The sequence below is a fragment of the Rhizophagus irregularis genome, chromosome 19, assembly GCF_026210795.1.
Source record: "Rhizophagus irregularis chromosome 19, complete sequence".
NCBI lineage: Eukaryota > Fungi > Glomeromycota > Glomeromycetes > Glomerales > Glomeraceae > Rhizophagus > Rhizophagus irregularis.
The window spans coordinates 471,026-543,114 of record NC_089447.1 but is presented as its reverse complement, the minus strand read 5'-3'; the positions used below and the strand labels follow the sequence as shown (position 1 = coordinate 543,114).

The window sequence follows — 72,089 nt, the reverse complement described above, 5'->3', positions numbered from 1 at the left end:
ATAGTTTCAATAAAATTAATATTGTTTATCTATGTGAGACTATGTCTATTTAAAAGTATTATAAATTATTTCGTAATCGTATAAAAAAAAATGTGATTTCAGTTTCGCATTTCCGTAGTAATGGCTTGTTTTTAATTACCTTTCAAGTTATTTAACTTTTGGCGTATCTTCTCTGCATGTAAACAAACTTCTAATATTCTTTTTATATTTCAAATTGTTTCAAAAATTAATGAGCACATAGTACTCTTTTTAGTATTTCTTTTACGGTCTACGATTGCAAGAAGTCCGTAAGAATTTGCGTAGTAAATGCATTACGTTACTCAATTTCTTATAAATACTGATCTACTAACAAGTGATACACTTATTATTATTAGCTGCAGGACCTGAAACTACAAACTAAAAAGGAAAGATCTTTACCGCAATTACAGAAATTAAACATTACTTACATGAGAGTTACTAGAATCTAGAAATTATTTTATTCACCCAGGTTAAGAATGCCAAAAGTTCGGTAATAACCGATCATAACCGGTTTTTACCGGTTCGGTTATCGGTTCGGTTTTAGTCCAAGACCGACCGGTTAACCGTCGGTTTTATATACTGTAAAGCCGAAACCGACTGTTGGCATCACTAGACCCAAGGCTAGTCTGTAATTCAATGATTATTTATTTTCACACAAACATTGTTTTTCATATGGTAAACATGTTAATGTTATGCATCAACAGTCGCATGTCATGTTATTTAGAGTACCGTAGTATAACGCGAGGCCGCCGCAGTACTCGGTTGAACCCCAGCGTGCCCTACAAAAATGTCACGAAACGGCCGGCATTAAGAAATTAAGAAATTAACTTTGTGAAAAATAATGTGTGACAAATAGGATTTCACACCTCGAAAAAATTCTAAGCCCCCCAGATACTTATGAAAAATGGTGAAAATGGAAACAGGGAAGAGCGACACAAGAGACAAAAAACAGTCACGTGATTTTTTCGTGCCATTTTTGTAGGGTACGCTGGGTAAATCTCGGTTGACGCTGTCGGAATTTTTTATTATAAACGAAAGGATTTGAAAACTTGTAGTATATTCAAAAAATTATTTACATGTGTCTCCTGGGAAAAAATTAGAATGTTTAAGTAGTAAAATTAAAGAAAATGGAGATTGTTTCCAGATAAAAGAGGGAGGACAATATATATGGGAATACCGTGGCCTGCCTTATAAGGTAAATTTTCCCCAAGTATTGAGAATTGAATCATCTTCTTTCTCATCATCACTTTCACATAATTAATTATCTTTGGAAATTTCATTTTTATCTCTCAATTAAATATTCTTTTTTTGTTGCATGAACTGAAGATCGGTGATGTTCAGTGGTAAATTATACTTAGCAGTAGTAAATGAACATAAGAAATATCTAGTCCATCGCTTTTTTAATGGTTTACGTCGCAACCATAACCTTTTGCTTTGGAAAAAAAGATAATTATACAAAAATGATTGTAAAATTCTTAAAATTTTTTTTTAATGAATATTATAAATCAAATGAACTCGGTTGATCACAAATATCTATTTTAATGCTTTATGTCTCAACCATGCTTTTTGCTTTGAAAAAAAATAAATAAATATACAAAAAATGATTATAGAATTCTTGAAAATTTACTTTTAATGAATATTATAAATCTAGCATATATCAAATGAATTTCTCTTGATCACAATTTTGTTTTTTTTTTCATTTAAATTTTAAAATTTATATATTCTTTACTTTTTTTTTAAAAAAAAAAAAAATTAATTTTTGCAAGGTAAAAATAAATGTAAGAACCAAAGTTTACGTATTGTTTATCCTCATTATTTTATTAAAATTTTTACGAGAATCTAAAATGTACAGTCATAATTTTTTAATGCTTTTATTAATGTTAAACCATTGATATGGTTGAAAAAAAAAATACAGAAAGTCCATCAGTGAACATCCAAAATTTATCTGCCGGGAAAATTTTTTAATATAGAAAATGGCCTAAAGCAATTTCAAATTATATGATTTATTCTCAAAACTAAAAAAATGATTTGCGAAATAAAAGTATTATTAGTCGATGTTCGAAATGATACTTGAATATTTCTGAGGAATTATCTGTTTTACAATATATAGAATACTCTCGATAAATAGAACAGAAAAATAAATGCGTCGTTTTCACCTTTAGCAAATAATGTTGATAATAAATTTTTGTATTGTACGGTTCGTAAATTTATCATTAATTATTGCTGGCGACTCTGAAGGTAATAAATAGTAAGTCATTACAAATTACAGAATTACAGCTGTTCTGACCGAAACTTAAAAAATCAAAGGAATCTAAAGTAGAAGAAAATTTTACCTTATTGGTATTGCGTTTGATTATTTTTTCTTGATTATTCATTTTCACACTTTAATAAACCGATAGCAATATAATTAATAGGAACATTGAGAGTCAAATTATAGTCGTAGCTCTTCTAAAATATTGGATTTCGAAATATTATTATTTTTTTTTTTAGAAAAAAAAGAAAAAGTTTCTTTTTTGTCTCACTTCTTTCTTCCTATTTTGTTTTTTTTTAATAATTTAAGACGGAGTTAAAAGAAAGAAAAAACAAACAAACAAAGTTTACCGTTATAATATGCACAATAATAATGCGTAATGAGATATCACATTTTCATAATCAGTCGTCCACGTATGGTTGTTCAATCAGTATTTTTGTATATGTTTATTTTTATTATATAACATGATTAAGCTATATAACAAAATATTATTATGCAGCCAAATAGGATCATGTTGTTTTTAACATACTGATATTTTTTAAATAAATTATTATTGCGTAAATTATCTCTGATATTTTTGACGCATTACGTCATATAGATTATTATCACACATTTACTATGCTTTTCATATGGAACATGATCTTGGACGTCTGCATAATAACACAGTTATTAGGTAGGGGGGTTAAAATATCATCCGAACTGCTTCGCAGTTCGGTGATATTTCAACTCCTCTACCCAATAACTATTATATATGCTTACTTTGAAAAAGATACCATATTTGTTTAAATTATATTTTTAGGTAACATCGACATTATAAAGCTTAATAGAAAATGAAAGATAAAAGAATATTTTCTTATCTTATCAAATTTCTTCAATGAAAATGAAACAAATTAAGAAATAAAGTCGACATTATTTTTATAAATTTTTATAAATTAATATTTGGTGTAATTAAAGAACTAATCTTACTTTATTAATTCAAAAATGGAAAAAATTAATTTTTTTTTCTTCCCTTTTTATTTTCCTTTTTTTTAAAAACATACATACAAGGTATTATGTGGACTTATAATTGAGTGAAATGTGGTGTTAATGTTTGGTTTACTGTATTTAATTTCGGTATCACCATCTGCTGCGCCAAGTCCAAAATACTTTTAATTTTCACCTTTCGCTTTGAACCGATAAAGAATCGAATAAAAATGTCATATTATTCATATTACATACTTTTTTTTTATAATCTACATTAAGAAATGGGCATCTGACAGATGAATGATGCAACAACGCATATTTCTCTTTCAAAAAGAAGCTCAGATATAACAAAGAGATCTACATGTTAAAAATAGCATACGCCACAATGACAGGAATTATCTCGATTGAATGTAAAATTTTGAAAATTTTGGTAACTTATTGAGAGTAAAAAAAAAATATGAATGAATATTATTATTATAATATCAAGTTTTGTAAATATATTTTTTTTGAATGAATACTTAAGTGGGAATAAAAATAATAAATTACAAGAAAACTAATCATGTTATTCATGTTTCGTCTACAAAACTTTGTTCGATTATATTTTTATGGTATGTATGATAGTAAGTTACAAACTTTGATAAATAATTTTATTTAAAAATGAAACATAATCAAACAAAATTTTTTAATATTATACCTAAATACTTTTCATTAAAAATCCGATTTATAATAAACTATAGAATATAGCAATGAAATTTTTAGAGTAGATTCAATTCAATTCGATTATCAATTTACTTATTACACAAAAAACATGTTAATTATTAAAAAAAAACTTTATATAGAAGGTAATTTACTGCTGGTCTTTAACTTTTTTCCAGGCCACTGACGCCATAAAACGTGCTATCATGTAAATCGATCGTCAAAATATTCTTTTTCTGGTTAAAACATGAGATCAATTCTGTCATGTTCCTTAGTACTATCCTAATATAGTAAGCTCTAGACCGGTCTATATTTTTAAGAATTTTTGTCCTTTAGTGGACAAATTTTTATTCTTGTTTTTATCAAATGATGATTAATTATGTCTGACATCAACCTGGCAAACAAAATATGAAAATACTGCAATAAAGCAATTGATGATGAATCAGAAGATTTAGTTTACAGGTACCGTAATAACTATATTAAGTACATTTATAAAATAATAATATATTTGTTTAGTAATCATTTTTAAAAAATTTTACGTTATGTTAAATCAGATTATGAAAACCCGGAATTAGGTAAATAAAATAATTTTCAAAATAATTTTTGATACAATTTATTCTGTAAGAAATTATTTCATAATTATATAATATATTTAGTATTATTTAGCTTACAAAGAAACATTTGCTTATCTCAAAGTTCAAGGTAAAAAAAAAAAAAATTTAATTTTTTAATAATATTAATGTTAATCAATCCATTACGGTAACACCTAATGTATATAACATTGAAACAGCAATTGTAGCAAAATTTTCATCTAAAGGTGGTGAAAGAATGAGTGAATGAAATATTAGCGATTTAATCTTTTTTATCTTTATCAGATAAATCATAATTTCTCATTATAAATAGGTATGATGCTCTTCCAGAAATCGGTCATACAGTAAGTCGTATTTCAATTACATGTACAACAGATAATTTCATATTTTAATATTTTAATCAATTATTCATTTTTTTAGATCTAATTGCGATCAGTGGAGTTGATGTTGCAATTGCGTTAAATGCCATATTGAAAAACATGAAATTTCTGGAAAAGTAAAATTATTTGGTACCCCTGCTGAAGTTTAATATCTTAAATATTTAATACATTTATTAGTTAATTTATTAATTTAATTTACAACTTTTCATTTTAGAAAATGGAGGGAAAATTGAATTGATCAAAATGGGTGCTTATGATGATGTAGGTGTTTCTTTAATGATTCATCTTAGGTAAGGTTATTAGTAAATAATTTTTTTTTATCTTTGAGAAGACTTAATTATGTGTATATTATTTTTATGAAACCCTTTAGATGGAAGTTTATTAAAATGCATAAGCCATGGGAAAGAATTAACGCATTGGATGCTATGGTTTGGCTTATAATAATATTGGATTATTATGATAGGTAAATTATATTTTTTGTAAATTTATAAAATGTAATAATCCATTTTAACCCATTTTTTAGAATTCATGGAATCATAATTAATGTGGAGTGATGCCAAATGGTATTTCAAATATCGTACACCCCGCGGAATTCATGATTTACAAGGATTGAGATCACGTGTTCATAGATGTTTTAAAGCAGCTGCTAGGGCAACCGGATGTACAGAGGCAAGTGGGATAAAATGCCATAGGATCACCCAGAAGTTTAAGTATTTTGGTTAGTTCATATATTTTGTTGATAAATTATTTGAATAATTTTGTATTTTTTTTTCCTTCTCAAGACGTGAAAACAAATGTTCCTTTGGGTAAAAGATATGAAGAACATATTATGAGAATTGAAACCTGTAAAGAGTTTAAGTCAAGAATAGAACAAGATAATATAGCCATAGGTTTAACTTCAAGAAAACATGACTTACCCGACCTCAAGAAAGTAAAAATCATATGATTGGTTTTACAAACGCAGCTAAAACTGAATTTGCACATGAATTGTTTTGATGACGAAACAAGTTAAAGACACTTTTGATGGTGGACTTCATTGGAAAGGTTTAATGTAATATTTTTATATTTATATTTTTTGTGAATTATACATAATTACTCTATATGTTGTATACAATATTAGTCACATATTTCATTCAGTTCAAAGTAATACTTATTATTCTGGGAGATCAAAAGTAATGCATCACCAAAATGAAAAAATATATTCAACTGATACTCCTGAACAACTTATATTAACAGTCGATCCATTTAAAATGTTAATGAAGAAAAGTTAATTTTTATTAATAAAATAAAGTAAAATTTTATTAATATTGTGTAGTTTTTTATGAAAATTTACATTGATAAATAAATAATAGTAATATTTCCCTTAAGTGATCGCCATATAGCAAAATGTCCAAAAAAATACTCCGTAATACCAATTTTTGGTGCAATATGAACTTTCGTAATACCTAACATAAAAGGATAAAGATTTAAAACTTTCGCGAATGTCTATTTGTTTCTGGCGAATGTGAAATAAAGAATATTATTGGTTTCCATTTTATTGGTTTAGTATACATTATGTAAATATAAATATACACTATTTTTTATTATTATTATTATTATTATTTTTGAATTAGCTTTTTATTTTGTATACTTTGAACAAGTTTAAAGCGTAAGAATAAATAAATCATTTTAAAGACTCTTTAAACATATCAGATATGTTATTTTAAATAATATTAGATTTATTTATTACTTTGTTTTTTCTCCGTCTTAATGTCTTCGTCGCGTATTTAACCTGGCACATGACACAAACCCCGGTGGACATTTGCTATAGTAAAATTTAACTAGGGAAGATACTCTACCCTTAAGAAGGAGCAAAATTTGAGCTAATAAAATTATAAAAAGAAATAATTAAAAAAGTAATAAAATAGTAAAATCTATTAAACTATTAAATAATTAGCTGATACTGTACCATAATAGAAATAATTGAAATAATGATCATGAAAGTAGTGAAAAATCTTTGATCATTATTTTAAATCATGATAAACCACAATTTCTTTTAAAAATTGAATTATTTGTCCGACATTTTTTAGACTTGGATTTTATAGGAAAACGGTGGTATGTTTTTGGAATTTTTAGCTTTAGAAATGTCCTAATGCTTCATCTTTTAGACATTACAGCTTCTTGGGCCTTTATGAAGTTTGTAAAACAGTTTGTTTCTTGAACTATGGTACTTTACAATAAAAATATATTTTATAATTTTATATTAGGTTAAAAAAGTTTTAACTTATTATGATACTACTTGTTCGCTTATCATTAATGATATAAAAATAAAGAAAATTATACCATATTATAATAGAATAATTACATATTTTTTAAGTTGCGACTTTTGCGACTTGCGAAAAATGGAGATTACACAGGTAAAGTTCTTAATAAATCTTGTTTTATTTTGCAATTTTATTCTTATAATAGAATGCATTAATTAATTGATTAGTTTTTTTCAGTCAAAAATTAAGTGAATTATATCTCAACCCTTTTTCCGTCAAAATTCGATCAGATGCATTCATTTCAGGATATGATCATTAAAAATTCTCTCGGATAATTTATTTGTATAATAAAATGCATTTATTTATTTGATTACATTATTTGAGTATAGCACGAATGAGAAACAATTTCTTTTATCTTTTCTAATTTTTACAGCTATTTGCAAAAATAACGGACCACTTAATTCGATTTTCTACTGCGTATGAAATTTTCATACGCAGCCATACGTAGTCATACATGCATAGTAAACTGCTAGAATTATTGTGATATAACTGCGGATGACTGCATGTGAAAAATTCAAAAAATGAGTTTGACGGTCCGGGCAGATATTAACATGCGTATGACGGAGGTATGACGGCGTATGAAAATTTCATACGCAGTCGAAAAATGAATTAGGTGGTCCATTATTTTCGCAAATAGCTGTAAAACAGGTAAAAAAAAAGTACCGATTTTTTAAATTTTTTGTATGTCCACGCATCATGAAAAAATTTGTGCACTCCCGAGCGGGTGTCATTTTTGACTTATTGGTTTTTCCGTTAAATCACGTGCCATATTTAATTCTGGCCAGAATTAATGATCGGCATAAAATATCCTTTTTGGGATAAAAGCGAGATTTAAGCATAACACATGGGCTGGATATAGATTTACCTTTTTTGTCTTTTCCCCATTTGTTCACAGACTACTCTCCTACAAAAGAAAAAGCAAATGATCCGATTTTGGATGATACTATGATTAATTTTCAAGATTTTAACTAAACCTAAATAAATATTTTATCGACGAGGTGAATTTTTACTTGTGAAAATTAACTAGATTTGTACACTGTAATACTATAATACATACGCGTAAAATTAAATTTAAAATCTAAATAAGTTTAAATTATGATTGGTTTATTTATAGGTACAAAGTAGGAACTTTTCCTAAGTTGAAAAAGTACAAAAGAGTGAAATACTTAAAATTATTCTAGGATGTTCTTTTGTGTTTAAATAAACATTATCTTGTTTGATTCTTGTTTATTGAATGAGACAAAAATATAGATAAATCTTTTTTTTTTTACCATATTGAGAAGATCTTGAAATGATTGGATTTTAAAGATGTTTCGTTTGAAGAGTTGAAAAAAAAAATGTTAGTTTAAGAATAATTAATAAACGCATATTAAAATTTGGACCCAAGAATTATTTTTATAATTCATCCATAAATTTTATGTTTTTATTTTTTTTTTTGTTATTTAATTTAATGAAAATGCTTAGGCCGCCCAGAATTGACAATTATAAACTTATTGGTTCCAGAGCACGGGTATGCCCCATAACATTATCACACGTACATTTATTTCGTAATGTTGTTTCGTTAACTTTTTATACGCTTGAGATATAAACAAAAAAAGCAGTTAAAATATGGACAAATAGAAAATAAGGACGAATAGGATAGGTTTTTTTTTATGAATTAATATAATACGCGAAACATTTGTATGTTTGCTAATTACATCTTATAAAGAATAGAGTGAGGTTCTTTTTTCCCCGAGAAAAAAAAATCAAAAAAATCTTGTCTATCTTATTTACCCAATTTAAATTATTATTAATGATGACGCTATTTGTGAAAAATTAACACGCGATTCATAACAACATTAAGCTCATTTGATATTGTTTCTTTATTTTAATAGTATTGATGATATTGATAATATTGATGGGATTTTACAACACGAAGGAATTAAAACAAGTATGTTGTACGGTTTACGGGTTTAGGGCCATGACATTTATTATGTAATGTTTTAGGGATGGCCCATTTCACCGAATTCCATTTTGTCAAATGGATTTTTCACTAAAATATTCATCACGTAATGAATTGTTAAGCAATAAATAAATAACTTTATTTCCTGAAAACATTTGTTCGTGAAAAAGTAAGTAAAAAAAAAAAGATTAATGTATTATAAACAACGAGATAAACTTAATAAAAATAGAAAAGATTTCTTTATGCATTTAGTATAAAAACGATAAAAAATAAAGCGACATGTCAATTCGGCGAAATGTCCATTTGATAAATAGCTTCGGTTGAATGAAATTCAGTAAAATGGGTTTCGGTGAAATGGTATTTCAGCGGAACGTCCTTTTGGCGAAATACCCCTTCGGTGAATATCCCTTCAGAGAAATGGCTTTAGCGAAATTGGTTTCACCATTTCAGTGAAATGAACTTTAGCGAAAAGTCCGGATACCTTAATATTGTAATTTAGTTGGTTGCACTACGGAAGTGTGCGCAGGATATTACTTTTTTCTTTTATATATCAAGCTTAAAATTGTGTTTACTTTCATGGTTACCATTTCTTTCTTCCTTCCTTCTTTTTTCTTTCTTTTTCTTTTTTTTTAAAAAAAAATAAAATAAAATAAAAAATAATAATTTAAAATAATAATAATAATCTGCGATGCGTTATTATGATACTAAAAATGATACTAATGGTATCATAAAAAAAATCTCGTGGTTTAATCCATAAACAAAATCGGTTTATTTTTACCATAAAATCGATCCAATATTCCCCTCTCCCCTTATTCTCTTTTTAAACTTTAATTTTTTTTAACTAAGAACAAAAAAAAAGAAAGAATAAAGAATATTGAAATTCGTCATGCGGTTATTAATTTTAGATATTATATCATATTGGTTTTTGTTTCTGCATAAAAAAATTTTTTGACAGGATACAAGCTGTTTATTTACAAGAATTAAAAAATCATTTCAAAACACTATGCATTATCATATCTAAAAATCGCGTGAATTATTGTAAAAATTAAAAATAAATTTTCGCACCCCATTAGCCTGATCGGCAAAGGATATAACCTTATCCATCGTGTCTCAAATGCATAGGTTATATCCTCTATGGAAACCACGGTTTTTATTGGCCAATATTAAGCAGTGATCATGTGACCTTATCAACGCGGACATTTTTGCCCTCAATATTTTGAGGACATTTTTGTCCTCGCAACTTTGAGGAAATGATTTTGTCCTCACAACTATGAGGACATGATTTTTGTCCTCGCAACTATATGAGGACATGATTTTTGTCCTCGCAACTTTGAGGACATTTTTGTCCTTACAACTATAAGGACATGATTTTTGTCCTCGCAACTATGAGGACATGATTTTTGTCCTCGCAACTATGAGGACATGATATTTGTCATTGCAACTATGAGGACATGATTTTTGTCCTCGCAACTTTGAGGACATTTTTGTCCTTACAACTATAAGGACATGATTTTTGTCCTCACAAGTCACAACTATGAGACATTATTAATTTTTTGTCCATGTAATTTAAGGACATTTTTGTCCTCATAATTTGAGGACATTATTGTTCTTGTAATTTGAGAACATTCCTGTTCTTGGAACTTGATGACATTTTGTCCTCATAATTTTGAGGACATTGTTGTTCTTGTAAATTTAAGGATATTTTGTCCTCATTTTGAGGACATTTTTGTCCTCAAAATCTTGATATTTTCATCCTCATAAATTTGAGGACATTTTGTCCTCATAAATTTGAGGACATTTTGTCCTCATAAATTTGAGGACATTTTGTCCTCATTATTTTGAGGACATTTTGTCCTCATTATTTTGAGAACATTTTTGTCCTCATGTTTTTGTCCTTGTGACTTTGAGAACATTTTATTCTTGTAAATTTGAAGATATTTTTGTCCTCAAAATCTTGTTTCTTAACATTTTTGTCCTTATAAATTTGAAGATATTATTAACCTCGCAACTTTGAGGACATTTTTGTCCTCACAATTATGAGGACATTTTTGTTCTTGTAACTGTAAATATTGTTAATTTTTTGTCCTCGTAATTTTAAGGACATTTTTGTCCTTATAATTTTGAGGACATTGTTGTCCTCATAATTTTGAGAACATTTTTGTTCTCATATTTTTGTTCTTGTAACTTTGAGGACATTCTTGTCCTCATAATTTGTATATTTTGTTAATTATTATATAATGTAATTTTTTTTATATTTTAATTAATATATTATATACTATAGTATTAGAAATTACTTTAATATTACATATATTATATAAAAAAATATACTGATAATTTTAAAATTAATAATTAATATATTTTATTATTTACTATATTTTGCTAATTTTTACTTAATATTTTAATTAATATTATTAGAAGTTACTTTAATATTACATATATATTGTACTAAAAATTAATAAAAAATAAAACATACAAATAAATTTAAAATTAATAAATCATTTTTTTTATTAATAATTATATTTTACTATTTATAATATACATACTGTATAACATCCTATTATTTATTTTATTTGTAATACTCTTAAAAAAATTTGACAAAAAAAAAGTTTATAATACAATGTATGATTTTAAAAAATAATGTTATGAATGTAATTTTACCTACTTTGAAAATGACAGATAATTTTAAATACTATTTTTGACTTATTTAATAAAAACAAGCAAAGAAATTTCCTTTTTAGAAATTTGTATAATCTTATGTAATAAAATTTTCCATTTTTAGATTTGTGTAATATTACATAATGTAAGCTGGCCAATAAAAATATACCAAATTAGATTATTATAAATAAAGATATATAATAGGTTATTACAATTAAATTTTTTTTTTTTTTGCTGCAGCACAAATAATTCCTTATTAAGATTTTAAAGAGTTAAGCTAATACAATACACATACAACTAAGTTACAATTAAATTTAATAATTAATAAATATAATAATTTATCAACAATTAATTTTAAAATCATTTATTTTTAATAATTATAATATTTCCTTATAAATTTTTAATATAATATATATATATGTAATATCAAAATAACTTCTATAATATAATATTAATTAATTATTTATTAAAATAATAAAATATAAAATTTCTAATTTTAACCAAAGGGGAAATTCCTTCTGTAATGAATTAGAAGTGACAAATAAGATTTTTAATAATAAAAAAATTTTTTATTCCTAAATTAATTAGCAAAAATAAGGACATATATAAATGTAGGTTTAAGTTTGTTTAGCTAAAATATAAAAATTTTTCCTAAAAGAGATTTATTATTGCTTATTTGATAACATAATTTTAAAATAGTCAGATATAATTATGTGTAGCAAAGTATTAAATTATTAATAGTTAGATATATATAGCAGGATAGATTTTTTTTAATATATATAAATATACATTTACATTTTTTTACATTAAAAAAATCTAATAAAATATGTAAACAAATTTATAAACATGTTTTTTTTAAAAAAAATTAGTAACGTGCTTTATTAATTTATAAACATGTTTGTGTAAAAGAAATTTACTATTTTTAACACAAAGAATAAGTTAATTGTATATGTGATACAGGAACCATTTTTAGACGTGATCGTGTAACGTGTTTTTGACAAAACAAATACGCGTCTGCGTAACATTAAAAATATAAAAACATATACGCGTCTGTGTAACACAGAAAAAATATAGATTTAAAAGAAAGGGAAAAATAAGCGTTTTTCTGTTTTTTTATAATTTTACACTATAATTTTTGTAATAATCAATAAAAGTTATTTCATTTTTACTTATTAAAAAATTTTTTATAAATATTTTTTTTAATAAATTTTACTAAAAATAAAAATTCCGCGTATTGGTAGCATTACAAAAACATGAATAAATCCATAAATATCTATTTAATCATGATAACAATTTATATATAAGTAGATTCAAACCTGCTGAACAACTTTACTTAAGAAGGTATCGGATGTTTCCTTTGACTGAAGTGCCTAAATTACGCTCTGAAGTCACAGAACAGATATACGAAAATATTTATAAGAAACATTTATTAGTTGTAATATTACAAAAAAATAATAATAGCTTTATCCATGCATTATTTCAAAAATTTTTGTTTTTTTTAGTTTTTTTTTATATACATATTTTATAAAAAAAATTATATATATATATATATGTGTCATAAAATAAGTTGCTAAGCAGTATAAAAAATTTATGGATTAGATAAAAGTTTGCTTAGCAGATATAAAAAATATTTGCTTATTGACCTTAGTAAATTTTGAATTTTTTATCTGACCTATATATATATTGTTTGGGTTCTACTATAGGGTGTGATATATTGTAATAAATAAACCTAACTTTTAATCTAATTTTAATCTAACCTTAAAGTTGCTTGTCAAAATTAGTGAATTTTGTTATATCAAAATTGTTAAAATTATTTTTACATTTTGATCAATTTTAATAACTAGAATAATTTTGTCATTTCATTATATCAAAATATTAAAATTATTTCTACTATTTTGGCAATGACCTTTTTATTTTCAACAAGCATTTTTATCTAATCTAATCCCTACTCTAATAAATATTAGGAAGAGAAAATTCCCTTCTGATTAAATGTAGTTATTTTCATAAAATGTAATAATTAATAAAATACAATAATTTATAATTATTTGTATATGTTTTTATATTAACATATTTTTATATAAATCATTTATTGATTTTAAAAAAATTATTTGTATTTTTTTATAAATTTTTAATATAATATATATAATGTAATGTTAAAATAACTTCTAACATTAATTAAAATATTAAAAAAAATTATATTAAAATTAATAAAATATAAGAATTAATAAAAATATGTTAATTTATTAATTTTAAAAATTATTTGATTTATATAAATTTTTAATGTAATATATATTAATCATATATACTATGTAATGTTAAAGTAACTTCTAACAATATGTAATATTAATTAAAATATTAAAAAAAAAATTATATTAAATTTAGTAAAATATAATAATTAATAAAATTATTAATTTTAAAAATTATTTATATTTTTATAAAAATTATATTAATTAAGAAAAATATATTTTTTTTATATCTGCAATATGTTGCATTTTTCTTTTTTTGGTAATTTTTATATATTAATTATGTTGATCATTTCAATCACATGATTTCATTAAGATTTTCCATTTTGGATCCTGACAACTTACAAATAAATTAAAAAAAAAATTAAAATTATTTTTATTTAAATAAATATGATATATAATATTTTGTTACATATTTTATTTATAATATTCTTTAAAATAAAATGGCAAAAAAAAAAGTTCATAATATATTAATATATAATATAAAAAATAATGAAATAATATATTTTTGTCTTTTTTTGCAAATTTATTAAAGATGACAAAACTGGTTTTAGATATTATTTTTGATTTATTTAATAAAAAGCATTTTTTTATTAAATAATTTGTAAAAAAATTTACTTTTTTTGAAAAATTGTATAAATCTTGTATAATAATTTTTTTGGGATTTGTGTAATATCATATGATATAAATTGATAAATAATAATATGCCATTTTAAAATATTACAAATAAGATATATAGTATGGTATTATAATTAAATTTGTCTTTTTTATTTTTATAAATTTTTATTTTTTTAATATAATATTTATATGTAATGTTAAAGTAACTTCTAATAATATATAATATATTAATTAAAATATTAAAAAATATATATATTACATTTAGCAAAATATAATAATTAATAAAATTATTGATTTTAGTTTCATGTAAATTTTTCTTTAAATAAAAAATATTGCTCTCTTTGAGTATAATTTATTAAAAATAAAATTATTGATTTAAAAATTATTTGTATTTTTATAAATTTTTAATGCAATATATATTATATAATATTAAATTAAATTCTAATAATATGTAATATATATTAATTAAAATTATTTTCATAAGTCTTTATTTTTACAATTTATACAATATAATATTAAAGTAACTTCTAATAATATATATTGCATTAATAAAGGAATATGTTTTTTTTGCACTTGCGATATATCGCATCTTCTTTTTTTGGTAATTTTTATATATTAATTATATTGATCATTTTGATTACTGACACTTTATTAAAATTTTCTATTTTTCAAAAATCCTAGCATGAGACTTTATGCAATTACTATATATTATAAGAAATCTTATATTATGTATATTTTTGACTGCTCTACAAGTTTTCTTAATATATTAAAAAGGATTTAGAATGTCATTTTTGACTTTTATATTTAATATATTATAGGAGTGCAACATAATACAGATGCAATAAAAAATAAATCCTTAATTAAAATATTAAAAAAAATTATATTAAAATTAACAAAATATAATAATGATTAATAAAATTATTGATTTTAGTTTCATATAAATTTTTTTGTAAATAAAAGATATTGCTTTCTTTAAGTATAAATTATTTATTTTTGTAAATTTTTAATACAATATATGGGGATACGCATAGCAAAACAAGGGGATAGGATCTAAAAATTTTTTTTTGAGATTTCATTACAACTGTAATTTTTGGATAAATTGGAGCATAATTATCATATAAACTTAAAAAATTTTTTTTGAGGCTATCCCCTTGTTTTGCTGTGCTTATCCCCATATATCAATATTATATAATGTTAAAGTAATTTTTAATAATATGTAACATATATAAATTATTTATTTTATAAATTTTTATTTTTAATATAATATAGTGTAATGTTAAAGTAACTTCCAATAATATGTAATATATATATAAATTATTTTATTTTATAAATTTTTATTTTTAATACAATATATATAGTGTAATGTTAAAGTAACTTCTAATAATATGTACCATATTTTGCAGGCCACAGTACCCTCCCTATGCACAGTACCCTACAAAAAAGAACTCCCATTTTCTACCGATTTTATTATTTAAAATAATTTAATAAATACCTAGGTATTACTCATAATAAATATCCAATTATTATATAAGTTTTATACATATCTACTAATAATAAAAACTCACAAAATGGTGGGAAGTATAAGGTCAAAACCTCTGAAATCTGTATCATACCCGGGGTACTGTGGCCCCCGTTATACGGTAATATATATATAAATTATTTTATTTTATAAATTTTTATTTTAATACAATATATATAGTGTAATGTTAAAGTAACTTCTAATAATATATAATATATTAATTAAAATATTGCAAGAGAATGGCCAGAAATTAAATCATTTTCTAAGGAAGAAGGGAACTCAGGAAGTTAAAACCATAGTACTGTAATGTTATCTATTTTCCATTTTTAGACACTTGTAGAGTTGTAGTTAATATAATTCTGGATAGAATTTATTATTCTATATGAATCGATTCACTTGACCCTAATTGATCTTGATAAAAACATATTTTGTGAATAACTTTTGATCTAGCAGTTCAATAGCTAGTCTAATATATTGATTAAAATAATGCAATACATCATACTATATTAAAAAAAATTATATTAAATTAGCAAAATGTAATAATTAATGGAATATATCAATTTATTAATTTTAAAAATTATTTTTATTTTTTATAAATTTTATTTTTCAATACAATATGTATTATGTAATGTTAAAATAACTTCTAATAAAATTAGTAAAAGCATCCATTAGACATACAATGAGTTAGTGGATAAAAACTGTTGCCTAATTTAGATAGCTAGAACATATAGATAAAACTAATCTCAAATATTTAAGTGGAAAAATGTCTTCAAGTTACAAGGCAAAAATGCCTTCAAGTTATGAGAACAAAATGGCCTTAAAATTATAAGAACAAAAATAACCTCAAGTTATGAGAATGACAATGTTCTCAAAATTACAAAGACTAAAATAAGGATAAAATATCCTCAAAATTATGAGAACAAAAATATTCTCAAAATTATGGAGATAAAATTGTTTTCCTCAAAATTACAAGAATAACAATATTCTCAAATTATGAGGACAAAAATGTCCTTAAATTATGAGTCTTCAAATTATGTGAACAAAATTACAAAAACAAAATGTCCTCAAATTACAAGAACAAAAATGTCCTTAAATTATGAGAACAAAAATATTCTCAAATTGTGAGAATAACAATATCCTCAAATTTATAAAGATAAAAATGTAAAGATTTTGAGAACAAAATGTCCTTAAAATTATGAGAATAAAAATATCCTCAAATTATGAGGATAATAATGTCCTCAAAATATGAGGACAAAAATATCCTAAATTACAAGAACAAAAATGTCCTCAATTACAACGAAGGAAAAATGTCTACAATTACAAGAACAGAAATGTTCTCAAATTATGATAATAATGTCCTTAATTACAAGGACAAAAATGTCCTCAAATTATGAGGACAAAAATGTCCTCAATTGCAAGGACAAAAATGTCCTCAAATTATAAGAACAGAAATGTCCTCAATTACAAGGACAGAAATGTCCTCAAATTACGAGGACAGAAATGTCCTCAATTAAGGACAAAAATGTCTTCAATTACAAGGACAAAATTGTCCTCAAATTACAAGAACAAAAATGTCTACAATTACAAGAACAGAAATGTTCTCAAATTATGAGGATAATAATGTCCTTAATTACAAGGACAAAAATGTCCTCAATTGCAAGGACAAAAATGTCCTCAAATTATAAGAACAGAAATGTCCTCAATTACAAGGACAGAAATGTCCTCAAATTACGAGGACAGAAATGTCCTCAATTAAGGACAAAAATGTCTTCAATTACAAGGACAAAATTGTCCTCAAATTACAAGAACAAAAATGTCTACAATTACAAGAACAGAAATGTTCTCAAATTATGAGGATAACAATGTCCTTAATTACAAGGGCAAAAATGTCCTCAAATTATGAGGACAAAAATGTCCTCAATTGCAAGGACAAAAATGTCCTCAAATTACAAGAACAATAATGTCCTCAATTACAAGGACAGAAATGTCCTCAATTACAAGGACAAAAATATTCTCAATTACAAAAACAAAAATGTCCTCAAATTACAAGAACAGAAATATCCTCAAATTACGAGGACAGAAATGTCCTCAATTAAGGACAAAAATGTCTTCAATTACAAGGACAAAATTGTCCTCAAATTACAAGAACAGAAATGTCCTCAAATTATGAGGATAACAATGTCCTTAATTACAAGGACAAAAATGTCCTCAAATTATAAGGACAAAAATGTCTTCTCAATACAAGGACAGAAATGTCCTCAATTACAAGGACAAAAATGTTCTCAATTACAAGAACAAAAATGTCCTCAATTATAAGGACAAAATATCCTCAATTGCAAGGACAAAATTGTCCTCAAGTTACAAGGACAGAAATGTTCTTAAATATGAGGACAAAAGTGTCCTTATAGTTGGACAAAAATCATGTCCTCATAGTTGCGAGGACAAAAATGTCCTTAAAGTTGCAAGGACAAAATATACTCAATTTACAAGAACAACAATGTCCTTAATTACGAGGATAAAATTGTCCTCAAGTTACAAGGACAGAAATGTCCTCAAATTATGAGGACAAAAATGTCCGCGCTTATAAGGTCACATGATCTCTGCTTAATATTGGCCAATAAAAACCATGGTTTCTGTAGAGGATATAACCTATGCATTTGAGACGCGATGGATAAGGTTATATCCTTTGCCGATCAGGCGAATGGGGTGAATTTTCGAACATTGATCCTATTTTCGGAAATTCCCGAAATAAAAATTCAATTTTCATATATTGGCAAATTAGAAGATTCTATTCATGTACAACATACAATTCTTGTAATTCTTGTTCAAAATTTATAATTTATTGAGAAATTCCAATCTTTCCCAAAAATGGTATTTAAATATTGGTACTCAATGCCAAACAGGTTTACCTACAGATTTATAATTTAGGTCACATTAATCACAATGAGCTTAATTTATGCTAAAATTATCTAATCAAGTAGTACAAAATCATTTTTAGCAATGTGTCACCTTATTTATTTATTTATGATTATTTATTTTTATTTTTTTTTTATGCACACAAATTTCATTTCAAGTAATTAAACAAACTATGTAAAAATTTCCCGATTTAGCAAATTAATAGGGTTTAATTTATGGCAAGCCGTACTAAGTCAAAAGGTTGATAACTTTTCATCATGTTTTATGATGATTTTTCATCATGTTTCATGATAACTTTTCATCATGTTTCATGATGACTTTTCATCATGTTTTATGATGACTTTTCATCATGTTTTATGATAACTTTTCATCATGTTGACATGACGACTTTTCATCATGTTGATCATATTTTTCATCATATTTTATGATGTTTTTCACCATGTGACATGAAATTTTTTCATCATGTGTTGAATAATCTTCATCATGTTTCCTAATATGAAATTAAAAATGTCTTGCCAAACTACTGGTTTTTTGATGTTCAGATTTAGAAAATAAGAAATTTTTTTTTTACAAACTTAGAAATTTACCGATTTTCTGGTATTTTGCCATTACACAAATATATATCACATAAAAAATTTTATCACATCACGTTAACAGTATATGAACAAAAGAAAAATAATTCAATAAAAACAATACATATACATAAATATAGGTTGTAAAATTTTTCATATGGGAAGAGTTCGTATGGGATATCTTTGATAGAAAATATTTTATTTGAGATTTTTTGAGTTTGTATGGGAAGAGTTCGTATGGGACTTTTTAATAAAGATTTTCTTTTTGTAGGGTTTGTATGGGATATTTTTAATAAAAATTTTTTTTTTTGAGATGTTCTAAGATTCGTATAGGATATTTTTGATAAATAAAGATTTTTTTTTTAAGAATTCTATGGGATGATAGATAAGTTTTTTTTTGAAAGATTCTAGGATATTTCTAATAAAAAAATTTTTTGAGATTTTCTAAGATTCATATAAAATATTTTTGATAATTTTTTTTTTGAGAGTTTTTTTGATAATTCCATCAGTAAATTTCGGAGGGGTCAATATTGTACATTAATGTGCAATAAGTTCAATATTGTTCAATATATTGCACAAAATTTTAAATTGCACAAATTTTATGCAATAATGAGCAAAATTTTTTGCAATTTATTGTAAAATATTGTATATGTCATTTTTGCACAAAATATTGCACATATACACATAAGAGAAATATAGCCAATTAAAACTATTTATAACCACTGCGTTCCACTAGTCGATTTCGGTCATGTGACTTTCGGCTAAGTTTTGGCCAAAGTTCGGACTGTGCGAAATTTTGACCAAAATTTTGACACATGATATCTTTCCGAAGAATGATTATCACGTATATAATAGATAAGTGATAATCTTTAACAAATTAATTTTTAAATTTTTTTTTATTTAAAACTCTTTCGAAGTTTCACAACGAAACTTTAAAAAAATTATTTTTTATTTTTCTTTTCAAAGTTTCGTTACGAAACTATAAAAAAAATATTTTTTATTTTATTTTTTTTCTTTAATTTATTTTTATTTAAAACTCTTTCGATCGAAGTTTCACAACAAAACTAAATAAATTATTTTTTTTTTCTTTTCAAAGTTTCGTTGCGAAACTATAAAAAAATTATTTTTTATTTATTTTTTTCTTTTAATTTAATGTTTTTCAAAGTTTCGTTTCGAAACTATGATTTATTTTTTATTAAATATTTTTCTTCTATTGTATAGATATTGGCTTTGAAACTTAAAAAATTTTTTTTTCTTATTTTATAGGTTTCACCTTCTGATACTTGGGCCTTGTTAGGTGGTTAAACGCTTCAAAACTTTTTTTTAAAAAAGTTTTTTTAAACTTTTAATAATTTTTTTTTTATTTTGTAAGTTACGTCTTCTGATACTTGGTCTTTGTTAGGTGAGTTTCGAAGCTTTGCTTTCGCTTTGAAACTTTTAAAATATTTTCTTTTTAATTTCTTTCTTCTATTTTTAGGTTTCGGGTTTTGGATCATAGACTTTGGATGAGTAAGTTTTGAAGTGTAAGCTTCAAAACTTTTATTATTCAATATAAATATACTTTTTTAATAATATTTTTTTTGTTTATTTGTAGGTATTGGCGTTCTTGGGCTCTTATAGGTGAATTTTGAAGTAAACACTTCGAAATTCTTTTTTTTTTTAAATAATTTTTTTAAAAAAATTATATGTTGATTTTTTTTTGTTTTGTAGATATCAACTTCGGTTTTGGGCTTTGATAGATGGTTTTGAAGCAAAAGCTTCGAGTCTTTTTTTAAATTTTTTTTTTTATTTAATTAATTTATTTTCTTTTATTTGGTAGGTTTTGGCTTCAGTTCTTGGACTTTGGATAGGTAAGTTCATTTTGAACGTAGGTTTCAGCTTCTGTTCTTGAACGTTCGATAGGTAAGTTTCATTTCAAAACTTATTGTTTTTTTAAAAAAAATAAAAAAAAATAAATTATTTTTTAATTTTTTTCTTTAATTTACAGGGTTTCAGCTTCCTGGAATATGGGGTAAGTGTGTGGAGGTCAGTTTGTTTAATGTTTACTTTGAAGAAATGTACTAACATTTCATTATTTTGTAGGAAGTGAACCTTCCGAAGTATACTAATGCTTACTACCTATTAAAATATTATCCTAGATGCGATATTTCGGTATGGTTTTTTATTTTTTTTTTATTCTTTTAATATTTTTTATCTTCACAAACAGCTTCTAACGATTCTTTTTTACATTATTCGGTCTCCTTGGATGTGACAATTCGGTAAATTTCAACTTTTTATTCCTTTAATTGTTATTACATGCGCGTTTCGATTTTGCTAATTTCCTTGGTATTATTTTGATTCTACTCTTTGGATTTTTTATATTTGCGGTTGGTACTATTTTATTTGATTTCGTTTATTGATTTCGGTTAATTTCAATTTTACTAACAATTTTACTTGGTTATTTTTTATATTTTCGTGCGTTTTGATTTTACTATTCTTGGAATTTTTATATTTATGGTTGGGTTTAGATTTTGTCAATTTGCTTAGCGTTAGTGTTAGATTTTAGCCTTAGATTTTAGCGTTAGCTTGTATTTTTAGGTTAGAATACAAATTATGCAATAAAGTAATATCAAATTTGCGCAATTTATAAAGTTATGTTATTAAAGTTGCAAATATTGCACATTTCAATAAAGTTACAATATATTATATAAAAATGTGCAAAATTTTGAACAATTAATTACACATTACTAAATATACAATCATTGTGCATTTTCAGGGTGCGCAAATCAATTTTTTTTATGCACAAAATTTTGCAACCTTTTTGTGCATTTACTGCGCATAAAAAATTTCCTGATGTCATCAATAGCTGCGAGAACGTTAATGTATACTAATTCAATAAAAAAAAAGTTTCGCAATGTTTTTTTGATAATTCATCAAATAACGCCGTAAGAATGTTTTTAATGTATAATTCAATAAAAAAAACGTTGCGAACCATTTTTTTATTGAATTATATATTAAAAAACGTTTTTGCTATGCTTTTAATGAATTATTGAAAAAAACATTGTGAACTTTTTTTTTATTGAATTATATATTAAAAAACGTTCTCGCAACGTTATTTGATGAATTATCAAATTAAAAACAATCTCAAAAAAATATCTTTATCAAAAATATCCTATATGAATCTTAGAAAATCTCAAAAAAAAAAAAATTTTATTTAAAATATTCCATACGAACCCTAGAATCTCTCAAAAAAATGCTTTTCTGTCAAAGACATCCTCCCATATGAACTCTAAGAGAATCTCAAAAAAAAAATCTTTATCAAAAATATCCTATATGAATCTTAGAAAATCTCAAAAAAAAAATTTTTTATTTAAAATATCCCATACGAACTCAAAAAAAAAACTCTTCTATCAAAGACATCCTCTCATATGAACTCTAAGAAAATCTCAAAAAAAAAAAAAAAAAAATTTTTATTAAAAATATCCCATACGAACCCTACAAAAAGAAAATCTTTATTAAAAAGTCCCATACGAACTCTTCCCATACGAACTCAAAAAATCTCAAAAAAAATATTTTCTATCAAAGATATCCCATACGAACTCTTCCCATACGAAAAATTTTACAACCTATATTTATGTATATGTATTGTTTTTATTGAATTATTTTCTTTTGTTCATATACTGTTAATGTGATGTGATAAAATTTTTTATGTGATATATATTTGTGTAATGGCAAAATACCAGAAAATCGGTAAATTTCTAAGTTTGTAAAAAAAAAATTTCTTATTTTCTAAATCTGAACATCAAAAAACCAGTAGTTTGGCAAGACATTTTTAATTTCATATTAGGAAACATGATGAAGATTATTCAACACATAATGAAAAAATTTCATGTCACATGGTGAAAAACATCATAAAATATGATGAAAAATATGATCAACATGATGAAAAGTCGTCATGTCAACATGATGAAAAGTTATCATAAAACATGATGAAAAGTCATCATGAAACATGATGAAAAGTTATCATGAAACATGATGAAAAATCATCATAAAACATGATGAAAAGTTATCAACCTTTTGACCAGTACGGCTTGCCATATTAATTAAACCAAATTTAGAGATAAAATAGTTTTTTATGGGCCATTCAGATAAATAATAATAAATTAATCTAAACAAGAAAAAAACATTAGAATTAACAAGATAAGATTTTCGTAGGGTTGAAGGAACCAGCCAAAGTCTCTTCCGTCGTATTGTTCTAACAAAATAAAAGTAATTTAATAATTCGGGTATATTATAAATGAACTGTCTATCTCCATGTGATTTTCGTGGAGCCTCATTTGCTTATTTGCGTAACATTTAGAAAAATTATTTTTTTCGCTTCTTGCACTTTAAAGTATGAAAATATAACTTTCTTTATATTTTTAAAAGTATAAAAAAAATATTGATTTCATTAAAATATATGTCTGCTTATTTATTAATAAAATAGGTACAGTAAATAACACCTTACCTAAAGAGATATAAGAAATGTAATCTGAAGTCATGTGTAACCCTGTATATCAATCCGGCTATCACTTTTTCCGGGAGACGTTTAATGACAAACGGTTATTACTGTAATTCCGGAATTTCCTAGTGAATTAATAAATGTAGGGCGCAATATTTTATTTAGAATAGATACTTAGTAATTTTATTTTTTTTTTATTTACGTCCGCGATGACGTTAAACTATGAGGTGTTACGTCCGAGACTATTTGAAATTAGAAGATAGGATTAATACTTATGTTCACGATGACGTTGGAATGATTTAGAACCAATAATTTTATTTGTTTATATAGAATAAGGGATAAATAATGTAGATCACTGTAAATGTGATATGGATAAGGGATGTGATTGTGACAATGATAATGTAGATAATGACATTCAGTTCGGAATTGCGTAGTGATGATCATGGTAATTGTGACATTATAATAAGAATATTTTTGGAAAATTTGAACTCTGTGAAAAATTTACAAAAGACAAAAGTTACAACAGAATAAGAAAATACGTAATCGGAATGTTATTAATCCGATATATTTAAAAAGAGTAATATTGGATACAGAACTCAGAATTTATAAAAAGAGTGAATTTTGGAATATAAAAAAGTGTAGTATTTATTAGCTTATGGGAAAATAATCGATAAAGGTTAGTAAGTAGGAAAATTGAATATTCTAATAAGTATTTTATCATTTTGATATTATTTTATTTATGAAATGTAATACGAGAATATTATTAAACATGGGGAAACCATCGAAGTTCAGAAATGTAAGTTATGAATATTAAGAAAGTATAATAAATAATAAATTTTGGATAAGAAAGTTAGTTATTTTTATTATTTTATTTTTAGTTTTATTAATAATATTATTATATTTAGAAACCAAGCATAGAACTCGGGATATTATTAATTATTTTGTATATTTTATTATCATGAATAAAGAAAACAGTATTCAATGACGATGTGGTAAACGTACATTAGTACGGGATCGTCATATTCAGAAAAAATTAATTTCGTCAATCTTTAATTAATTTCGACGGACTTTTATATGTTAAATACTATTGCTCTTGAACGGTGTTTGCACTATCTTAAAACACGTCACAACAACATAAATACTTCAAAAATTTGCTAGAAAAAGTATTACATTATCTGGGTGTGGTTTTCATAACCGGTAGAATCAAGGTGTGCCAAATAAACTAAAAAGAAAAATAAAAAAAATATTTTTTTGTAAATATTAAATATTTTTCAATAGTGTAAAAAAAAACCTCGTAAATTTGCAGAATTCGTGTATAAAAAATCTCAACTTAACTAAAATATGGTAGAATGGTGACTTCCTCCAAGGTAAACTTGTTAATTTTTTTTGTTGAACGATAAAAAAATTTTTTTTGTGGCTTATTCACATTTAATGTTATTGATTGGTGAATCATCGTTACATTTAGACGTGACCTTGTGGGACAAATCGGCAATTAACGTAATTCATTACTACTAGCCCAGTGGCATCGTCATACCCCGAGTTTCACTGTTTATATTTGTCTGAGGGACTTAGAGTATGTAAAAACTTATTCGTCACCCTTATTCGTCAGTTTATTTTCACGTGTTAGTGCATAACGCCATAACGCCGGCCCTGCGCTAAATTTTTTGTCGGTACGACTGGGGTAGTTCGTAATTCATATAAAATCTGTGCCGGATCTACAAATTAATTTGTACCGTTGAGTGACGGACCGGCAATTAATATCTTAGGATATTATACATTTGTTAAAATGCACTTTAATTAATTAACTATCTTAACTATAAGTAAATCACTTTTCTAAAAACATTGTATGCTTATTGTGGTCTATCCAAGTGCGTGGGTTTGCAATTTGTCTTTCACACTTATTAATATCAGTTACTACTAAATTTTTAACATCCTTGAAACTTGCCCGAATTGCTTGTACCCATCGTTTATTAACAATATTTTCTTGTTCTACAATTTTTAATGTTTTATCTAGTATTAATTTGTATTTTTTTTGATCGTAATTATTGAATTTACAACTGTAAGTTGGGCAGATTCATTACCTTCGTTGTATTATTTTAATACATTATTTAAAAAAAAGAATTATTTTTGTTAATATTAGTATGCATAAGATAATAATTACTATTTACTTTTGTTTGAATTAGAAAATGGATTTTGAATTGATTCTTATAAAAATATAAACACTCTGTGTTCATGTCGCAATTACTTTTCCGTTACCTTTTTAACATAGGGTGCTTTTGGGATAGTTTATCATTGTATTTCCTAGATCATACAACATGTTGTAGTGACATAATATCGGTTTAATACAAGGCCTTACTCCCACTACATACAGCTTCTCAGGCCATGTAATACTTCAAATTTACCCAAAAGGAAGGATGCAATAGCTGTACTGAGACGAAGGTCAAAGTAATGTTTTACCCATGTAAGATATAGATAGTGTAATTGGTATTATTCAATTTGATTTATTTGGTTTGAGAGTTTTAGTATCAATCTCTAAAATTTTTTTCGCAACTAACCTGTTATGATGTTCAAAAAAAAGTCAATTAAATTTCAATATTAGATTACAAAATTTTTTTAAGTGAGATTTTTGACAAAAAATTACGTAATAAATGTTACGGCACTAATAATTTGTAAAAATCATACATCGGAAAAATCCGCTGTTTTAAATGAAATCTTATTTCTTTATTATTCATAATTCTTTGAACTTAATTTCATAATAAAGTGAATTTTCATAAATTAAAAATCATAGAATCAAAGTAAAAAAATAAATAAAAAGTCTTAATTTAATCATAATTAATAATTTAAAAACTTAAAAAATCTGTCGTATACATGTTTCTTTTTTTCTTCTAAACTTATCCTTAATTGAACCATAATTGGCAAATACTTAATAATTTAAAAACTTAAATAATCTGTCGTATACATATTTCTTTTTTTCTTCCAAACATTCTTAATTGAACTATAATTGGTTAATACTTAATAATTTAAAAACTTATATAATCTATCGTATAAATATTACTTTTTTTCTCCCAAACATAACTTTAAATAATATATTTATTAATTTTAACATAGATTAGCACTTTATAAATTCGTCAATTTTGATTAGTGTAAACGAGAAATAAAAATTAAACCATATCGAAACGGTTTCATTGCTAATGTTGGATATGATGGGAATCAACATCTTGTAACTTGATGAATATCACTTACATCTTGGCGATCACATGTCATTACATTGTTATCAATATTACTATTATGCGAATCTATGTCCTCATAATTATTGTTAATATGATTAACTTGATGAATATCATTTATATCTTGGTGATCGCATGTCAAGTCATTAGCTTGTGTTGTCGTCACATTGTTTTCAATATTTTCATTATGCGAATCTGTACCTCTATAATTATTGTTAATATGATTAACTTGGTGAATATCATTTATATCTTGGTGATCGCATGTCAAGTCATTAGCTTGTGTTGTCGTCACATTGTTTTCAATATTTTCATTATGCGAATCTGTACCTCTATAATTGTTGTTGATATGATTAACTTGATGAATATCATTTACTATATCTTGGTGATCGCATGTCAAGCCATTAGCTTGCGAAGTCGTTACATTGTTTTCAATATTTTCATTATGCGAGTTCCCACAATTATTATTGAAGTTAACTTGTTGCTGTGATTGAGTAACTTGGTGAATATCATTTATGTCTTGGTAATCGTACGTCAAGCCGTTAGCTTGTGTTGTCATCATATTATTTCTGATATTTCCACCATGCGAATCTGTGTTTCTATAATTATTATTGAGATCAACTTGTTGACATGCGTAAGCAAAATTTCTTGTTCCATTTACATTTTGGCTACTATTATTACCATGATTAATATCTGTTGTCAAAACAGATTGTGTTACGGGTGTATTATTTACAATACTTCCATGAAACGATCCCATTTCTCTATCAGTAATGTGTTGTGAAATATTATTGAAATCAATTTGTTGTTGTGAATTAGTGACATTATGAATAACTCTATTTTGTGGTGTCGCAGATGTTGAAAAAGGATTGATGGATTGAAGGAAACCATTGCCTTGACTATTGGTGATCGAAACTGCTTGTGTTGTCATTACATTATTTCCGATATTTCCACAAAATGAATTTGCATTTCCATTATTACCTGGTCTTTTGGGAATTTGTTGCGGTATACTATTGAAATTACCTTGTTGTGAACTGGTAACATTATTTGTATAATATCCAAGTTCAATTTGTTTAGAGAAACTATTATCAAAATTAGTTTGACTATCTCCTATTGAAATTGTTTGAGTATTATATCCGTAAGGAGAATTTAGGTTTCGATCAGAATTCATTTTTAATTCCCTATTAGAAGTATGATGTTGTGTAAGATGAAAAGGAAGGATTCGTTCCAAATCTTGTTCCAAATTCAATTTTTGATGCAAAGATAATACTTCTTTTCGTTCCGAATTATTTATACCAATATCTATTCCGTATGTTTTTCTGTTCAACATGTTTGCGATCAAAGAATGTGGTAGTATTTCACATGTGATATAATAATTTTCTGTATGATTAATATTATAAAAAAATCCATGATCATAATTGCGGTCATCAAAGAAGTCAGAACCTTGTAAAATAATTTGGCAAGTTATATGATAAAACTTATCATAATTTGGTGCATAATGAAAAAATTTATGTTCATTCATTTGTAACTTTGCGTAATGGATTGAATATCAAAGTTGAATGAAGTGTAACGATAGAGTTACTGAAAGGAGGATAGTAACCGTTGGTTATAATAAAGAATTGTGTTAAATAACAATAAATGTGAAAAATAATTATAACATAATCTCTTTCTATTTTATTCGCAAAATTTTTATGGAAAAAAAAAATTAAAAAATAAAGATAATTTGTAATCTTAATTTAAATAAATATTTTTTTGAAAGATAGTGGAAAGGGGAGTAGAAGGCTGTTTCTGAAAATATTACGGGAATGAATGGGTACCTTAAGATAATATATAGATAATACCCTAAATCTCAATATATTCATATAAAAGAAAGCATAAAAAAATGTTTTTTTTTTTGTATTTGAATTTAAAAAATCGACTTGAATTTATCAGTTTTTTTCGGCGTCTTATAACCGATGCAGCTGCATTAAACATTTAAACAACCATTTGAATATTATTTTTTTTGGGAAGCATAATAAAGATCTTTTAAAATAGTTGGTTCTCTATATAAATCATTTGTTTATATCATTATACATTATTATATTATTCTTGATTGTCATAAGATCGATTGTTTTGTTGACTGTAATAATAATGTAATCAATATAAAAAATTATATAATATATCCATGTTATTATAAAAAGGTGACAAAGGTGACTCATTTGGAAATCATTTCTCATTTAAGTATATCAAATGTAAATATTTCGTCATTATTATTGTGAGACGTTATCAATAAGCACTCACACGTCTTTCATTTCTTTCGATTTATTTCTCTACGCCGAATATTCTCTTTTGATCTTTGTAAGTAGAAGTTTCAATCAGAAACCTAAATTTAGTATTGCTTATCTATGACGTGATTAAAAATAATAATTACCTCGATAATATAACTTTTTTTAAAAAAATTATCACCTTATCAAATAATTTAATTTCGGTGTGTCTTTTGCCTGTAAACCTGTAAACATACTTTTATGTTTCAAATTATGTATTTTCTGAGTATATACTCTTTTTAGTATAATTTAATCCGATCTAATAATAGTAGGTGATACAGTGATACACTTATTATTAGCTGCATATGATAAGTCCTTGACAAAAGTCTGCTGTTATTACAGCAGATATCTGTTACTCACGACAGGTATCTGCTATTTCATGACGGATATCTGCTGAATTTGCGGCAAGTATCTGTCGGATTTGCAGCGGATAGCCACTGCGGGTAGCTGCTAGATTTGTGGCAAGTACTGTGCCTGCTGAACTTGCAGTAGGTACCTTACAGGTTACAAATATAGTATTGTTTTTTTTCTGGCTCAAACTTATTTATTGGTTTCACGTTTTAGTAATCTACCGAATTATTGGATCCAAACTATTTTCTCCCTTTCAGAAGTGATCTTCATCGCCCACAATAAATTTTGCTGGAATTAATCGGTATAGTTTAATTTTCTATTGTAAATTCGAAGTTTTTTCTTAAAATAAAGTAAAAAAAGTTCAATGTAAAAAATAGATTAAAATCCAATTTTTAATTATATAAGAAAAGAAAATTTCTTAATTCACACTGGGCGTTCATACCCGTATCACGTGACTTTATTAAAAAGTTATGTAAAAAAAAATTTTTTATAAATATAATTTTAAAAGAGACATTCAGTATGTGTATTTTTGTCTGTTCCGCAAGTTTACTTAAAGCGTCAAAGTTAATTTTGAATGACAATTTTGATTTGTTTAACAAATTCTTTTTTTTTCCTGTTTTTTCCGTTAAATTTAATTCTCATTAAATGATCAGCATAGAAAATTTACTTTTTTGGAAACCCGCCTGTGTACAAATAAATATTTACATAATTCTTATTGTTACATATAACTTAAACTAACTATAATTCTTTATTTAAAAAATTATTTTGTAATTTCTTGTAGTTGGTAAGTTATTTATTTAATTAATTATAATGAATACTGTGTATTTTTATAAAAGAAAGTAAATAATTTTAAAATTTACATATATCGCCGTTTCAAAATGGTGTATGCAGTTATATTAGTTATATTTGAATATGAAAAAAGAAAACCGAATATCGGACGAATACTGAACAAAAAACGGATAAAAACTGGACGAACATTGGTATTCGAATATAAATCACAAATAAACTGCCCACACCATTTTGAAAACGACGATAATTAAAATGAGTTAAGATAAAGAAAATTATTTAAAATATATTTATAAATTAATAAATTATGTAACTGGATAAAACAAGATTTATTTTAAATTTGTTACAAATAATTTAATAAAATTGCCATACTATTTATTGACGTAAAAAATATAACTAAAAATGTTATGTTACAAATCATTACAAGATCTTTTCTTCCTGCTGTTGAGTCGTCGCTTTTTCTTTCTGTTTTTCTTTTCTATATTCTTGAATCACTTCCACTACCTTCTCTGGAGTCGTGTGTTCTTCAATGTTTCTACGTCCAAATTATCTTGTCTAAATTGTTCATCATATGCACAACTTCATCCTCCATAGATAGTGAATTCTCTTACTATGTTTGGTGACTCCAGTACGTCTTTTTCGTTTGAAAGTATATCAACTTTGCAGAACTTTTTATAATCGAAACCATATCGTGGCTAAGTCGAAAATTTATTGTAGACCTTATAACTAAGATTTGGTCATGATATGGTTTCATATCGTCATGATAAGATTAAGTTGATCATATGTATAAAGTTAATGCATATTAAGGAGATCATCACCGGGTCTTGTAGAAATCGTAAAGTTATGTTAAAGTTATAGTCAAGTTATATTAAATGTATATTTAAGTTATAGTTAAAGTGTATTAAATATATATTAAAGTTATATTATGTAGATATTAAATAAATAGTACAATTATATTAAAGTTATGGTAAAATTTTATTTTCAAAGTATTAAAGTTATATTATGTAGATAGTTAATAAATAGTAACAATTATATTAAAGTTATAGTAAAACTATATTTTCGAAGTTGTATTACAAGTCATTAAATAATAGTAAAGTTTCTATTCTAAGCTTATTAACCCTAACAATTAAACCCTAACAACCATATTTTTCACATTCAAAAAGGAGAAATCTGACCGGAACTTGCGAAAATGTCATCAAGAAAGAAAATCAATGAAATGTTTCTTAAATAAAAATTACCCAAATTTATACTTTCCAAAGAATGGTCCAGTCGAAACTAAATTCAAGTCTGTTGTCCAATTGTTCCAAATTTGCCGCACCTAAAGAAAATCCAAGTCCAAGTCTAAATAAAAAAATTCAAGTCAGTCTCAAGATCCAGGAATCTCAATTTACCGATACCTGCAAAAAAAAAATAAATAAAAAAAAACCAAAAAAATAAATATATATAGAAATAAATTTTAAAAAGTCTCGAAACAAAGTTTTACTTCGAAACTTACCAATTCATTCCAAGACGCTGATCTACAGCAACAAAAAGAACACCAAAATCACAATGTTGAGAAATCCAACTGAAGAAGTCCAAGAAGCTAACATTCAATGTTCAATACCAAAAGAACCGGATGCCTACAAAAATAAAATAAATTAAATTAAAAATGTTATTACAAATAAGTTTCGATTAAAACTTACCATATCAGCATATCCAAGTCCTAAAGCCGAAAGAACTGATACATACAAAAAAAAGAAAGATTAAAAAAAATAAATTAGAAAAAAAATGTTTTGAATTTTCGAATAAAACTTACCAGACCCAAGTTCCAAAGCGAAGAAACTGACATCTACAAAAAAAAAAAAAGAAAATTAAATTAAAAAAAAAAACAAATTAAACAAATTTTTAAAAAAAATTTTGAACTTCTATTGAGTCTGTGTTCGAAGACAGCAGCCTACAAAAAGAAGAAAAAAACAGAACGTCGGTTATATGTTTTGTTGAAAGAATTATTTACAAAAAGTCAAAAACTTCCTCACCGATTTTTCTTCTTATAGTTCAAGCTGGCGTCTTCTTAAAAAAAAATGAAAAAACATTAGTTTGTTTCTTAAGAAATGGAATGGGGATTTATTTTCTTTTTATTTTTAATTTAAAGTCCGGTTTCGTGTCCAAGGCGTCCTACAAAAAAAAACAATGAAGTTCGTTTCTTAAATTAATTTAAAATAACAAAAAATCCCTTCCTCCCCCCTTTCCCCATTTTTTACCTTAAAGTCCAGTTTCGTGTTCAAGCTGGCGTCTTCCTACACGTTCTACAAACAAATAGCGGAAAAACATTAGTTAGTTTCTTAAAAATAAAAAGAAAATAAATCCCCCTTCTGTTTCTTAACTTAAAGTCCGGTTTCATGTCCAAGCTGGAGTTCTACAAAAAAAAACAAGAAAGTTCGTTTCTTAAATTAAAATAACAAAAAATCCCCTTCCTCCTTCCCTCTTTCCCCATTTCTTACCTTAAAGTCCAGTTTGGTATTCAAACTGGCGTCCTCCTACACGTCCTACAAAAAAAAAATAATGAAAAAAACATTAGTTTATTTCTTAAAAATAAAAAGAAAATAAATCCCCTTCCATTTCTTAACTTAAAGTCCGATTTCATGCCAAGCTGGCTCTCTACAAAAAAAAACAATGAAAAAGAAATGTTAGTTCATTTCTTAAATTAAAAAAAAATGATAAAATAAATTTTAAAAAGTTTTGAAGCAAAGATTTGCTTCAAAACTTACCGATTTATTCCAAGATGTTTATCTACAGCAAGGTACCATTCTACAAAAAAGAACAACAAAGCCAAGTGGTGTCCAGCGTCGAGAAATCCAACTAAAATGTCCAATGTTGAAGGAACCGGATACCTACAAAAAAAAAGATAAAATTCAAAAAATAAATTAAAAAAAATTATTAGATAAGTTTCAAATAGAAACTTACCATATTAGCATATCCGAGTTCAAGCTGAAGGAATTGATACTTACAAAAAATAAATAAAAAATAAATTAAAAAAAGAATATGTAAGTTTCGAAATGAAACTTACAGTACTTCAAAGAAAAAAAGGTGGAAAAAAGATGTAAGAAAAAGGTTGAAAAGGAAGGGGAGAATGAAAGGGGAAGGGAAGAACGAAAGGGAAGGGGAAGGACGAAAGGGAAGGGAAGAACGAAAGGGAGGGAAGTACGAAAGGGAAGGGATGAAAGAGTCTAAATAAAGGTAAAAAAAGTTTAATTTTGCCATTGTTCAAAAACGTGACGATTCACATGATCAATCGGCAAAAAATTTTACCAAGATCAAATAGTAGATCATTACTAATTTAGGTCGAATAATTAATTTTGGCCGAATATAGGCCGAATTTTTATAAGGTTTTATTAAAGATTAAATTAATTAAATAAAAAATTGAGATTCATCGTCAAGTAATATTTAATGCATCAAAAAATTATCTTGAATTGATTTTTTCGACTAAATTTTGATGACAATTACCATCTATTCACCACCTATTCACCACCTATTTACCACCATTTTACAACTTCGTAAAGATATGTTATCGACAATTTCACAAGATCGTTTGATACCATGTCGTTACATGTTGGTTAATGGATCGTTGTGATTTGATGGCGATTTCTTAACTGCATGGTAACAAATCACGGGTTTCTGCAAAGAACTTGAATAGGTTTGGATTATATATTTTCTTTCTTAAAAATAAAATCATTAAAATTTTCCTCCTTGGAGGCCCTGTAAAAAATCTGATCCGTGTTTTATCTTTCCATGTTTTTTCCGTGAATGTATCATTTTCACGGAATTTTTACGAAAGACACGGAGAAATAATGGAAATATTCGGATAAAAATTTTTTATAGGGAGGTATTCTGGACCTTCTTTTTCTATTGAACTTGTAATAGCATCACCTAGAATATCGCTACCCTTAAAATATGCGTAAAATACTTTTTTTCAAAACTTTTAAAAAGAAAAGTTTATAATGACTATTAAATCCAAATACGGTAAATCTTTTTCTTCACCATGCAATTTTTTACAAGCAGCCCAACGGTACCACTCTCGAATCATTGATAATTTTATATCTGCAGAAACAATATGATTTTAGTTCCATTTAAACTAAAATTAATATTCACGCTCTTTAGCCATCTTCTATCCATTTGATCTTTCTTTAAATATATTTCTGATTTAACTAATTTATATTTGTGCTGTATTTTGAAGCTAATACGTCCAAACTTTTTAAAGTAAAAACTATCGTACCATTGTTCCCATTGGTCATAAAATAAAAATTATCCGACATTTGATCAATTTCTTCTATAGGCAATTGATCAACATCTCCGGTTCCTATTTTTTTCTTATTGCTGCGCCCGATTACCTGATTTTTTTCCTTTTTTAGTTTTAATTTTACATCAAGTTCTTTGTTTTTGTTGAGCTTGTCTGAGCCAATCACGAACCGTCGCAGTATCATTCCCCATCCTTCGAGTAAAAAGTATAAGTTATTTCTTCACATGTTTTTAATAAAAGTTCTACTGTTTCACTGTTTAAAGCTGTATTACCTGCTAACAAGTCAAAATATTCTGATTGCGAAATATTTTCTGGAAAAACTATCTATATTTTTGTAAAATCCCTTTTCAATGTTCGTTTGATATTTCTAAAAAATTCATTAATAAACCTACTGACTTCATTGAAACTTATATTAAAAACATTATTAATATAAGAAAAATGTAGTCAATATTTAACAAGAAAAGAGTTTAATTCTAAGTTGTGATAATATTTTTCAATTGGATTATCGATTTATCGAAAAAAAAATACTTTAATTAAAAAAAAGTCAATTTTTAAAAAAAAATGAAATTTTTTTTGTTATTATGATTGAAATTTTACGATTTTTTTTTTACAATTAAAAAAAAAAATTACATTTGAGAAGTTGGATATAAATACGTAATTATGCAACATCTGATTAAAAAATTTATTTAACGTCATGACAATCAATTTTGTCGATTATTTCCAAAAAGGAATAGACGAAAAAAATTTTTTTTAAAATAAAACTTAATATATCTCACCTAGGATCATTAAATACTTTTTTTTTTTTTTAGAAGCAGAATATGATGAGAAGGAAATGGAAGAATGTTGATGGAAATTCAGAAATTAAGAGTGGAACCTTATGAAAGATTATTAGTCAAAAGTTTTAGATTATGAAGGACTAATAATTAAGTTCATGTGAACAGTATAATATGAAGCTTTAACTTTCTGGCTGAAATTTTATACCAAAATTTAACGTATTTTGAAAATTTTCAATCATTTAAAGAAAAATTCAAATTTGGAACTAGTGGAAATTAAATTATTGATAAATTTATTAAGGACGTTCAATTAAAAGTATTCAAATGGATCAACTATGAAAAATTTGAAAATATAGAATACCTGGTTGACTCTATATATTACTAAATAATTTTTTAAATAACTGATAAAGAATTTAATTAGTTTAAATTATAAATAGTTATTGGTTAAGGGGAGGAGGTAAAATATCGGTCACTCCTGACACGATATTTTATTCGCCAATCACCATAACCAATAACTAGATTATTATGTCAGTCACGCAGGATCATGCTATTATTATTAAAGAGTATTAAAAAGTATAACTAAACTGCAAAATTTATTAAAGGATTAATTTATAGTCATACTTAGCTGATAAAAAAAAATATCAATTATTTAGCCATTAGCAAAAAATATCCAGTCCGTCAAAATCAGCATGATCCTAATAGACTGACCAATAGCATTATGAATAATATAACCAATCCGATCAATCAAAAAACTGTGCTCAATTGTAACTATGGTCTGGTTAAGTTATACATTTTTTCGGTCAATCCGGTACGATCAAGAATTGAACAAGGCTAATATTACGGTCAATATTAAATGATTGTTGTCATGTGCTACTGCGTGACACAATAGGACCCAGAAATATATATACAGGGGTAGGGTACACAGATGCGTCGCCATCATAGTGGAATTAGACGGAGTAAAGTTTTGATTTGCGTACAATTTTAGAATTTTTCATCTATAGTTAGGTCATCAAGATTGCGTATTTTTTATCAAATTTTTTATATGTAAAAAATTAGTTTGCGTATTTTTGACCTAAATTTGGCTAATCTTATATATATAATATATTTACTGTACGTACTTATTTAATTAACTGAATTGTAAGAAATTTCTAAGGGTTAAAAAGTGAAATTTTAGAAAAATATTATTAAAAAAATGGTAAATTCTATTTTTCACATTAGTATTTATAATATAGAAGCCATGATAAAATAATTAATAACTTAATGTCTGAAATTTTATTTGCGTATTTTTGCAGGATTTTCAATATCAGGTGTCAATTATGCGTACTACTCATATAAAAAGTCTCTGCGTACAGCTCATAGTAAAAAAATTTTTCGCCACCTGACCCCTATATATATATTTCTGGGTCCTGACACAATGACAGCCAATCAAACAAACATGTTTTGACAATCACCCTATAAAAAATTTTATCCGTTATTTCTGTAAAATACTCCGTAAAATGGAACCTTTCACGAAAAATGTAAATAATTCGATGAATTCCGTGATATAAATAATACTTATTTCATGGGGGATTGGAAATAAATGGGTAATCCCCTGGAGCGTGTCACTCATTAAATATTAACTATTTTAACTATTTTAAACTAAAATTAGTAATTTCCCGGCTATCTATATGAGACCGGGAAATAACTAAACGAAGATTCCCGGTCATTTATAAACTCAGCTAATCACTCGCAATTTTTAAAAATTAGTATGAAGGTGATCATGAGTGACACTTAGTGCGACAGGGGATTAGGTTATTAATTCCGGAAATATGAGCCTTTTACAGAAAAAAAGATGGAATATAAAAAACGGATCGACTTTTTTTACAGGGTCATGGATTGCAGGAATTGTAAATTGATTAATTTTAGAAAAAAAAATTCAATTATAAAAAAAGGTCTTTGTAAAATTATTAAAAAGAATTAATTAATAAAAATTTAGTACATATGTTAACCCGCTTACATTAAACCTGGAAAGGAGTGTTTACGGAGTTACATTATATTAGCTCCCAAAGTAAACCTTCAGTTGTTATTCTACTGTGTCTGATATTTACATATTAGGTATAATTAATTATGTATGAAATTATTTCTAAACAATTATGATAGATAAACCTCATGATCCTTCAGTTTGCTCACTTTAAGAATATGTAAAGGCCTTAGACCTAAATTCAATATTAACGTACCACAATTACTTATAAATATAATTGTTAATATTTTAAGACGGAAATTAATTTACAAATTAAAGAGGCAGAAGACCATAATGAAAAATTATCTCCTACATCAATTATAAAAATATGTATTAATTTATCCTTTATTCAACTAAATATACTGTGTACCTTTTAACTGATAATTTTAAATAAACTTAAAAATATCATTGAAATTAAGCAAGAGTTGTGTAAATGAAAATAATAATGTATAAAATTTATAGATTTTTAGGTTTATTATAAAATGCATTCCGCAATAATCTTTTCCAATTGAGACTACTCATAAAAATATTAAAGATAGTCTATCTTTTCAAAATTCATTTATAATACAATCAAATTAATTCCAGCAAATTTTACGATGGGCAGAATTAGAGATGAAGATCACTTCTGAGAAAGGAAATCAACTAGCTTGGATCAATAATACTATAAATGTAAATCAAGAAAACATCTTTGAACCAGAAAAAATACAATACCATATTTATAACCTGTGGGTACCTGCCGCAAATCTAGCAGGTACCTGATACAATCTCAACAGATACCTATTGCAAATTCGGCACTTGGTAGTTATCCACCGTAAAAACGGCAGATACCTTGCATGAAAGTAACAGTTACAATAGCAGCAGCCTTTGGACTTGCCATATACGCGCAGAGTGCACATTAATTATAAAAATTTTGTGCGCATGAAGTCATATGCTTTTAATCACATGCTCAGAAATTAAAATGATGTACGCTGCGCAGTCCACTGCATGCAACATGCACATTAAAAACCTGTTATTGCGTCAATGAAAAAACATAGTGATGTGCATTTGGAATCTTCCAATTCTTCCAATTCCAAGCCTTCCAATTCCAATAGATTTTTATTGGAAGCTTCCAATGCACATAGAAATGTATATACGTATATATAAAAAACTAATATGTGTTGAAAATTATTGGAATATTGGAATCTTCCAATGCACATCACTGCCTAAAGGGAATATTAAAGTCGAGTTGGAAACAAAATAAAACCTCATTATTTACCACCATTAAAGGATCCAATCTGAAAGATTTTAAGAATAAAAAAATTAAACAAATATAGGAAGGAAAAACTCATTTATTGTCATGAAGAGCCTAGTAAGTGAAAGACAAAAAGAAAAGAAACTTGGATATTGTCAAAAAATAAAATACTTATACCATTAAATAAAAAGAAAAGGTTAGACAAAATGAACAAATAAAATGGGAATAAATAGGAAAAAAAGTGAACTTACCTATCACAATCTTGAAAATTCAGTTAAAAGGAATAAATTAGGGACTGAATGAATAAAATAAACGGAGCTGAAAAAAAGCAGTTACCTGCTGCTATTAAAAAGTTCATTAATTTTGTGATTTGTAAAACAACTAAAAAATAATTGCCAATTATTAAAATAATAACAAATAAATGACACTAAACAATCAGCTTCTTTGGTCATAATGCTTAGCAAGCATAAATTAGTGGACAAATTTTTTTATTTTTGTTTTTATCAAATGATGATTAATTATGTCTGACATCAACCTGGCAAACCAAAATATGCAAATACTGCAATAAAAGCTATTGATAATAAATTAGAAAATTTAAGGACCACCAGTTAATAACTATATTAGGTACATTTATAAAATCATAATATATTTGTTTAGTAATAATTTTTAAAAAATTTTACGTTATATATTAAATCAGATTCATGAAAACCCGGAATTAGGTAAATAAAATAATTTTCAAAATAATTTTTGATACAATTTATTCTGTAAAGAAATTATTTAATTATTTCATAATTATATAATATATTTCAGTTATTGTTATTTAGCTTACAAAGAAACATTTGCTTATCTCAAAGTTCAAGGTAAAAAAAAATCACAAATAATTTTTTAATCAATCCAAATTAAAGATTTACAGTAACATCTAGTGCATACAACATTGAAACAGCAATTGTAGCAAAATTTTCATATAAAGGTGGTAATAAGTATATGAAATATTAGCGATCTAATCATTTTATATTTATCAGATAAAATCATTATAAATAGATATGATGCTCTTCCAGGAATCGGTCATACTTGCGGTCACAGTAATTCGTATTTATCAATCACATGTACAACAGATAATTTCATATTTTAATCAATTATTCATTTTTAGATCTAATTGCGATCGGTGGTGCAATTGCGTTAAAGGCCATATTTGAAAAACATGAAATTCCTGGAAAAGTAAAATTATTTGGAAGGTTAATAACTAATACATTTATAATTAATTTAATTTAATTTTTTTTTATTTACAACTTTTCACTTTAGAAAATGGAGGTGGAAAATTGAATTAATCAAAATAGGTGCTTATGATGATGATGATGATGTAGGTGTTTCTTTAATGATTTATCCTAGGTAAGGTTATTAGTCAATAATTTTGTTTTCCCTTTGAGAAGACTTAATGTGTATTTTTATGAAGCCCTTTAGATGGAAGTTTTTTAAATTGCAATAAGCCATGGGAAAGAATTAACGCATTGAATGCTATGGTTTGGCTTATAATAATAATGGATTATTAAGACAATAACTCAAATCTACTGATAGGTAAATTATATTTGTTGTAAATTTATAAAATGTACTAATAATCCATTTTTAATTCTAACCCGGGTCAAAAATCCAGATAGAAACCGAAATCTGGATTGGATTTACAACTGATCGGCAATAATTCTGGCCAGAAACCATAACGCCGGCCAGAATTACAAATTTGTGTAACATTAAAATTTTCGTGACACTATAGCCGATAATTTTTTATTTTCCCGGTGTCACGTGATATTAATTTCGGCCAGAATTACAAATTTAGCCAAAATTATCTAAGACCGCGAAATTCTCATAATTCCAATTTTACCCAATACTTTTTTTTAAAACAATTTCATATTATTTCAGCTGAAGATTACTATAGATAGATGTGTTGAGTTAGGCAATTTTTAAAATGTTAAAATGAGATTTGTTTCTTCTTCCAAAAATTAAAGAATCATTTGAATCAAATTATATAACACTAAGATTTTAATTTTTAAATAAAGTTAATATCTCAATTTTTTGTAATTTGATCTGAATAATTATTCATTTAAAAATAACAATTATAAAAAAAATAATAATAAAATTTTGATTCTTTGTTTAGTAAATTATTACGTTTTAAACTTGATGCAAGTGCACTTTTCAGTATTTAAAATTTTGTCTATGGTCGTAAATAATTTGTAAATCTTAGTTATATAAAGTTACGGTGTTATGCAAAAAAAAAAAAACAAATAAATATTCATCCGGATTCTGGTTTAAACCGGATATTTTTCATCCGGATTATAATCCGGATGAAAAACATATCCGAAAAAAAATATCCGGAACGATCCGGATACGAATCGGAGCACTATCATAAAGTACTAAAAAAATATTTTTTTAATAAAAATGTCTCTGAGGTTAATATTATTTGTTATTAGTCACTTGTTACCTATAAAAAGAATTTTTAATGTGACCGTTTGCAATTTTGCCGATTATCCACAAAGTTCATAAAATCCCTACATAATAACGGTGGATTTATGAAATACCCAAAATTTGTCCGTCATGTCAAATTAAATAAATATTTTAGTCACCAATTTTTATTTAAGTCACCAAATTTATTAGTGAACAATCAAAAATGAACCAAAAAAATTTTTTTGTACCCAAATCTTGCGTCTAACTAATTTTCCCACTATCTAACCAATTTTTCCAGTGTTAAAGGCGTGTCATTATTTGACATTTTTTAGGAAAAAATTTAATTCCCAAGGGCGCAGCAGGAGTTTTTGGCAAATTTCATATCCGATCTTATATTTCTATTTTATAGTACTTTTATTAAACAATCATTGTAATTATGTAGAGAAACTTTGAATCACAAATTTCAACAAAGGAGTTTCCTTTCTTATTCTTAGAAAAAATAGTAAAGACGTCTATATGCATTTCAATACATGCTATAAATTATTAGTAGTTCATAACAATCATACATCGGAAAAAAAAGCCGCTGTTTTAAATGACTGACATCTTATTTCCTTATTACCATATTTTGCGGTTAAACTCCCTGGCCAGAATTATGAGGATCCTGGCCGGCATTAAGTGCAAAAAAAGGGTGCTTATTATTCCGCAAAATACGGTACTCATAATTTTTTAATTTTAATGAACTTATATTCATAATAAAAATCATAAGCCTTTATTTAAATTTGTTAATTCTTAATAATTTAAAAACTTAAATAATCCATTGTATACATTTTACTTTATTTCTTCTAGACATAACATATTCGTTAATTTTAACATAGATTAGTCCTTCAGTTATTTTATAATTTAACTAATGTAAACGAGAAATAAAATTAAATTTAAAAGTATCTACTATGTCAAACCGGTTTCATTGTTGATGCTGAATATTCGAGCAACTTGGTGAATTTAAGCCATTGGTTTGCGTTGTAATTACATTGTTATCATTATCAATATTACTATTATGCGAATCTGTGTCCTCATGATTATTGTTGATACGATTATCTTGGTCATTTACATCTTGGTGATCGCATATCAAGCCATTAGCTTGCGTTGTCATTACATTGTTTTCAATATTTTCATTATGCGAATCTGTATCTCTATGATTATTGTTAATATGATCAACTTGTTGAATATCATTTATATCTTGGTGATCGTATGTCAAGTCATTGATTTGCCTTGTCGTTACATTATTTCCAATATTTCCATTATGCAAATCTGTGTTTCTATAATTAGTAGTGTTGATATGGTTAACATGATCATTTGTATCTTGGTGATCGCTTATCAAGCCATTGGTTTGCGTTGTCGTTACATTATTTCCAATATTTCCATTATGCAAATCTGTGTCTCTATAATAATTGTTAAAACCAACTTGTTGCTGTGTGTAAGCAAAGTTTCTAGTACCATTTACTTCTTGGATATAATTTTGATTAATATCAGTTGTCAAAACAGATTGTGTTACGGGTGTATTATTCACGATATTTCCATGAAATGAATTTAAATTTCCAGAATAATTTGATCCCATTTCTCTATCAGTAATGTGCTGTGAAATATTATTGAAATCAATTTGTTGTTGTGAATTAGTAACATTAACATTATAAGTAACTCTATTTTGTGGCACCACAGATGTTGAACTTGAAAGGGGATTGATTGGTTGAGGAAAACCATTGTTTTGACTATCGGCGATCGAAATTGCTTGTGTTGTCGGTACATTATTTGTATTTTCATTACAACGAATTCCTTTAGGGATTTGTTGTGGAATATTATTTAAAACAAGTTGTGGATTAATGACATTATTAGTAAAACACCCAGCTCTAGTTTGTTGAGGAAAACTATTATCAAAATTAGTTTGATTATCAGTTGTCGAAATTGTTTGTGTATTATACCCATAAGAAGAATTCATTCTTATTTCTTTATTAGAAGTATGATTTTGTGTAAGATGAAAAGGAAGAATTTGTTTCAAGTCTTGTTCCAAATCTAATCTTTGATTCAAAGATAATAATTCTTTTCGTTCCAAGTTATTTATGCCAATATCTATTCCATATATTTTCTTGTTCAACATATTTGCGACCAAAGAATGTGAAAGTATTTTACACGTGACATAATAATTTGCTGTAGGGTTAATATTATAAAAGAATCCATGATCATAATTGTAATTATCAAAGGAGTCAAAACCTTGTAAAATAGTTTGGCAAGTTATATGATAAAATTTATCATAATTTGGTGCATAATGAAAAAATTTACATTCGTTCATTTGTATGTTACTTTGCGTATTAGGTTGAATATTCATATTCATAATGGTTCTTAAATTGTTAATAACGTTGATAAAATTGGATGAAATGTAACGGATTATCGTTGGTTATAAAAAAAATTTGTATTAAATAACAATAAAGGTGAAAAATAATTTTAATATAATATCTTTCTATTTTATTCGCGAAATTTTTTATGAAAAAAAAAAAATTTAAAATAAAGATAATTTGTAATCTTAATTTAAATAAATTAAATGGTTTTATTTTTGAAAGAAAAATGAAGAGGGGGAGTAGAGGGCTGTCCCTGAAAATATTACGGGAACGAGATGGATGATCCTAAACCTCAATATATATGTCATATAAAGGAATTTTAAAGTTTCTCCTTTTTTTTTTATTAAATTGTTTTGAGTGGTATTGGAATAAAAAGTAAATTCTTAAAAATTTTATGAATTTTTCGGTGATTTTTGAGGTCTAGATATAAACATTTTTTCAGTACCCAGGGATGTCTTAATTTGGTCAGAGCTACGTGATTCTACAATGAAAAAAGGAAATAATCTTCCAATAGTGTTACTAATTGAGAAGATCTTTCTTTTCACAGTATTTCGGCTAATTAATTTATGCATGTCCTCCATAAATAAATATTTGTTGTAAGAACTTGGAATTTTGGTGACACAAAAAAAAAACCGCACAAATATATTTGGTGAATTTTTCATTTCCCATTCGGGTGATCATAACCTGGTATACACTTGTGACATAAATCGTAAGGTTATAACCTTTGATGATCACCTGTTTCATCCTTTGATATTTTTACCAAAAGCAGCTATCATCTGCGCCTAGAAGTGATCAGTGCCTGATTTAAACTTAAAAGTTAAGACCATCTTATTTGTCAATTAAAAATAATTATAAAATCGTTTTGCACTGCCTCACTTATCACTGTTTCACTTGTTACTGCATCATTTGTCACCACTCTTGTGATTAATATAGAAGGGTCATCTGAAAAAATAAGTTTAAAGGAATTTACCTTTTTATTTTCTTATTTTCTTTTTTTTAAAAAAGTTTATGAGTGTCATGTGACCTGTCTGCGAAACTGCGCCAGAACTATTTCAAATTAGGTATTTTCAAATTAGATATTAAACTGGCGTTATAATAATCTTTTTTTTTCGTAACAATGGACAAATTTTTTTTTGATATATATATATATTTTTTTTTGTAATTTTTTTTCTTCTCCCCGGTAACTGGCGTTGTACATCTTATAAAATAATATATTTTATTCATAATCCTTTTCTGTATGTTGTGCTGTTAATAAAATTAGGTTACCACCTTTGCCGGCATATTTACTTTACATTACTCCCCTTATATAAGGTACAGAATGTAAGGTTAATTTAAAAATTGGTTAAACTTAAAATTTTATTGCAAAGATATTTTTTAAAAATTTTTTTGCAGACATAATTATTCAAAATAATCTTATTTAATGAAATTTTATTTGCAAATATTAAAAATATTAAAATTTAAGTCACACATTTTCGATTTCAAAGAAAAAAATCGGTATATTTATTTTTAATGAAGTGATACAAATAAAAATAAATAAAAAAGATAAATAAATTACAATGATTAAAGGAGTAAGGTGCTAATAAAAAAAATGAAATAACAATGGAGTAATGGAAAGTAATAGAAGAAGAAAGAGAGTAAAAAAGAGTAATGAGAAGTGATAGGAGACAAAAAGGAGAAATAGGACATGATGGGAGATGAAAAGAGTGATGGGAGACGAAAAGGAATAATGAGAGACAAAAAGAAGTGATAGGAGAAGAAAAGAAGTGATGGAGAAGAAGAGGAGTGATGGGAGATAAAAAGGAGTGATGGAGACGGAAAGAAGTGATGGGAAGATGGAGTGATAGGAGACGAAAGAAGTGATGGGAGACGAAAAGAAGTGATGGGAGATGAAAAGGAGTAATGGGAGACGAAAAGAAGTGGGAAGATGAAAAGAAGTGATGGGAGATGAAAAGGAGTGATGGGAGACGAAAAGAAGTGATGGGAGACGAAAAGAAGTGATGGAAGACGTAGAGGTTGGAACCGACCAAAAAAACCTTAACCGATTAATAATCGACTAATCAGTTACCATAACCGAATAATAATCGGTTAATTAATCGGTTAATTAATCGGTTAATTTGTGATGAGGTTAACCGATTAATTAATCGGTTAATATATAAATTTTGCACCCTATATGGATAATATACATGTATTATTTCAAAAAGTTATATCAAATTTTAATGGGAAACGAGAACTGACTTTAATTCAAGGTTTACTTAAATGGAAATTAACAATATTAATGATAGTGGAATTGAATTGCAAGTTTTTAGGAATGTTTTTATTCCGCCGCCCATTTGAATATTTTGCGTAATATATATCACATGACATTTAGCTACGCCATAAATAACTTAAAATAAAAACAAATACTTATAAAAGCATTTAAATATGTTACAAAAAAATATATAATAAATGACCAGATAGAGATTCATTTTCAATAGGTCTATAATCAATATATTCTGAAAAAATGTCATTTGTTTCATTATCACCCATATTGTATAATTTTTTTTATAATAAATTAAAATTTCTCAAGTTTTTATAAAAAGTTTAAATGGGTTTATTTTTTTGACAAGTTTGTCAATACTGTATATTAAAAAAAACTTCTTATCGGAATTTCGGGATAAAAAATCATCTAATCTGAGAAAATGATCTGCATATTATTTTAACCGACTAAATTAGTCGGTTAATTAATCGGTTAATTTAGTCGGTTAATTAGTCGATTAACCGATTTTTTGATACTTCTAACCGATTAACCGCCTTAACCGATTAATTAATCGATTAACGTTAATCGGTTCCAACCTCTACTCTTGTACAATCCTAATAACATTATTAAATTCACAACTTCCATCTTATGCAAAAGAATCCAACACGAATTACACAAAATAATCTAAAAATTTTTGAATGTTACGCGTAATATGAATTGTAAAATATTATTTTTTTATGTGGTTTTAAAATGAGATATATTACGAAAAAATACTGAAGATAATAGATTTTATAAAATCAATAAATTATGATCATAGATATTAGTCAAAATATTAGTTAAATAATATATTAATTACACAATATTATAGATTGTATGTATTATAAGCCACAATGTGACTCATACATAATCTTAATTTTTTTTTAAATAATCTAAAAATTTTTGAATGTTACGCGTAATATGAATTGTAAAATATTATTTTTTTATGTGGTTTTAAAATGAGATATATTACGAAAAAATACTAGATTTTATAAAATCAATAAATTATGATCATAGATATTAGTCAAAATATTAGTTAAATAATATATTAATTACACAATATTATAGATTGTATGTATTATAAGCCACAATGTGACTCATACATAATCTTAATTTTTTTTTATGAGTCACTATGTATCAAGGGTTTTTACAAGTATATATATACCCTTAAATTTTTCTCAAGGGAAAATAAAAATCAAACAAACTTTTCAATTTTTTTCAAATATATATTTACAATCAAATTTTCAACCAATTTTTTTTTACAATCAAATTTACAATCAAATTTTCAACCAAATTTTTCAATTTGAATTTTCTCAAATATTACTAAAATCTAAAATGTCTTACCAAATGTGTGCAAATTTCATCAATACTCCTTTAAATACTATTCCTCTTGACAAATGTTTTCCATACCATCTTCAATCTGCTGAACCATTTACCTCTCAGTATTTATCAATATTCATTACTTACTTATACATTCTTTTTATATTTTTATTCATATATACAAATCTTCTCACCAATACACTCATTTTATTCTCAATATTGATAAAAACCATAATTAATACTTTCTTTTTCCTTTCCTTAAATCTCTCTCTCTCAAATCTCTCTCTTCTCCTCCAACAATTTCATCCATCAAATCTTCTATCAAATCTCTCTCCTTTTAAACATTTTCTTATTTCAAATCTTTTATTATTATCACAATATTCTCTTGCTATGTCAATTATTCTTTTATTTCTTGATTCTCTTCTTTATTTTCTTGATTTTCTTTATGAGTTAACTCATTCTATAATATTATTTCTTTTATCTTCACTTTCTTTTTACAAACATAAAATTGATTTGATAGTTGATTTAAAAAATACCCTTGAAAATTCCCAATAAATTAGACATTATTTAATTAAATAATTTTATATTACGTAGCTAGGTCCATGGCTTACCAAATATAGCATGGAGACGTAATCTTTACCCTTTGGTCAACTCGGGAATACTTGGCCATTCTTAGATAGATAATTTTTACAAGGGGATCGTTTGCATCGCCCTTAATTGGTGTCAGAGAGATCCTTTGTCTTGTAAAAATTTACCCTTTCTTGATCATTTGACCATTCTTAGATAGATAAATTTTACAAGGGGATCGTTTGCATCGCCCTTAATTGGTGTCAGAGAGATCCTTTGTCTTGTAAAAATTTACTCTTTCTTGGTCATTTGATCTATCTCATGTGATTTCATTCTTCACATGTGATACCCTTTATTTTATTCCTTTGTTGAGTTCTTTCCTTAATAACTTATCAACTCAACAATTATCCATCACCGTTGGTTCCACAATATCTGTGTCCAAGTTCAATTCTTGGAGGTGATTTTCTTACTAATTAGTTTTATATCTTCTTTTTTTCAGTTTTCCATTCTAAATAAATATTCAAAGAAAAGGTGAAGAGAAGAATTATAATTTTCGCAACCAGTGTGAAATCTGGTTCTGTCATTGATAGTAATGTGTTAAAAATCGATATGCGTAAAGTAAAGTTGGATTAATCAAAAAGCCGTTGATTTGGTAATAGACTGATAAAAGATAAAAAGGGAGAGAATTTCGTATTGGTATTGTTTTGGTTGAGATGGTATAAATGTATTTGTTATTTTGTTAATAATGGGATCTTGTTTTTGGTTCATTTGAGTTTGGGTTTGTTCGTATAATTGGAAATTTTGTTCCAAACTAGTAACGTTTATCTGGAGGTTGACGATGTTTTGTTTCGTATCTTTTCATTGATTATTGTTGTTTTTTATACAGTTTTTAAGTTCTTGATATTTTATAGCTAATGTTTTATACGTTGCCTCCACTTTTTTCTGAGTTCTAGTGATGAAATAGTTGATAATTCGTTTTTTTTTTATTGTATCCTTGACGGATGTTGATAGTTGTAGTCTTGTGTGTCGTCTTGAGAGAAAAAGATGAGAAAGGGGAAAGGGAAAGGGGATGAGAGAGAAGGAAGAGGAAGGGGAAAGAGCGAGGGAAAGCAAAACAACACCACACACATAACACACATGCACGCAACCGATTGATAATGTTTGATATTTGTTAAATGTTCTTCGTTATATAGATTGTTGTGAGGAAAATAAGTAGTCAATGTAGACGATGATGATAAGCCCAAGTCCACCCATGGCCTTAAAACAATGTAACTTTAAGCAAGCTATTGATGTGATTGATAAGAATTTTCGTAATTCCTTAGATAAACAAAAGCTAAAAAAAGAGCACTCCCACAGCAAAGACAAACTATCGACAAATCCTGCACAGGTAACTTCCATACGGTCTCTTGTATATTTTTACAGATGTTGGTTTTGATAAATCTTTCGTCACGTGATAGTATGTTGTTATGAGGAGAAGGAGTCGTAAAATGTTGGATGGATGCGTCGTAGAGTGTAATTTGAAGGATGGGAGATAGTTAAAAGAGCGTGAGTTTGCCTAATAAGAGAAAAACACGAAAAACACGAAATCTAAAGCAAACTTTTCCATTAAAGAAATGTCATAATAACCACAACAATATTGCACAACAAACAAAATCATATAAAAACCCCAACAGTATACATACGGTCACAACTACACTCTCCCCTAATCAAAGACAGAAACTATCTCACAACTTACGACATTTAGGCCTTATCGAGACAAAGACAAAAACACTCTACCATAAAAGTAGACACTGGAGTGAACATCCATATCAGAAAGGCTCTAGAATACAAGCACTTTATTTCTGGAACTATGAATTATGAACAATTTTCGGGAAAGTGTAGAAAAAGAAAGCTCACAATTGCAAAGGCACTCGACGTCATTTTTAAAGATGTTAACAGTAATAGGGATGAAAATTATATTAATTCTGTCGTCTTTGGTGTTGAAGAACTAAATAATTTTTTAGCTTTGGATCAACATAAAAGAAAAACATATATAGTATTATATGTATGGACGTTAAAATAAATAATACATTATTATTAGTGAAAGATCCATGTATAAAATTCCCTTACATTCTTATTCCGTTGCTCAGTTTGATCTTTAAGTACAAGTTTAATGAATGTTTTAAAGAACTTAACCACTTAATCTTGGTGTATTGAATAATTTTACTAAGAAGCTACTCGGGTCGAGCATGAAACCTGATACAGCATCCGCGTAGTCACGCGTTCCTCGTGGTTAAATCTAAAAAAAAATATATTAATTATCATCGACATATCTTATCAATAATAGACTTTTTTACTTAATTTATTAACTTACAAACAAATGCTGTAATATATGTTAGCGTATACCAGTGAGAATTTATTAAATAAAGCACATAAAAATATTCGAATTTAAAATAATAATGATATTTTTAATTCATTTGAATTATTAATAGTTAATGTTTTTATAATATAGGTTTTAAAATATGAGAGAAATATATTTATCAACGCTCCTGTGATTTAGTACTATTTAGTAATGATCAGAGGGCGTTTTGCATGTTAAACGCCCTCTGATCATTGCTTTATACAGTATATATTATTTTAATTATACGAGTTAAGAAGGCTTTTGTTTGAAAAAACGAAAAAAAAATCAGCAATAAATTATTATTAAAAATAAGGATTGAAGATAAGATGCTTACCATAACACCACATCGTCAATCCGATCACTGATCTAGATTCAAGTCTAAAAAACAAAAAGGATGTTTCATTAATATCAAAAGGGATAAAATAATTTAATTTATTGAGCAACACAGATCATTTACGTAATAGATGACTTATTAAAACGCTGCGAAACATTTTTAATTAAGTAAATTAATAATAAAAAACGTTCGCAACAGTTTTTTTATTAAAACAGTTAAAGAACGTTGCGAAACGTTTTTAACATGTAATTTAGCAAATAAAAAAACGGTTCGCAACGTTTTTTAATTGTTTTAACAAAAAGCGTTGTGAAAACGTCTTTCATGATTGATTCAAAAAAAGCATTAAATCAAATCAAATTGAATTGAATCGATTTTATCATATTATAATTAAAATAAAATAATTAAGAAATGCCATGGAATGATTTGTTTTTCTTATTCCTTGATAGTGTAATATACAGAATATATATGAATATGAGATAAAAGCTACTGTTGAATTCGATAGGATATTATTAATAATTAAGAAAAATGATTTGAAGAATTTTACATTCTAGTTGTTTATAGTATATTATAATGTAGAGAAGAATTCGATTGAAATGAATAATAAAAATGTATACGGAATAATTTATTATAATATATTACTAATTTATCTTGATGATAATATACATTGGATATTATTAAATAATAATGAATATGAGTGGAAATAATTCAATAGAAATTATTAATAGTGGATATGAAGAATTAGATGGAAATTAATAGAAATTTTCTGAAAATATATTAGGAAAATAATGGAAAAAATTGGTACAACTGGAATTTTTTTTCCGTTTAAATCCGTGGAAATCCGTGGAATTCTAAATAATTCCGTCATTTTCCAATTAATCTGCGACAAAAACACATGGTATTGTCTATTTGTAAACTTAATTTAGTTAATTTATTTGTTTTTTGTTTATATAAAACTGTATATTAATAACTTATTTTTTACTACTATATTAACAATGGATATGACATTATTAACAAATATAAAGGCATACTTAATGATGAAAGAATAAAAAGATATGTGGATTATATTTATTTGTATTATTTACTTGAATATTAAATATATTATTAGATTTGATGAATTAATTTGGCATAAAATGGATTGATTTTAGCTTTTCTAAATTATTTATTCAAAATATTTTACTAACTTTTTTATTTAATTAAAATATATCACCGAGTTTTGTTTTTTTTTAATTATTATTAGGTAATGATATGCAGAATAAATCCATTTATAAATTATTTAATAATATAATGGTGAATTACTGACAAATTTATTAAAATAAAAATTCAATTTTAAAAAATAAGATAAAAGTATTTTAGCAAAAAATAAGATATATATAAAGGTAATTAAATATGAATTATTTATTATTTTCTAATTATAATTATTGAATAAATAACTTTGGAATTTGATTTAATTTTTATTTCTAATTACATTTATTTTTTTTATATATTGAGAATATGTAAACTCTATTATATTATAAATTTTATTTTAAGTGAAATACTTAGTGCTAAAGAAGAGGATGAATAGTTATTAAATTGTTATTAAATTGTTAATTTAATTTTTAATAATAATGTTATATTGATTATATATTTCATTTATATCTTAGTAATTAATTGGAAATGATAATGAGAATTACTTAATATTTATTTTATTATACATTTATATATATCAAATTAAGAATATATGGAATTTGTTGAAATATGTATGCTTCAAAGACATCGATTCTATTTTAAAGGAACGCTTAATTGTCACTTCAGAGAGCACAAATCAAATGAAACAGGCGCTATTATACCAGCGAACATTAATTACAATGGATCTATCTAATATTTATTAATACTCATTTAATACCATGCATCACTGACAAAAATATCCGGGTCTAATTTGATTTACTAAATTTAAAACATTATTTAGATCCAGGTCCCATCAATATTAGAAAAATTTAAATTTAAATTTAGTTTATAATTTTTTAGAAATATTACATATTCTATATATTAAGACGGGTATTTTTATAAGGGTACGCTTGAAATAATATTTGTATATATTGTATAACATTTATTATTTTTTTTTTGCCTCCGCCAAGTTATTAAATTCTTGAATTATATAATGTCATAATGTATTCCGTCATTTCCGTGGTATCCACTTTAAAATTTACGAGTGATTTGGCTAATTTGAAAATGATCTTGATACCGCTTAGAAAGGTGATTAACAAATTAATCTTGGTACAAAACAATGTTTTTTTTTTACAATTCGGCAACAAAATCTCGAATATCTAGTAATATTAATTTTGTTTGTTTTGTATTCTTTTTATCTTTAATTTAAGATCAATTATACAGAATTCAATATAAAAAATGATCCCTAATATGAACTTATTTTCCATAATTTCTATAGATCCAGAATATTTCCATTTTTGCATAATATACAGTCGATATCTAGCATCAAGAGGCCTTAATTTATTATAATCCATTAATACATCCCAATGTTATAATTTATCATAATGCATGTGGTGAAATCACGCATCCTTTGAACTTGCTTCTCAATTTATCAATTATTAAAGACAATAACCTACCTCACATTCAGTCTCTAATATTATGAAAAATTATTAATTATTCAGTTTTTAAATAAAAAATACCTTCAGTAAATTATTTGACACCCACATCCGGAAATTTTTTTTAGACATGATCGCATAACCTTGCAGTGGAGGTATATGTGTACGAAATTTTTACAATTACTTACAAAACTAACACAAAATTAAGCAAAAAATTTCCTGTTTAAGCAGATGATGCTAATATATTAACCGGAATAACAAATATTTTTGGACGCACGGACCCCGTCTCCGATGAAATAATTGATTTCGGTTCTGACCATAAAAATTTTAAATATACCTTTTAACTCGTGCTGATAGACCTTTTATCCATATTTTTAAATAATCATCGTCCCGTCCGCGAATTTCTAAAACAATAATATAATAATCGCATGATCTTAGCGAATAGTATATCAATGAGATGCAAAGCATCTCATAGTCTCATTTTGAAAAACACAACGCAAGTTCCATATATCTTTGTGAAATTTGTGCTGCGCCTCAACCACACTAAATGACCACTTTTTTTTTCGAATTTTTAAATACGAATTTATACACTATACATGTAGCCGAAACTTGCCGAAAACATGGCTGGATCGGAAAGTTTCGCATCCGCTGAAACTTGAGATCAATGTCCGAAACTAGTGTTGGCCAGAATCATATATCACGTGACATCAGATAAAGTTTAGCCACCAGGAAAGATTGCTACACAAAAAAATTTTCATGCCTGCGATTAGAGTTATGACCTGTCATCCGTCACATCCGTCATCTATCAGATGAGGCAGATGTCTGTCAGAACCGATCTGACAGATCAGATGACAGCGGATGAAGCAGGTGATCTGAATCATCCGAACCTGCAGAAATTCCATGGAATTTCACAGCGTTCGGTACTGTGGATTTTGAATCCTAAATGCTGCAATTCCACCATTAATTTTTGAAAAATAATTAATGATTTTTAATTAAGTATAATTTTTAAATTTGTTATTAATGAAAAGCAATTTTTTTTGTTATTTTTTAATTGATTCCGGCAAATATCTACAAGTCTAACCCACAAAAAAAAAACAAAAAATAGAATGTTAATAAATGTTTTAAACTAAAAAAAAAACCACAAAAACATACCATCCCAAAGTCATTACATATAAAAAAAAAGAGTTTTTTTTAAAAAAATTTCAAAAATCTGAACGATGAAACAAATCATCCGGTCAGATCTACCTGTGATGGAATTATTTTGTGTTACATTAATGTTACACAAAATTTATAATGCGGTCAGAAATTTCGGCCCAACTTTCGACTTGAGTTTCGCTTTAGAATGATTAGCCGAAGGAAATTATTCCGAAATTGCCGAGTTTCGGCAACATGTACAGTATATTATACACATTGAGAAATAAAGGGAGGCGAGAAAAAATTTAAATTTGATATTCGAAAAGAACAATTAGAAAAGCTTTATTCGTTATTATTCACGATACGAGTAATTCAACGGGTTATATTTTGAGGACCGACCAAAAACAATTTCTTTAATATAATTTAATTAATTGAACATTTTAATAAAAGTAAAATTACTTTCCTTTTTTCAAGAACTTATAAAGTATCAATGCCCAATTTAATCATCAATTTCTAAAGTTTGAGACGAATTAATTCTTTCCCAAAATTCTTCCAAATATCTTCTAAAAACGTCGGTAATAGAATTATTTACAGGAGCGTGATCGTAATATATATTCTTAAATATTCTAAACCATTCCTTCACCTCATTCTTATTTATTTTGATCACCTTATTATTTTTTCTTCTATGTTTCTGAGTAATTTTATTAATTTTATACTCTGGTCTATTGCATTCATAACTAATATCATAAAGCAATTTGCTATTTAATTCTAAATTAAAAATAATTGGTAATCCTATTTCAAAAAATGGTTTAATTATCTCTTCATCGTTGGATAATTTCAAATATGGTAAATAATTTGCTTTAAATGGAATTCTGTCATTGCAAAATTCTAAATAAATAGAACAAATTGAATTATATGCTTGTGAAGTAAGATGTTCCGGAACGTCTAATTCAGGATTTTCATTTAATTTTAAATCTATCCAAATTCTTGATTCTAAAATATCATCAAAACATAGTTGCGTAATTCTAGAATTTGGACCATATTTTTTAAGTACCCAATAATAAAAATTTGAATGAACCGACAATGATCTCATTTTTGATGATGTAAGTGAATTGGAGTCATATTTAAACCCAACGTTATAATGATTTAATGCGTCTTCTAAAGCTTCTTCTGGTTGATCAATTCTATTAATCAAGAATTCCAATAAATCAAATTTTCTATGATTTCTTTCGGGTTTTATGGCTTGGATGAGGCAAGATCGAGAAATAGTGGATTTTGATTCATTACGAATTTTTTGAAACGAACTTATCAAAAGATCGCCCATTTCATTTAATCTATGTTCGAATAAATGAAACGCTTCTTCCATAACAATTTCAGTTAATTGGAATCCGAGATCAAGGAGTTGTCTTAAACGAGTTACAATGGAATTAACGTCAGGAATTACCCAACTATTGGGTGGAGTAGGAGGGAATAAAGTTAAAAGAGCGCCTTGCATCACGAGTTCGTTGACATCACTACAAACTTCGCGATAGCCAATTTTCTTCCATAAATTTACTAAATCAGGATGTATCAATATCGCTCTAGCCACGACATTAAGTTGACGACTATTTTCATAGCCATCCTTCGGAGGATAATCTTCATGAGCTCTCGCTTGCATTAATTGAATATATTCTATGGTATCTTCGAAAATAGGTTTAGGACGAGGGGGGAAAGGTACAAACTTTTTATTTAAAATCAAATCTTCAATATTATTAAGATTTTGAAGAAGTTTTTGAGGAGCATCATTAATGACAAGAGGACCAGCCGATAGAAAATGAAATAATTCCATATCATTCCCTTTCATCACAAGATCATGATCACTTAAAGTATTATATCCTTCAGTGATTAGTTTAGTAAAAATTGGTAAAGGTAGATTACTAGCCCAAGGACAACGTAACTTCTTTTGAAAAGCACGAATTCTATCAAAATCAATTTGATTTACATTATGTTGGATCTTAAGTTCTATAAGTTTTTCATCATATGACCCAAAATGCATTAATAGACGTTGTACAAAATATCTAGAAATCATGGCATTTCTTGCGAGCAATGCCTGAACAACGTCAAGCTTTAAAAAATCATTTCCAAGCCTAACGCCATGAAACAAAGCGTGGGATCGACCATATTTATATATTAACCATTCCCCACGAACATGAGGATCTTGCGAGACAGCATACCATTTGCGATCTGTAAGAATAAGTGAAATAGGTGTATCTATAAATTTAAATATTTCACTTCTAATTTCATGAAGTAGAGACTCCATAGCAAAAAAGGGAAAACATTTCCCACATTTCACCCTAAAATGATTATTTATTGGATTCATTAGGTCATACACAAAATTATTTGTGCGGCTGTGCTATGTGCTACAATCAATTTATACTAGGTAATATGCATGTGCAACGCCAAATTGCTGCCCCTGCCTCATCAAATTTAGGAAAATTATGAATGAAAAATTGCCATATGGGTAACACTGCCTGACTTGTTAGAAGAACTTGGAATTTTGGTGACACAAAAAAAAAACCGCACAAATATTTTTTATTATTTTTGGCAAATTATTCATTTTCTGTGTTTCATCCTTTGATATTTTTACCAAAAGCAGCTATGCATAAAATTTTAATTTAAAAATATTTTTTTTAAAAATAATAAACAATTGGTTTGACGATAGCGATGTCATAATTATAATAGAATTTTTGAATTTTGTAACAACAATAGAATTAATTTATAATGGTAGATCAACCCATGTTCATACGCTACTGGTAGTGGCATTACGTAGCCATAAAGAAATATATGATACTTTAATATAATTTAAGTTAAGGGGTGTGTTTAATCTTTCATGTTTTTTTCTAAATTATAAATGTTTTGTTTACATTTACATTTGAAGTAACATCATTAAAAAGTTCTAAACAAGGGTGAAGTTGTATTAATATTTTACACAAAATTAATTCTCACGATAATGGAAATGATTCAAAGAATAATACAGTTCTAGAAATTACAATGTAACAACAAAAATATCAAATAAAAGTTTCTTAAAGGGATTTTATATTTTATTTAGGATTTAGTAGTTGGAGATTCATGGTGATATTAAGCAAGACTGCAAGAAGGATGGATAAAAATATTTAAATATATAAATGGGAAAAGTAAGGTCGATATATCTTTTTTTCTTTTATTCGTTCGAATCTTTTTCTAAATGATTGTTCCTTCATGGAATAGTTTACCATAAAAGTAAATCTTCCGGTTTGCCTATAGAATATTCTTAAAAAAATAAATAAATAAATAAAATTAGTAATTTTTTAAAAACTTTAATTATTTCTCTTATTTGTATTCGTTTATATAAACTTTCGGATCACAACTTATCCCTAGAAGCGAAAAAAGGGGGGAATCGATCGGCTACTAAAGAATTTAATAATTTATTATCGGACCGAAGTCATAGATTCGGTCAGATTAATCATGTGATCTTACTTGTTCCATCTGGTATATAATTTCGGAGGTTTAAATTAAATTAATTTAGATATTTTAGATATTAGTACGGAATTATAATTTATACTTACTTGTATACATATATATATTTTATACCGTATATAATTCCATATTTTACTAAATTAAGTACGATAATAAGCTAGTTATTTCTCATAAGCTATACATTTTTCCCTTTATTTCCTTTATTAAAGTTCATTGTGACACATTTGATCTTCGAAGAAGAAAATCAATAAAAATCTTATTATCTTTTCCACGGTGACTTCATATTAATATAAAAAGAATTTTTAATACGATTCTGGCAGTTCATTTTTTTTTATGAGTGAAACAACAATTATTGCCCATTCATCCAATTTATAAATCTCTTTATTATTACCTTTATCTTGTAATCCTGCATGTAGTAGATGATCAATAAAAAGATATTAATATATAAAAGCTCGTGATAAAAATAATGAAAATATTATTACGCCAAAATAACGCCGACCTCCTTAAAAAAGAATGACAAAGATAGTGTGACATGAGTGATAACAAAAAATTTCGTTTCGTGAAATTCAAAATTGGCTTATTATTACATAGTTATACTTATTAGGCACGTAATCACGAAGTTAATATGGAAAGATGTTGAATGATTGAATGTCATTATACGATGCAGTGGCACATGACAATAATCATTATTGAATAACGAAGTGGTTATATTCCTAGTAGCCTTACGTGATCATGATAAATTAATCAATTTTGCTCATATTCGGCATGTTACATCATTTATTGCCGAATATCTCCAGCAATAAATGACGTAACATGCTGAAATTATTTCCATCATGATTTTATGATTACGATCGTGCCAATGCATTTTTCATATAATGTATTAATATTAATATTCTACCGAAATTTTGATTTTTTCAAAAAATTTTATTTTAAACTTTTTAAAAATAAATGCTCACTTGTTTCTAAAGAAAACATCAACTATTGTCAATCCAGTTGCAACAATAATACAACGTTTGCTAATTACTACGAAATAACGAAACGCCATTATCTCCACAACAAAAATTAAGCCTTGAAGTCTATATAAAGCTTTATTTACAGTATAAGGAACGGATGAGATTATAATAATTAAAATCTATGGTATCTTCGTAGGTCTAGAACGGGTAGAAGAGGTACGAATTTTTATAATTAAGATTTTGCGGAAAGTTTTTGAAAATAATTATTATTACTAAAACCAGCTGATAATATTTCCTCTAATCACGAAATTTTCATTAATTATTAAGCCCTGCATTCGTAAAAATTGGTGAAGATAAATTGCTAGCCTAACGAAAGCTTAATTTTTTTTTGAAAAAAACGAAATCAACTGATTGACGTTAGGTATGGGCTTAATTATGTGGATATCAATGATTTACACAATGATCGTGAAATAGATGATTTACAAAGCCTGTAGAATATCTGTCAGTACTTTGTAAAATGGCAGGCGAACATCGTCTAATTTGGCGGTCGAGTAGATCACCGTGGAAACCGCTGTCTGGGGGGCTTTTGGGTCTATTGTAAGGAGATTAAAATTACCGATTAATTTTATTCATTAAATCTTTGATTTGTGGCTAACAACTGAAGCAACAGTTGACATATTTTATTCTTTTTACTTTTCCCTTTGCCCCATTTTTTTTTTAATTTAATAGTAAAATAAAGTAAGCCATCTTTTATAATTTTTCGAGAAACTGCATGGAACTTGTTTGTAATGCTGTTACGTTTACTTACAAATTTTACTGATTATGATAAAATATTTTTTTTATGATCTTAGAAAGACGAAATAAAAACCAAAGAAGCTATTCCTTATTCAAAGAAAAAGTAAGTTTTTTTTATAATTATACTTTTGATTGTTAAAAAATTTATTTTGATAAATTAAATGTTTTTTTACTTAGACAAACTACGATCATAATTTTAATCACGGGACTTTGCATATGGCAAGTCTGATCAAGTCTCTGCCGTTGTATCATTATACAACGCTCCTTCTATGTTCAAACAATGAAATGCTCCCTACATAATAGTTCTAGTTAATTGAAATCCAAGTTGATATAAACGATCAAATACAGAATTTACGTCAGGAATTACCGAATTAGTTGGTAGATCAGGAAGAAATAAAATCAAAAGGCATCTTGCATAGCGAGATCGTTTACATCACTTCAAATTTCGAAATCAGATGTACGATATGGCTCTAACCACGACATTAAATTGACGACTATTTTTATAACCATCCTTTATAGATCTTCGTGAATTGATTTAGGACGAGGTGGAAGAGGTACAAATTTTTTTAAAATTATTTTTTGAGGATCATTAATAAAGGACTGCTTGATAGAACATGAAATAATTCTATATTATTTCCTTTAACATAAGAGTTGACTAAGTAATTCTAGGTAATTCTAGGTAATAATGAAGGAAGAGGTGAAGGAGTTAAGAGATATAGTAGGGAAAGTAAAGTTTGAAATAAATGAATGAAGTATGGTGTAGGAGAGAAATATTTTATATTTTAAAATTCATAGAAACTGAAATAATTTAATAATTAATAAATGGATAAACGCACCATAATGTACTGTTTACATTATAATTTCATCTGTTCCTTGTGAAATACGTAAATAAAGCTTTATATAAAAGCTTTCTTCAAGGTTTAATTTTTGTTGTGGAGATAATGATGTTTCGTTATTTCGTGTATTTATATCAAATTGCTCAGTATTCAATAAATCTTCAACTATTGAATTTGGTAAATATTGATAAAAATATTCATGATCGTAATTAAAATTATATCAGGATCATACAATCAGAATTTTCTTGATTAAATTTTATAAGATATTAAGAAGTAATAATTAAAAGTTGCATAATTGTTGCGACTGGATTAATAACAGTAGCTGCTAGCGAAGTAAACAAATTGCTTTTTTGATATATAATTGTATAAAAGAATAATCTTTATTCAATAATTTAATGAAAAGAGTGAAAAGAAAAGGTGATAAAATTTTGAAAAAAAAATTATAATTTAGGTTTTATATGATATGATAAAACTTCGTAGATCGCCGTCGCATCACAACCTTTTCACTTATCATTTTCTATGAAAGAATTCTTCGTTAAAAAAAATTCTACGCCAAATCAGGCAAAGTCTGTGCAACGGTTTGAGGCTAAGAAAAAAACAAATCTAAGCTAAAATAGTCATGCGGTATTTTTTCCTATGATCACGTGATTCAATACCTCCCACCAACAAGTTGTGGGTGCAAATGATCGGTCAAATAATCTCGTATATGTAAAATTTTTTAAACTAAAATTTTAAATATTAATCATTTTATATATTGAACTCCTTGACTTAACATGAATATAATATAAATCAATAATTACAAAAAGTTTTAATATTCAGTTTTTATTCAGAATCAACATCCATTCTTTTATCATTAATACATTTCCAAATTTGGTCACAATCAAATGTCAATAAATGTAATACAACGCCATTCTTAACTTTTTAAGGCCAATTCATTCATTTTGATTGTGTTGTCATTGCATTTTTTTTTTCCATATATGCAGGATCTGAAACTAACATAAAAAAAGGTCACGTTTAAGTTTGCGAAGAATTCCATGTACCTTTTTTTTTATTTAATAACTCTGTAAAGGCGTAAACTAAGCTAAAAATAGTCAATATCTTTGTTGTCAAAATACGATCCCTTTAATTAAGTAACTGACGTTGCAAAATTGTTGTAATTGGATTAAAACATATTGCTTCTTTGATGTACAGTATAATTGAATATCAGTAATATCAGTAATGGAATTTTTTATAATTTTGGTTTATATGAATATTTAAAACTATGTTAACTAAGTTTTTTTTTTTATGTCTTTATAGAGTTACTAAATAAAAAGAAGGTATAAACAAATGATTATAATAGCATTTAATGGAAATATATGATTCGTCAGTTTATCATCACTTGCGTAATTATTTTTGATTTGCAAAGTTTGATCGTAGAAAAATTTTTTTTTTTTTAGCCAAGGCCAATATCCAAAGACCTATAAAAATAGGGTTATGTGTGACATTTATGATATTGACGAGCCAATAACAATTAAGAAAAAATAATTTTGAATAATAAATTAATAAATAAGGCTTTAATAATTATAAAATACTATTTTAAATATTATTTTAAAGTTAAAAAGCTCTATTAAAAAGTAAAATTGCTTAGAACATTTTACTTAAACTGGATAGCTTGCTTTTTTTTATACATTTGAGGAATTTCATTCACTATTTTACCCTATTTGGGTTAAATGGACATTAAAAAAATTACCGATGATCGTTTACTCCGGACATTTTTACTTATAAAATGGAAAGTTACTTTCTCTCTCTTTCTTTTCTTCGCGAAAATCAAATTAAAAGTATTTACAACGAATTAAATAATCCAAATATTCAAGTCGTAAATACCCTAATTTCCCTAATTTCACTTGATCTTACGGATGCTATTTCACAAGATCGGCAGTCTCGCGCTGATTGGCTAATTTATAAATACGGTCGTGCACACGCGGGGGACGTATACACCCTCCACATTTTAATTTCTTCAAAAATAACATCATAATTTTTTCATTTATATTATATTATAAAAATAAGTCCCTAAAGAAGCAACATGTTTATTTCACCAGCTACTGTTAATCCAGTCGCAACAATTATGCAACGTCAATTAATTATTAAGGGAAGGTTTTTTCATATTACACCAAAGGATAAAAATTTTTTTTTAATAACTTACAAAATTATTCAAGAAAATTCGAATTTTTTTAATGAAAATGATCCTGATTATAACCTTAATTACGATTATGAATTTTTATATTCATATTATACAACGAATTATTATGTCAGGTGTAAATTATTACCTGATTCAATAATTGAAGATTTATTGAATAATGAGAAGTTTGATATGAATACGCAAAATAACGAGATACCATTATCTCCACAACAAAAATTATGCCTTGAAGAAAGCTTGTATATTAAACTTTATTTACGTATTTCACAAGGAACGGATGAAATTATACTTATAACTTCGTAAATAGTAAGTTAAGACGGGATGGAAAAGGTGCAAACTTTTTTATTTATAATTAAGATATGTATTATTGAAATTTGATTAACAGAAAATAACGTAAAAAATCTTGTATTGAGGAATTTATTTTATCATAATTACTTGTGAAATTTGAATCTAATTTATTAATAAAATACTTTTAGGTTATTTAGCATATATATTGATTTATTTTAAGTGTTTATTTTATTATATTATAATATTTGAATGCAAAATTGATCAAATATTCGTGCCTCCAAAAGAAATTACCGTATTCCTCCAAACATAAGCAACCCTAAAAATGTTAGACTTTGACAATAAATGCGCTAATTTTTAGATGTCTATTAATGCATTTTAGATCTTACGATGCAAAACAACTTATAAAACTTAAGGTCCAACATAATGTCAATCAAATTGATTTTGATAGAATCCGTGTCCTTTCAAAAGGAATTACCGTATTCCTCCGAAAATAAGTAACCCCAAAAAATATGCAACTTAAAATCCAACATAATGTAAATCTGATAGGATTCGAACTTCAAAGTTCTATAAAATTTTATCATAAGATCCAAAGTGAAATTACTAGAAATCATCACATTTCTTGCGAGTAAAAGCTTAAACATCAACTGATAAAAAATCGAATCAAAGTCTAACAGCGTGAAATAAAGTGTGGTTCGACCACATTTACATATTAATATCCGCTACCACGGACATGAGGATCCTGTGAGATGGCGTTAAACAAAAATTTAAGCAAAACAATAATTATTCATATTATTAAAGATATGTATTGTATTAATATTTTATTCTACAACACTGTAGATGAGAACGTTGTATAAACCCAAATTTAAATTTCCTCAACTATTTAGAGAGACAACTTCAACAGGAATATGCTGCTTATCTATAAAATTTATGCCCATGTGCCATGGCCTTTTCCCTTTTTCTGATACAGACTTGGTCTTTACATAATCTTTTTTACGTTGTTCAGGCACCTCAACTTCAAATATTTCCTGAGAGGAAGTCATTTAGATCACAAAATTAACAATACTATAAATACTTTATATTTATAAAGAATTGATGCATAATATACGAAAGATGTACGACAGCCGTATTAGTTAGTATTTGGAAACATATTTAATTTATGATTTATAATTAATATCATTAATTATCTTATATTATTAAGAATTTATTACAACTTATGTTGGATGGAGACAAACAATTAAATTAAACAAAAATTCAACAAAATATATAAAATAATAAAAAATTCACAAAATCAAAATAAAAAACCTGAAAATAAAACTAATTAAAAAAAATTTTTTTTTTGGTTTTGAAAAAAAAATATTGAAACTAATAAAAAATAATAATCAATAAAAAAAAATTATTTTCAGTAACCAAACTTTTTCGGTCGTAGCAAAAAAAAAAAATGTCCAATTAAAATTTCACAGAACGTACACATGATCTGATGGCCAACCAAATTATTTTAATATAGATTGGCCGAAGACGTTTCACGCGTTTCCATGTTTGCACAATTTATACACTAAAAGGTGACAGTTTTTTTAGAGTTTATAAAGTAATACTTTTTGTATATAAAGTTATAGATTTAAATTTTAATTAGAAATTGATATTTAATTATAATTGTTAAAATATTATTTTCATATAAAATTGCAAAAATAATCTTCACTTGTTTCTAAAGTAATATGTTTACTTCATCAAGTGAAGGCTTTTTCATAGTACATCAAATAATAAATTTCTTAATAACTTAAAAATTCACGATCAGGATCATTACGAAAATCAGAAAATCAGAATTTTCTATCGTTTGGTTTACTATGTCTTTTAACAAGTAACTGACGTTGCTTGCTTATACGAATTACATAATCATAGATATATTTGTCATCAGTTTTCATTAAAATCCCATTGAAATTTCCAAATGTTAAAACTCTGCTGCTAAAACTAAAAAAGAAAACCGATCAAAAAAAATCCAAATATAATTAATCATATCGGTCATATGAATAAATGAATTCAAGTGCTACTATTTATTCTTTTTTTCCCATTTTTTAATACTAGTAAAACTAAAGTAAGCTATTTTTTATGAAAACAAATAAAAATATGCGAAAAAAATGCAACTTCTAGGAATTGTTTATAATGCTGTTACGTTTACTTAGAAATTTTAAAATTTTACTTATAATAAAATATTTTTTTTACACTCTTAAAGTGTCGAAAATAAAGACCAAAGAAGCTACTCCTTATTTAAATATTCAAATTTTTCTTTATAATTATACTTTAGATTATTAAAAATTTATTAAATGTTTTTTTATACAAGCACCTGACAGATCACCATTTTAATCACGGGACTTTGCATGTGCATCACTATATTATGTTTCACGATTTTTTTTTGTTGCACAACGCGGAAGGTCTTTCTAAGATATTGTCCAAAAAACTTTTATAATTATGATAAAAACTTAATCACGTGATGAAAGCTAGGGATTCTCCTGATTTAATGGAAATAGTGAAAGAAATTTACGAAAAAAAATATATAATTTGGGTTTTATATAAGATACGATAATAAACTTCGTCTTTGGCTATGCAATAATATTTGATCGCTGTCGCACAATTTACGTTTGATTCGTCTTTTTACGTTGTTTATCCTCAAACCCGTTTTTTGGGTTGCACAGACTTTGGCAACTTTTACCTGCATGTGATGTGAATTTTATTTGTCCAGAATTCTAGAATACTAGAAGATGCGATTCATAATTTCGTATACATCAGGAAATTTTTTTATATGTAAAAAATATGCAATAATTTGTGCATGAAAAAATTGATTTGCTCACCCTGAAAATGCACATTAATTGCATATTTAATATATATAATGTATTTTCCATACAATATATTGTAAAAAATGCGTTGATTTTTATATAAATTTGTACAAAGAATTATACATATAATATTGTTAATTATATTGCATAAATTTTGAGAAATTTAACTATTTGTGCTACCTGAGAATTTTGTGATGTATGCCAAATTTTTCTTGGCAATGACTTTAAAATAACATGAAAATAATATAAATAGAAATAAATGACTTATTATTAAGTTATTATTCGGAAGTAAATTAGCCCCTTTAATCTATTTCCAAATTTGATCACATTTCAATGTTAATAAATGTAACACAGCCCCATCTGTTTACCTTATTGGCTTTGAAAAAAATTTGGTGTAATAATTTTGATTGTTGTTATTCAAAAATGAATGATGATTAGTATTTGAATGCAAATGTTTACAAATAAAGGAATAAAAATAAATATTTGGTATAACAATTTCTTTTACTAGTATTTTTATTTACTGACTTTTAATAGTAATTATTTAACAAGAATGTATTCTATTGTTTTAAAAAGGAGAACCAGTTTTTATGCCGCATTATGTACGCATATCATACCTTAGATTACCATATTTAATTAAATTATATTTTTAGGAAACATTGACATTATAAAGTTTAATAAAAAATGATTTTCTATCTTATCAAAATTTTCATAACAAATGAAAGTAGATTCGTCATTTTTTTTCTAAAATTTTAGTTTTAATGACTAACAATTGGGCTAGTCCTTTTTTTATTACTTCCTCTCTTTTTATTGATTTATAAATGAGCTAGAATATGGTGATCTTATCTCTGTTTGATTACACTTTGAACAAATAGAAGACCGAATAAGAAGTATCATGTTACTCTATTACTTGTTTTTATAATCTATAAATAAAAAGAACATCTGGTGAATTAATGATGCAGCATATTCTAAGCTTAATATAACGAAGAAAAATAATCAAAGATCTACATTTGTTAAAAATTTTTCAATTTCGGAATCCAATCAAAATTTCCGTTTCCTAGTAATAAGTGAGTGTATCACCCATTATTCAGGGACACAATGGTCTATTTGGCGTTGGAAACCCAGTTTTTTCTTTCTTTTTTTTTTGTTGTATCACATTATGCATGACCTTAAATTCCGGGCTTTGTTTTTTTTTGTTGTTATCACGTTATGCATGAGACAGCAGGACCTTAAATTATTATTTTTTTTTGTTGTTATCACATTATGCATGACCTTAAATTATTTTTTTTTGTTGTTATCACAATATGCATGACCTTAAATTTATTATTATTATTTTTTTTTGTTGTTATCACGTTATGCATGACCTTAAATTCCGGCCTTTATCTTTTTTTTGTTGTTATCACATTATGCATGACCTTAAATTCCAGCCTTTATTTTTTTTTGTTGTATAACATTACGCATGACCTTAAATTCCAGCCTTGTATTTTTTTTTGTTGTATAACATTACACATGATCTTAAATTCCTTTTTTTTTTGTTGTATCACATCAAATTTTTCTTATAAAAACCCTCGAAAAATTTGATAAATTCACAAAATTTTTAAATCGATCTTTGAATTTACTTTTTATTCCAATACCACTCAAAACAATTTAATAAAAAAAGTAGAAACTTTAAGCTTCCTTTATATGAATATATTGAGGTTTAGGATCATCCATTCGTTCCTATAATATATTCGGGAACGACCTTCTACTCCCCCTTCCATTTATCCTTCAAAAATAAAATTACAAATTATTTTATTCTTAAATTTTTTATTCATAAAAATTCGTGCTTATCTTGATATAAAGATATTATATTAAAATTATTTTTCACCTTTATTGTTATTCAATACAATTCTTTTTATAACCAACGATAATCCTTCTCTCAAATAACCCCATTGTTAAATTTCATCCAACTTTATCAACGTTATTAACAATTTAAGAACCATTATGAATATGAATATTCAACCTAGCACGCAAAGTAACATACAAATGAATGAATGTAATTTTTTTCATTATGCACCAAATTATGATAAATTTTATCATATAACTTACAGAACTCTTTTACAAGGGTTTGACTCCTTTGATGATTACAATTATGATCATGGATTCTTTTATAATATTAACCCTATATCAAATTATTATGTCATGTGTAAAATACTTCCACATTCTTTGGTCGCAAATATGTTGAACAAGAAAATATATGGAATAGATATTGGCATAAATAACTTGAAACGAAAAGAATTATTATCTTTGAATCAAAGATTAGATTTGGAACAAGACTTGAAACGAATTCTTCCTTTTCATCTTACACAAAATCATACTTCTAATAAAGAAATAAGAATGAATTCTTCTTATGTGCATAATACACAAACAATTTCGATAACTGATAATCACACTAATTTTGATAATAGCTTTCCTCAACAAACTAGAGCTGGGTGTTTTACTAATAATGACATTAATCCACAACTTGTTTTAAATAATATTCCACAACAAATTCCTGAAGGAATTCGTTGTAATGAAAATACAAATAATGTACCGACAACACAAGCAGTTTCGATCGCTGATAGTCAAAACAATGGTTTTCCTCAACCAATCAATCCCCTTTCAAGTTCAACATCTGTGGTGTCACAAAATAGAGTTAATTATAACGTTACTAATTCACAACAACAAATTGATTTCAATAATATTTCACAGCACATTACTGATAGAGAAATGGGATCGAATTATTATGGAAATTTAAATTCATTTCATGGAAATATCGTGAATAATACACCCGTAACACAATCTGTTTTGACAACTGATATTAATCAAAACTATGGTAATTATATCCAAGATGTAAATGGCGCTAGAAACTTTGCTTACATACAGCAACAAGTTGATCTTAACAATAATTATAGAGACACAGATTTGCATAACGGAAATATTGGAAATAATGTAACGACAACGCAAACTAACGATCACCAAGATATAAATGATATTAACCAAGTTAATAATAATATCAACAATAATTATAGAGATACAGATTCACATAATGAAAATATTGAAAACAATGTAACGACAACGCAAGCTAATGGCTTGTTATGCGATCACCAAGATATGAATGATAATCAGCAAGATAATCACCAAGATAATCATATCAACAATAATTATAAGGACACAGATTTGCATAATAATAATATTGATGACAATGTAATGACAACGCAAACCAACGGCTTGATATGCGATCACGATGTAAATGATATTCACCAAGTTACTCGATTACAGCATGTTGATTCCCATCATATTCAACATCAACAATGAAAACGGTTTGACATACTTTTAAATTTAATTTTTATTTCTCGTTTACATTAGATAAAATTACGGACTTATAAAATGATTGAAGGACTAATCTATGTTAAAATTAACGAATATATTACAATAGATTATTTAATTTGGTTCAATTAAGGACTTTTTTTATTTTTTCTTTAATTTTATGATTTTTAATTTATGGAGTATTAACCTTATTATGAATATAAGTTCATTAAAATTAAAAAATTATGAATAATAAGGAAATAAGATGTTATTTAAAACAGCGGCTTTTTTCCGATGTATGATTGTTATGAATTACTAACTAGACACCTTTATTGTTCTTTCTAAAAATAAGAAAGGAAATTCAATTGTTGAAAATTTGTGATTCAAAGTTTCTCTACATAATTATAATGATTGTTTAATCAAAGTTCTATTTTATAAAATAGAGATTTTATGAACTTTGTGTTTCAATACATAATCGGCAAAATTGCAAGAAGTGACTAATAACAAATAATATTAAAAAGATATTTTTTTTTTTGTACTTTGTGATACTTCAATTAGCATTATTAATGACGTTAATTCCTATTGGTCGCCGCAGTATTTCTATAACTCGTGCTACGATCTTTACCTTACAGGCTAAAGGTATTAATAATACTGCGTCGTTTAAATCTTAGTACTACTATATAACTTCGCGAGAAATGATATCTCCTTCATAAAAGAATAAAATATATATTAATTGTCAAAAATGATCGTATTTGAGAGTTATTATGTAATTAAATTATTATTAAGTATCTTCTAGAAGTAAGGATTGTTATTAACATTAACTACTAACATATTATAAATCTTTTTATTCTTTTTTTTCCTATTTTAATAGTAAAAATATACTTGTAGGAATTGTTTGTAATGCTGTTACGTTTACTTACAAATTTTAAATTTTTAATATTTTTTTTACAATCTCAAAATGTCGAAAATAAAAACCAAAGAAGCCATTCCTTATTCAAAGAAAAGTAAGTTTTTCTTTACAATTATACTTTGGATTATTAAAAATTTATTAATGTTTTATTTATTTTTTTTTATACAAACTCATCATTTTAATCACGGGACTTTGCATGGCAAGTCACTCACTATATTATGTTTCACAATTTTTTTTGTTGCACAACGCGGAAAGGTCTTCCTGGATCGACAAAGATATCGTCCAAGAAACTCTTATAATTATGATAAAAGTTTAATCACGTAAGGAAGGTTAGGGATTCTCAAGCCTACTGTCAACATTGTCTACTAAACTTCATTTCATTAGGCATTTTTGTGAAAAACGAAATGTTATTAATAAACAAGATTGTTTGAATTGTTGACAGTATTTATATATATAATTTATATGATTTTATATTTATAATTAATTGAAGATAAAAATTGTATGAGGTATTATATAATAAAGGAATAATTGATCCGTAGCGGTTTTATCCGGTTTTTCATCCGGATTGAATTTCATTAAATTTCGCTGGTACTATGAGTTTGGCAAGAATTAGTATAAATTTTTAGGATAATAATACTTTAATGTTGGTTTAAATTATAGTCTGTTTAAGTCTGAAATTCATAATCTTTCTCAGCCATAATCGTCACATGAAAATATTCAAGTTTCATCCGGATCGAAGCACTAGTTGCATATGTTAGCTAATAGTAGAAAAGCCTATACGGAACCATAATATGGCTATCAAAGAAAATTTTGCCCTTAAATTTTATTACATGTGCAGTGATTGATATTAATCATGAGATCATAGTCACTTGAATTATTTAAAAATTGAAAAATTTACGGTATAAGAATGATGTAATAAGCATAAGAGTTGACCAAATAATTCTAGGTAATAATGAAGGAATAGGTGAAGGAGCTAAGAAAAAAATGAATGAAGTATGGTGTAGGAGAGAAATATTTTATATTTTGAAATTCATAGAAACTGAAATAATTTAATAATAATAAACGTGATAAACGCACCATAATGTACTATTTACATTATAATTTCATCCGTTCCTTGTGAAATAAGTAAATAAAGCTTTATATACAAGCCTTCTTCAAGGTTTAATTTTTGTTGTGGAGATAATGGTGTTTCGTTATTTCGTGTATTTATATCAAACTGCTCAGCATTCAATAAATCTTCAGAGTTAATAATTTACACCTGACATAATAATACTTCGTTGCATAATGTTGATAAAAAAATTCAAGATCGTAATTAAGATTATAATCGGAATCATTTTCATCAAATAATCGGAATTTTCTTGTATCATTTGGTGTACTATGAAAAAACCTTCCCTTAGTAATTAGAAAACGTTGTATAATTGTTGCGACTGGATTAATAACAGCAGCTGGTGAAGTAGACATATTGCTTCTTTAGGAGACTTAGTTTTATAATAAATGAATGTTAGTTTACTGCGTGGAACAGCGCATGTGCATGACCGTACTTATAAATTAGCCAATCAGCGCGAGACTGCGGATCTTGCGAGATAACATACCACTTTTTATTAGTTAGAGCGAGTGAAATTGGTGTATCTACAAATTTGAATATTTCGATTCTTAACTCGTTGTATAGTGGCTCCATTTTTTTTTTTGTGAATTTATTTTGATGAAGTTGAGACACTTTTATAATTATCCTCGGAAAGGAGCAGAGATCATCATTGTACAAATTTTTTAATATGTTCATTCAAAAGTCCCAAATAGGGGAACCAATAAGTTCATTCGGTGTGTGCAAATTTTTCCCCCAAATGTAAGCCATCCCCGCTATTACATTTTTCGATTTTAATTATTTAAATAGCTTTTAATTATTTCCCTTGAGGTTTAAGGCAAATTTTCTTCTTGTTAAATATATGTTAATATTAATCATTTTTGTATTGAACTTCTTAAGCTTTA

At 26.2% G+C, this 72,089-nt stretch overlaps 10 protein-coding genes across 10 annotated transcripts; 4 read left to right on the top strand and 6 right to left on the bottom strand.

Moving 5' to 3' along the window:
• Positions 1-18,260: 18,260 nt before the first annotated feature.
• Positions 18,261-18,494, top strand: OCT59_010647 (uncharacterized protein; the record flags this gene model as incomplete). The annotated part of the gene is made up of 1 exon (XM_066136045.1): positions 18,261-18,494. The coding sequence occupies one exon, from the start codon at positions 18,261-18,263 to the stop codon at positions 18,492-18,494; it is 234 nt and encodes a 77-aa protein (XP_066000719.1).
• An 8,862-nt stretch (positions 18,495-27,356) lies between these two features.
• OCT59_010646 (uncharacterized protein) lies at positions 27,357-28,697 on the bottom strand (the record flags this gene model as incomplete). The annotated part of the gene is made up of 1 exon (XM_066136044.1): positions 27,357-28,697. The coding sequence occupies one exon, from the start codon at positions 28,695-28,697 to the stop codon at positions 27,357-27,359; it is 1,341 nt and encodes a 446-aa protein (XP_066000718.1).
• A 3,354-nt stretch (positions 28,698-32,051) lies between these two features.
• On the bottom strand, positions 32,052-32,635 carry OCT59_010645 (uncharacterized protein; the record flags this gene model as incomplete). The annotated part of the gene is made up of 6 exons (XM_066136043.1): positions 32,052-32,148; positions 32,199-32,204; positions 32,303-32,324; positions 32,395-32,426; positions 32,490-32,509; positions 32,603-32,635. 6 exons carry the CDS (start codon positions 32,633-32,635, stop codon positions 32,052-32,054), a joined length of 210 nt encoding a protein of 69 aa, XP_066000717.1.
• A 7,494-nt stretch (positions 32,636-40,129) lies between these two features.
• On the top strand, positions 40,130-40,636 carry OCT59_010644 (uncharacterized protein; the record flags this gene model as incomplete). Its single annotated transcript, XM_066136042.1, has 4 exons — positions 40,130-40,175; positions 40,237-40,321; positions 40,389-40,475; positions 40,540-40,636. 4 exons carry the CDS (start codon positions 40,130-40,132, stop codon positions 40,634-40,636), a joined length of 315 nt encoding a protein of 104 aa, XP_066000716.1.
• A 1,847-nt stretch (positions 40,637-42,483) lies between these two features.
• On the bottom strand, positions 42,484-43,908 carry OCT59_010643 (uncharacterized protein; the record flags this gene model as incomplete). Its single annotated transcript, XM_025332806.1, has 1 exon — positions 42,484-43,908. The coding sequence occupies one exon, from the start codon at positions 43,906-43,908 to the stop codon at positions 42,484-42,486; it is 1,425 nt and encodes a 474-aa protein (XP_025166943.1).
• A 10,901-nt stretch (positions 43,909-54,809) lies between these two features.
• OCT59_010642 (uncharacterized protein) lies at positions 54,810-56,820 on the bottom strand. The gene has a single exon (XM_025329573.2). The coding sequence runs from the start codon at positions 56,795-56,797 to the stop codon at positions 54,998-55,000; it is 1,800 nt and encodes a 599-aa protein (XP_025166940.2). The 5' UTR covers positions 56,798-56,820; the 3' UTR covers positions 54,810-54,997.
• A 2,605-nt stretch (positions 56,821-59,425) lies between these two features.
• On the bottom strand, positions 59,426-60,251 carry OCT59_010641 (uncharacterized protein; the record flags this gene model as incomplete). Its single annotated transcript, XM_066136041.1, has 5 exons — positions 59,426-59,538; positions 59,755-59,762; positions 59,999-60,033; positions 60,109-60,151; positions 60,220-60,251. The coding sequence occupies 5 exons, from the start codon at positions 60,249-60,251 to the stop codon at positions 59,426-59,428; spliced, it is 231 nt and encodes a 76-aa protein (XP_066000715.1).
• Positions 60,252-62,639: 2,388 nt separating this feature from the next.
• Positions 62,640-63,056, top strand: OCT59_010640 (uncharacterized protein; the record flags this gene model as incomplete). Its single annotated transcript, XM_025328379.1, has 1 exon — positions 62,640-63,056. The coding sequence occupies one exon, from the start codon at positions 62,640-62,642 to the stop codon at positions 63,054-63,056; it is 417 nt and encodes a 138-aa protein (XP_025166939.1).
• A 4,793-nt stretch (positions 63,057-67,849) lies between these two features.
• OCT59_010639 (uncharacterized protein) lies at positions 67,850-69,202 on the top strand (the record flags this gene model as incomplete). The annotated part of the gene is made up of 1 exon (XM_025330887.2): positions 67,850-69,202. The coding sequence occupies one exon, from the start codon at positions 67,850-67,852 to the stop codon at positions 69,200-69,202; it is 1,353 nt and encodes a 450-aa protein (XP_025166938.1).
• Positions 69,203-71,128: 1,926 nt separating this feature from the next.
• On the bottom strand, positions 71,129-71,785 carry OCT59_010638 (uncharacterized protein). Its single transcript, XM_066136040.1, has 2 exons — positions 71,696-71,785; positions 71,129-71,581 (listed from the first exon to the last, which is right to left on the bottom strand). The coding sequence occupies exon 2, from the start codon at positions 71,562-71,564 to the stop codon at positions 71,331-71,333; it is 234 nt and encodes a 77-aa protein (XP_066000714.1). The 5' UTR covers positions 71,565-71,581; positions 71,696-71,785; the 3' UTR covers positions 71,129-71,330.
• Positions 71,786-72,089: the final 304 nt, after the last annotated feature.

Coding starts and splice junctions, on each gene's coding strand:
- OCT59_010638 (XM_066136040.1), bottom strand. CDS start 71,564: ATGTCTACTTCACCAGCTGCTGTTATTAATCCAGTCGCAACAATTATA.
- OCT59_010642 (XM_025329573.2), bottom strand. CDS start 56,797: ATGGAGTCTCTACTTCATGAAATTAGAAGTGAAATATTTAAATTTATA.